A 61,940-nucleotide genomic window follows, 5' to 3' on the forward strand; every position below is an offset into this window, starting at 1 on the left:
AGGAGGAGGACGGGGGTGGCTCTGGGAGAGGCCGGGCTTCGAATCCGGGCTCCCGAAGTCACACTCTCTCAGCCTGGCTCTGGCTGGGGTCCAAAAGGAAGGCGGATGACGACGACGACGACGGGGAGGAAGCAGGGGTTAAGGCTGCCGAGGGAGGCGCCGTCGTCGTGGCCTCTCCTTGGCTGCCAGTCCCTTGTGGCCCTGAGGCGGCCAGGGCTGCTGCTGCTGCTGCTGCTGCTGCTGGGCTTTGCTTCCCCGGCCGACCGAGGCCCAGCGTCTGCTGCGGGCGGCGCATGCGCAGTGGAGGCCGCCCTCCCTCCCTCCCTCTCCCTCTCCCCCTCCGCCGCCGCCGCTGAGCAGCTATGCCAAGTATGCCTCCAGGAGGAGGAGGAGGAGGAGGAGGAGAGGGTCGGCGGGGGAGCCCTGGCTAGAGGCGGCGGAGGAGCCTCCTCCTGAAAGGAGCAGGATGCGGATGCGGACGGTGGGCCCTTCTTCCTCGGGAGGGAGGCCCTAGCCGCCCCATGGCCGACCCCCTGCGCAGGACCCTCTCCAGGCTGCGCGGGCGGCGAGGGGCGGAAGGGGACGGGCGCCTGCTCCGCCGGGGGAAGGCCCCAGGCAGCCACGGGGCCACGGCGGGCAAGAGCGGGCAAGAGGGGCCCCGCAAGCCTTCCTCCACGGAGAGGGCGCCCCCTTTCTCCCCGGGCAGACAGCAGCAGCAGGACGAGGAAGAGGAGGAGGACGGGGACTACTACGACAACCAGCGCCTGCTCCTCGGCGGAGGAGGATGGGGCTGCGGAGCCAGGCAGAGGGCCGCCGCCACCGCCGCCGTCGGAAGCAGCAGCAGCGGCGGCATCAGCTCCAGCAGCAGCAGCAGCAGCGCCGTCGACCAAGCGCGGCTCCGGAGCCAGCTGCAAGAGGCCTACTGGCTGCTGCTCCGCGCCATGCACGACCTGCCCCCCGCCAGCGCCCCGCCTGGGGAGAAGAGAGCCCCCCTCGGCATCGCCCCCGGGGACCCTCCCTCCCCTCGCCCCCGCAGGAAGGGCCTCAGCCGCAGCCTGGGAAGCCTCCCCGGGGCCTCCTCGCCAGCACCCCAGCCCCCGAGGGCCAGCAGGAGGCGCTGCGGGAGCCTCGGGGCCAGGCTGCCTCCCCCGACGGCGGCCAGGGAGCAGGCGAGTGTCGGGAGCAGGGAGGGCGCCCCTCTGCCCTCAGACCCTGCGCCATCGCCGCCGCCTCCGCCGCCCCCTCCGTCGCTGCTCCCCAAGGAGGCCCTCAAGCCCCCCGCCGCCCTGACGGTCAGGAAGCTGCAGAAGTGGATGTACAAAGGAGGGCTCCTCTCCCTGGCCCTCAAGGGACGCGCCCGGGCCCCCGCGCCCCCTCCGCCGCCCTCTCCGCCGCCCCCTCCTCCTCCTCCGAAGGGACCCCTCTGGAAGGGCCCTGGCACCCCTCTGGGCTCCCAAGAAGGGCCCCCTTCCCCTGCGGCCCCCTCCGCCACAGGACAGGGCCACAAGGCACACAAAGACCAAAGAATCTTGCTGACAGGTAAGGAGGGTTAATGATGATGATGATGATGATTAGCCTTTTTGCCCCACACAGTCCTTAACTTTCCATCCCTCTGCACCGTGGATGGACCCTTCAGTAAGACAACAACATCACATCCAGAGTCCCCATAACAACACTAGGATTGCTTATTGTTGTGTGCCTTCAAGTCAGCTCCCATCCAGAGCTACCTGAAGGCAAACCTTTCATGGTTGTTTTAGCAATCTGCTTCAGAGGGTTTATGCTTTCTCCGCCCTCTGAGGCTGAGAGTATGTGCTTTCTCCTAGGTCACCTACTGGGCCAGGATTCCAACCCTGGTCTGCCAGTGTCCCAGTCCAGCGCACAGACCACTGTGCCAGGCTGCCTCTCAACTTTCTTGCCCCTGGCTTTCCTCGATTGCTGTCTTTCCAGTTGCTGCTTACTCTCCTTTCATGGATGGACCCTTCTGTAGGACGCAATAACACCCAAAATCCACGCAACGGCGATAACTTTGTATACGTCACAAACTCTCCATAGTTGGAAAGCTCCTTGAAGTGGCTCCTTCTCCATCAGGCAAAGGTGCTACAAGTCAGACAGGAGAGAAAAGGCGTTAGTGATGTTAGTCCTAGGCCTGAACTTTGTGAAGATGCTGCTGGGGATGCTCTGACTATGGAGGGATACCTGTGCAGGCAGGCGGCTGCTCCTTCTTCTGGCCATGTTTACTAGGAAACTATTTTAAAGCCCATCAGATTTAAATTCCATTAGCAAAACAAAAAGGTCCTTCCTATGAGAGCCAGGATGTCTCAGTCCTTTCTGAGGCCACAAACTCCTGGGACAAACATCATCAGTTTGTTTTTAGCTTTAAAGGTTTTATGGTGACATATATTTTATGCGTTTTGTTTGGCCCAATGAAGGTATCACTGCAGACTTTGGCTGTTATTGTACTTTGCTATATGGTAAACACGGCTACCCTTGGATACGTTTCCTCTTCAGTAGGGGTGCATTTACACTGTAGAAATAATGCAATCTGACAAAGTGCTGTAGCTCCATCCCGGGATTTGCAGTTTCACAAGGTCTTTAGCCTTTTCTGCCAAAGAGTGCTGGTGCCGCTCAAAACTATAGATCCCAGGATTCTGTAAGATGGAGCCGTGGCAGTTAAAGCAGTGTCAAACTGCACCATTTCTACAGTGTCTGCCCACCCTTGGTGCGCAGGACAAGCCAACCTCACTTTCTAAGTTGGAGCAACATTATTTGTGACAGTGACACCTAAATCCAGTTGAATATTAGTGCTGTATAAAACCAGTAAGTTTAACATAAAAGGTATATGAAAGTGAGTGAGTAAGAGAACAGGGAGTTTGTAGTTTCCATGCCAAATCCTAACTTGCAAGTGCTGTGCCAGATTTTCAGGAGGGAAGAAAAACATGAATGATCCTCATGCTAGAATTAAGCAAGGCTGTATTGGGTTACCAAGAGTATCAGTCAAATTACTATTGGGATATCTCCCTCTCCATGGTACAAACTGGCCATATTTAAGTAATATGCCTCCCACAAATTTCTGTACTCCTCACCCTCTTCCAAATAATGAACACTGGTGTTCAGCAGCACTTTCTATGTTGCAAATATACAGTTTGATCCAGACTTTGTCATTCTTAGAGCATACCCATTGCAGTCAATGGGGCTTTATTGTTATGACAGGCTTCACTCACTGCAGTGGGTCTGCTTCAGATGAGTAGATCCATCCAGCCCTCACCTCATACCAGGAGTTGTCCTTAATTTTGAACCATTTCCTCCCCATTTGTCTCCATTTTGAAATACACTGATTGTTTGAATCATTTGTCCATTAGAATCTGTGTAGAATGATAATTGTAACTGAATGATAACAGCATGGGAATAAAAGGGTAGTTTGAAGACTGGAAGTGACCATGGAAACAGCCTCTCTCTGGTTTATGCAGAGTACAAATTCAGCGGGGCTCCTCAAAAAGAAAATATGTGTGGGCTGGGAGTATTCATGTACCTGGTCAAGCAATTCATGTACCTGGTTTCTGAGCCATAAAGCGTGAGCTATTCCAAGTAAGGTTGCCCAATCAACATAGTCACTTACTTCCAGAAAATACTTCCCTTTATATATTAATTTTCTGTGTGCTGCTAGATAGAGTTAATAACTCACTTATTCAAGAACCCACATGTGAAATCACCTTCCCAGTCCCACAGTCTCTGTATTTGTTTCTCTTTGCAGCCCAAAATTGCTGCAAAATGTCATGTGTTATGTGCAGAAAGATGTAGGTATAAACTGAACGTAAAAAAAAGCAAGCAGGATATGTGTACTTGTTTTCTGTCCAAATGGCTCTTTTACTGGAAAAGCCCACAGTATGTATCCAAAGGGTCTGACACAGAGCAGAATAAAATCTTACGTTATGTAGTCCCCCAGAAAAAATGGCGTGAAGAGGTAATAAAAGATGCTAGTACTGTAATTAAAAAGTTCAGACCTATCCATCAAAAATAAACAAGCCTGGATATAGTCACAGTTCCTGCTTGATATTCCAGTCACTGCCTTCTGCTTTGTAGAGATTAAGGGGCAAAAGGCAGCCTAAGGTAAACATTTTTATGGACATTTCAGCATGTATTTATCAATGCCCTGCAATCAGCAGGACTTAACTTTGGCTGGATTGTGAAGATAGGTTTACTCATTAGAGTAGAATTGGATGGAAGATCCTCTTGAAGGAGCAAAATGTGAAGTTTGAAGTTCTTTGTGGATCAATCTTGAGATGCCTTAGAGATCACTATCCTCATGTCTGGCTATTCAGAAAGGGAGAGTGAACCTAGAGCCATCCATATGTGAAATCCTATTCATGTTTGCCTTGTGGTATGTTCACTGGGGCTTCCAGTTAAGCATGCATATGATTATGCAATTAAAAAGATAATGGTGAACTTTGAGCGTGTTTATATCATGGCGTCTTAGGCTTTTTCATTTTCTCAAGCAGCTTTTGTCTGGAATAGTTCATATAAACCCACAGGATTGTGGTAGTGCTTTGGCTTCATCAAGTTGCTTTTGTGCTTTTGTGTTGTTGTTTTTTCAAAGAAGTAGACATAGCCGTGGGTCTGTTTTCTATATATGCAAGTAGTTTTGCAAATTAAATATGTGTTTGAAATCTGCTTTCCAAAGGACTGAAAGTTTTGCTAACTTCATCAGGGACAAGTTTCTAAAATGCAAGAAGAAACATTTTCTGTTTCCTGTAGGAAGATTTGTGAGTAGCTGCTGTTAGCTGTTATTCCTACTCTATCCTGTAAGCACAAATATGTTTCTCTTGGCACCATACCTTCTTAACTAAAGCAACAATCTGTACCTACCTAAATGGAAGTAAGTAGCATTGGGGTAGCAAGAATTTCTTCTGAAATAGGAAATATAAGATTGTACTGTAAACTAACTTGAAAATAATGTCCCACAAATGCATGTGTTTAGAGTTGTTTCCATTATGTTGTTCCACTGACAGCACTAGGTGAAGCTGTGAATGTTTTTGGATTTTTCTAACATGTCCAGATGTGAAAGAAGGCAACCATGTTTGCCTGTGCATGGGGCATTTCAACAGATGTACCTGTTAGAATTCCCCCTTTTTAGTGTATTGGACCATGACTCTGGAGACCAAGGTTTGAATCCCTGCTCAGCCATGAAAACCCACAGGGTGACCTTCGGCAAACCACATTCTCTCAGCCTCAGAGGAAGGCAAAGGCAAAGGCAAACTCAGTGACTTGAACATACACAACAACAATAGTTACAGCAATATCAATATCCCTCCTAGATTTTGCTTGAAAATCCAGTACTTAAACAAAGTTGCCGTGTGATTCTGCATTCTTCAAGTATTACACTGTTCATGCAAAAATCCAGCTTGCATAGCAGGTGTTTGTGCTTTTAATAATTTATGAACCACCTCAAAGTTAAGGAAATTCAAATACTCCTTTTCTTGTCCTCTTAACAGTGTGTGGTCTCCTATTAACCATAAGAAGCAGTTACTTTCTGCTAGTTTTTCTTTCATGTTTTAACTTTTCTGTCTAAATGCATGCTAAAATAGCTGCAGTGGATAATGCTCTTCAAGGGTGGCTTTCTCCTCCCCATTTTGTTTTAAGTCCTGTTTTAGGATTATGCCTGGTTTAAAGTTTCATTGCTCTAAATCTCCCCAGGTTTATTGCATAACACTCCTTCAGAAAAATATAATTAGCAAAAACATTCTAAGTATTGGTTTTGTGTATTGTTTTATACAGTCTGTGTATTGTTTTACAGGCATACGAAAGTTAAAATGCATATAATTATAAAGTATGTGTTAATTGTACAGGCTTGAGCAGTTACAGTAAAAGAAATAGACTGGTTTCCAAAGTGTGGTTTGATATACAGAGAGTATGTGAAATATAAAATACAATGAACAATTTTTTTATTTAAAACACTGAATATACATGCTTGCTTTAAAAATAATAATCGTAATCATATTCCATTGGGGAGCAAGGCCACTGACTTTATTAGTATGGTGTGGAGGCTTAAATAAGGTTAAACAGACTGGATGTAACTTCTGTTATCCCTATTAGGGATATATGTTTATTAAGCTAACCAAAAGGGAACACATACTCCATTACAAAAATTCCTGTCGATCCTGAACCTAAATTTGATTGGCTGGTCACAACTGTTCTGCTGATTTGTTCCTTAGAGAGACAATAGTATAATGACATTTTTCTCAAGTGCTCTTCATTCGTCAATTGAAATTAAAACAGCTAATTTCCCAATGAATATTTCTTTAGTGTACTGCAGATCCTTAGTTTTAGTAGCTTAAAACTGAAGCTTAGGTAATAAAGGGTGCTTGTGGAGGTTTTGGTTAAGGATGGTTTTTAACACTTGTTCTGAGCCTTGCATGTGTTCAAGAAGGTTTGGCAGAAGCAGAATCCTAAGATAAACAGGTAAAATCAGGAGCCATAACACTGTTTAACTTGTGTACTGAATATATCATACGTAAATCAGAATTGGACTCTAAAGAAGGAGGTGTGAAAGTTGGAGGAAGGAACATCAACTTAGATAAGCAGCCGACACCATACTGCTAGCAGAAAATAGCAAAGACTTGGAACGATTACTGAAGAAAGTCAAAGAAGAAAGTGCGAAAGTAGGTTTACAGTTGTACATTAAGAAAACAAAAATAATGACTACAGGTGATTTACCTAATTTTAAAGTAGATGATGAAGACATTGAAAAAGATTTTCCATACCTTGACTCAGTCTTTAATCAGAATGAGAAGACTAGGATTTGAAAGCGCAGCTAGGGAAGAACTAGAGTTCTGCTATTGGATATACTTTAAATTGCAAGACATGTATATTAGGCAAGGTTGCTCCTGTGCACCTCATAATAACTGCCGACAATTTACCACAAGAAAAATGAGACATATTCTTTGTTCTTTTTGAAGGAAAGAGATTTGTAGTTTTTTAAAATATATACTGTATAACTTGTGTATTGTCCGACCTGATACGTTTTTTACTTATTGAGAGACTACTGATATAATCACACCCAGAGATGTAGGTATACATGAGGAATAATTGCATATGGTTTAAAACAAGTTAAGTGGCAACCTTTCAGTCCACACTTACATATATATATATCTTGGCTTTCTTCCAATATAGAGACTTATGGCAGCAAAAAATAAAATAAAATAAAAATAAAAAATAAATGAAAGCAGTACAAATTAAAAACAAATCAAAAGCATAAGGATGGATTAAATCTAATGGGCTGGACAGGATTCACTGCTAGCTTTAGTCACTGTAAAATTTTAACAGCTTTGCCTAGAAGTTGTCAGCTTATTAGACTTGGCAGATTAGTAAATAAGAACAGAACTAGAAGGGGAGACATTTTTGGACTGCACCTCCCAGAATTCCCAGGTCAGCATGGGGCTGCTGGATGGGTAATTCTGGGTGTTATTGTCCAAAAATGTAAGTTCTTTGTCCTTAACAAGTTTTGCATAGAGAAGGATGAAAGCTATACCAGTCAAGAATCTTGTCTCTTGGTTGGTGATGATAACTACCACTGTATCATAAATGCACATTTATCAAGAAATGTCAGCAAAGTGTGGTTTCTTCGGGAGGGGACAGATTCCTTTTTTGCAGTGTCTGTGTACTTGGAATGTAGTACAAGTTCAAACGTATCGTTTGTAATTATGTCAAGATTTTGCTGCTGTCAGTGCATCAGGTCAGATTTGAGGATTTAGCTGTCAAAATATTCAGCCTTTTACCTTCACCCATTTCCCTGGGGTCTGTCCTGGTGAAACTGCATCCATGAAATGCCTGTATGCTGAACTAGATAACACACACACACACACACACACACACACAGGTTAATACGATCAAAAATAACATTTGCTCTTCTTACATTTTTCAGTTCTGTTAGTTATTTGTTTCAATAAAAACATATACATTTTTAGTGATCAGTTGCATCTGTCTGGGGTCCAGGACAAATTGGGAGAAGTGGTTTTGGTTTGCTTTTTAACAATCTGTCCACACACATACTGCTGCATAATACAGCCTCCACATATGTTGTATGTAGTCAAAATCATACAACTCTTGACTTTTGTCTTGAGTGCTGTTTTGATCAAGACTTTACCTTGTGTGTGTATGAAACAGTAGATCCTTTCAGTTCGTTCTCTCTCTCTCTCTCTCGCTCACACACACACACCTTTAAAAAAAACCTCCACTCTGCATGTTCAGTTGCAACAACTTGAAAGCTTGAAGTGGCACAAAAGCACACTTAAATACTCTGCTAAACTGTACTGTGTACACAGATACTTCAGTGGTAACTCAGTACATTCCATAAACGTGTTTGAAACACAGTGTGAAGTCATGAAGTGTTGGTTCAGGTCTTATGGGCTTCTGATGTGTCTTCTTCTTTGCTTTTCTTTAGTTAGGGGTCTTCAAATCTGATCTGAATTGGCCTTCTGTGAAACTCAGGCTGCAGCCTTATGGTAATACTCCTTGTAAGCTCTATTAGACTCAGTGAAACTTTCTTCTAAGTAAACAGCCTTGGTATTGGGCTATGCACACTTGGCATATGTTCCACTGCAGTCAGTTGGACCTCTGAGTAAACATGTGTAGTACAGTATTGGGAGGAGATATCTGCAGCTTGATCCTGTCACTGTTTACTTGGGAGTAAATTCCAGTGAGTTCCATTTGAAGGCCAGTTTGAACTCCCCTCCCTATTTCTAAATATGATTAGAATTGCAGCTTTAAAAACATTTCCATGGATATTGTGTTTAGGTATATTGGCTTAATAAAAGTACAGCCTTCATAAACACTTTCTACAATTCTTTAATTATTAACACAACTTATATACTGTCTTTAAAAAAACATGACTTGTGCTGTATTATCTGATTCTACAAGAGCCATGTGTCTGTCAAATAGCTTTACCAATCCTTACAATTATTGTCTGGAATACTATTGGTGATTTTTACTAGTGTAAATGCCATTATGCAAGCAATTGCATTTTCAAGGAAGTTGTTTAGCTCTGACTAACTGGTATCAGCATCACTGCACAGTGGGACAAAGTTAAGGCATTGCCATGTGTTGTATGATTGGGTTGTGTAACTGTATGATGCAGTATTATTATGGCATAGCTACACCTCTAAAATCTTATGCTACTCATCTGCTAGACCAGATCTCAGCTGTAGGGGTAGATTGGGAATAACCATACTAAATAGACTATTTGAAATCAATAGGACAGAAGTTAAATCATGACTGAGTCTGGATCCAACTTATTATGTTCAGTTCATCCTTTGGGAAATGAGAGGAAAAGGAGGAAAATATGAATCTGCAAATTGGCTAAAACTCATTTATCTTGTATACAGCATTTGTGAGCAAAGAAGCAGAATCCAACCCACTAGCCATGTGTGATGGCCTATCATGAGAGATGTAATACCAGACCTTTGTGGAACTGCAAGAAAGGAAATCTAAGTGGAATCTAACTGTGGGCTGTACCTTTGCAGGATGCCATTGTTTTGGTGGGCTGCAGGTGATGTCCCACAACCAAACCTTGGAAAAGATAGATGGATGGATATATAGATAGCTATGATATCAACTCTCAGAGTCCCATAGCCAGCATAAGCTACAAGCAGCTCTGGGATTTGGAGTCCCAAAGCGTAACTTTTCCAGGTTCTGACCACAGTAGTAGGGTTTGAGATGCAGACTGTGCACACACCTGCTTGGTATACCACACATTAAGGTTTCTTCAAATTAACTCTGATGTGTCACAAGAACTGAAAAATATCTGCTGCATACTTACCCAATTTTTTAAAAAAAGCATAAACCCAATGGTCCAAGCAAATGAGCCTAAGTTTGTCTGAATTTTTTTCAAAATTTATTTTCACTTGTCTGTTATGATTGCTCAGCAAATGTGTCACATTTAGTTTTTATTGTTGTTGTGTACCTCCAAGTCATTTTTAATTTATGACAACCCTATCACAGAATTTTCTTGGCAGGGGGTTATATATTATTATACTATATTTGCAGAGGAAGTTTTTCTCTCAGTTTCACATAGATCTTGAAAGTTAAAGTCTAACGGGTTTTGTAGGGAACTGTGTGTAAAGTAGATTGTGGTGATGGCATACTTGAAATCTGGAATAATACTCTAATGCTCTCAATCCCTTCTCCCTTAACAGATTTGATAGAAAATGTTTACATACCTTCTGTGAGCAGAAGAGAACTTAAGACCTTTAAAGCCACTGAAGGCACTGAATGCAGGCCCCGGTTTGCTAGCATCACTGTGTCCAAGAAGCGGAACTGGTTACGTCAAAGTTCTCCAAGGGTATCTAATTTGGAAAAAGGAAATGCTTATAAGAAAATGTCAGGAGAAAGTCCCCATGCATTGAAATTTCCAAGTCCTTTGCTTGAGCCGAAGATGTCTCAGACTTTTTCCAAGAAACTGCTAGGGCATGAAAGCCCTAAGAGAAGTGTCAGTTCTCTTTGTGCTGCTGAGAATGGGACGAGCCCTTTGACATTGCAAAACCCTGCTTTGGATTCCAGCGAAGATAATGATGCAGATGATGAAGGAGAAATATGGTACAACCCTATCCCTGAAGATGATGAGCCTGATTTTGCTTGTTTCCTAGGTGGAAATGTTGATCGTTCAGACTCTCAAGCAGTTCATTACAAGCTGTCCTCTGGGAACTGTCTGGTTAAAGTTGCAGGACATAATGAACACCTTCCACATTTCTCATCCTCTGCTGGGAGGGATGTTAGTCAAGTAGATTGTGTGCATTCCATGGAATATTTGCAAGTACACAAGCCAAAGCCCACATGCAGTATTCTGACTGGGTTTGTCACAGATGATTGCCCTACATTAAAAGTTACTTTGGGAGGTAAGAGGAGTTTAAATGTATGACTTACAGTAATATTTATATATGTTACATTGTTCCTTCCTGCCTGGGGGGGTACTAGCTTTGTTCTTAGTGTTCGTAGTTTTCCTACATGTTCAGGTTCCTCTTAAGGTCAGTTTCCATGCCATTACGTGTGATTGGTTATACGTGGCAGCAGCATATTCACATATGCAGTTATCTATAACATATGAATTGGCTCATGCTCTATAAGCAAAGGTGCTTACAGCCTGAAAATTGGAAATGATGTTATTGCATGAAGCTACAACGCTGTATCCACTTACTTAGGACTAAACCACATTAAGCTCAATAAAGCTTACTTCCAAGTTGACAGTTATATGATTGCATTGTAAGAGAACAATAATCAGAACTGGGGGAACAGAGGACTATGAGTTGAATGTTTAGCAAATGAGACATCATTCATCTGTGAATTGTAATCAGTTCCCTGCTTCAGGTTGGTTGCTTGTCTGATTTTTTGATGTGTGTATTGCATTGGGAAGTACAAATTTATCCATTCACCTACCGAGATAAGAAATTATTAAAACATAGTTTTTAAAGCCTGCTATGAATATAGAAAGGGAGTTTTCTTGGTGATATTACAGGAAACCAACCAGTTAGCAAGGTAAAGTCAGTTTCTAGAGAGCCAGTATGCTATAGTGGTTTGAATGGTCTGGTCCAGATGGGCGCGATAGGGCGCCCTTGTCATGTGCAAGGGGTGGCGCTTCTAGACGCCCTCACACGTGACGAGGGCATCAAAATGGCGGTGCCCTGTATAGATAGGCACCGCCATCATTACGTGACGGACGCCTAGCATCTGCACGTCGCGGCTCCATTGTGACGTCATGAGTGCGCCATTGGTACACTGTGGCGTCATAATGGCGCCACAAGAAGAACCCACTTTTTGCAGGTTCTTTTTGGTCCACGGGGAAGTCCCACAGTCTGGAGGCTGCGGCTTCCCCACGGACCAAAGCTGGGCTAAGACTTTGGAAGCCCAATGGTCAAATTTCTGCTCAGCCTTGGAACCCCACTGGGTGACCTTCAACAAGTCGCATTCCCTCAGTCTTACATTAAAGCAGTGGCAAACCTCCTTTGAACAAATCTTGACAAGAAGACCCCATGATAAGGTCCTCACTCATATTTACCTGGCAGGGGAGATATCATGATCATGATAAGGTCCTCATAGGTTGGACTCAACTTGAAAGCACATAAAACGACAACAAAGTCAGCTTCTCCTGCAAAGTTACATAATTTTTTTTTTTGTAGAGCATAATTTAGAGAGGAAAAGTTATGTTTAAATTTCACTCAATTAATGTGCTTCTAAATTGATAGCAGTATGCTAAAAACATTACGCTGCTCTTTATTGTCTAACTGCCTAAAACGATTCTGTTCCAGTCTTTGGGGAAAGTGGAATCAGGCGTGGGTTCAGATGCATTTCCTTTTTTTTCCTGGCATAGTCCAGAAACTGGAGAATTGGCAAATGTACACACGCTAAAATTACCCTACATAATGGCAAGCATAATGACCAAGGGGCTGGAGTTACTGCTTTGTGAGGAATAATTATATGTTTAGGGTAGTTTATTGTAGAAAAAATGTGGATAAGGGGACAGAGTTGTGATAATGTGATAGAGTTGTATAAAATTATGTATTGTGTACAGGAAACTGTGAAGTTTTTCTTCTTCTCCTATGATGGAGCCTGAGGTTGGCCTAGATAACAAAAAGGTGAGAGATTAGTGTCAAATAAAAGTATTTTGTTACACAGCACATAGCTAAACTGCAGAATTCACTGTCACAAGACATAAAGATGGTCAGTAATATGATCATTTTAAAAAAAAGATTATAGACAAAAATATGGAGAATAAAACTGCCTACTAATTACGATGACAACTTATTGCCTCCTGTTATCGGAGTGAGTGTGCCTCTCAATACTGGTTGCAAGACATGACCCAAAAGGTGCTATTATTCTAACATCACACTTTAGCCTTTTAGTATCTGGTTCCCATGTGTCAACAAAGGCTGGACTGGAAAGGCTTTGAGCCTCATGTAGTACTGCATTTTAAAATCTGTTTTTATTTCTGCTGTTATTTTCTAGTAGCTTCAGAGGGTTTCAGTTTTGTAACAGTGTAATCCTAAACCTAAGCAAAAAGAAGTCCCAGTGAGTTGAGTGGGGTTTGTTCTCATGTAAGTGGGGGCTTCCGGGCACAGTACAAGGTGTTAGTTATTACCTACATGGCTTGGGCCTGGGTTACTTACGAGAACGCATCTCCCTATACAATCCGCCCCACACTCTTAGAACAAGTGGGAAGAACTTGTTAGAGATACCAGCATCCAGACAAGTTTCAACTTCCCGAAAAGCATTCAGTATAGCTGCCCCTAGACTGTGGAACAGACTCCCAGAGGAGATTTGCCTTGTTACATCCTTGGAAATTTTCAAGAAGGCGGTAAAGACAGAGCTCTTTTGCCGCACATACCCTCCTGACCTCCTATGAAGACCATCGGAACGGAACGACCCTGTGGTTGATTGATAAGGCATGATGTTTCATATTTTTAGCGGTGGTTTTAATTGCGCGGTAACTAATGTTGGAATAGTGTAACTGTTTTAATTCTGTTGTGATCCCGCCTCGATCCATTGGGAGAGGCGGGAAGATATAAATAAAAACCATTATTATTATTATTATTATTATTATTAATTTGGTGTCCTTGAAATGGCTGTGGATAATGGGATTTGTATTCAAGCCATGAACAGGATCAAATTGGGCTATAATATTTAAACATTGGCTGTGGATTGTAAGCATACCGAATGATTATTATTATAATTGATATGAAGGGAACTACTAGCAAGATGAAAATTAAATCATAAATTTAGTTTTTTATTTCCACTTTAGCAATTAACTTTGCTAAAGATGCTTATTTTTTACTCATAATACAGATTTGACTATTATGGTTTTAGAGATAAACCACTTTCTATAGCCTTGAAATACTTCTTCAGCAGAAAAAGTGGATACAAGTTCCTAAAAAATTAAGAGGGAATATCATCTGGGAATGACAAATCTGTTGATTTTGTGTATGACCATAAGGCTTGAACTTTGGGTATTTTTAATCCTAATGTTATCCTAATATATTTGAGTAAAATACACACTTCCATTCCAGTTAAGGATTTCACAGCAACCTGTGTCACGTTTCTGCATGTTATCCCCACTGTCAGATGAGCTATGTTGAACAGTAGTGACTTGCTGAAGATCGAGTCCAAGAACAGTATACTAAATTACACTAGTTCTTCTAACTGGTTTTGTTGGAGCAACCTGCTTGGGACTTGCATATGGCTTGCAGTATGAGGTCCCCCGCTGTTATGTGTTTAGTTAACATAGCCAATATTTTATTTTCTTGTCAAGCTTTAAATTTACTTTACACAATATGTGAAACAAGATTGTGTTTGGGCATCCCTCTAGACATTCTTGTTCAGAGGAAAATCCCATTCATTTTAGTGGGGCTTCTTCCCTAGTATGTGCTTACACAGGATTGCAGTCCAAGGGATTTTAATATTTATTTATTTATGATGCAGGAAATAAACCCATTGTACATACAGGTCTTTTGTGCAGCAGTCTTGAGAAATTTTCTTTAACGGCATTGTCATGGTTTTCTTGCGGAATGCTAATCAATATTTTGGCTTCCACTGAGCTTCTAGTAATGGATTTTATTTCCAGCTGGGATGGTGTATAAGGTATGATCTCTGAAGGAATGTTGCATGCATTCTGTATCATGTTTCATAGAGCAATTATTAACAGAAATCTTAAGTTATGCTGAATTCCTTCTAATACCAAGGAAAATTCAGTTAGATGCTTTTATGTCACAGAAGAAAATGTGTTGCTTAACTAAACTGAAATTGCCCCTTGATTGTGCTTACACCCTGGTGAAATTAATTGTGAATTTATCCGATACTGTTTAAGTATTGAGTTAATGAAGCTGTTTTAAATACAGCTTTGCCTCTGAGTGCATGATACATGTTGAATAGCAATCACACTGAATGCTTTAATTGTTGAAGAGTTCCTGCTGCTAAGTAATTGGCTTTATTGCTAAAGAGTACTTAAGAGATTCTTTTAATCCTGTTAAGGTGTCTACAGTTAATTTTAGTCCAAGCTGAAATGATAGCTCATCCAGACAGAATTACCACATAAAGGGCATCAGGGCAAGTAAGTTCTGTTTGTATGATCATGTGGTACTGCATGGCGCATGGAACTATTATGAAGCAGAGTATAAATCTTTTCATAGATTGACATTGTACCTAATGTCCTCTGTCTAGTGATCTTCTGAACACTTACCAAAATGGAATATCATTCTGATCTGGGAGAAATGTAGATGCCTGTGTGTGTAAAAACTGTATGCTTGGTGACTTATGAATATGAAATGATTTTCTCCCCTGTATAGTTTCCTCATGGTGGCAGCAGGCACAGTTGTAATAGTGCCCTCTTTTGCAAATTTAGCTGAAGTCAAGCTTTGAACCATAGTTAAAATGAGCTAGGAGAAATATGCTTAGGATTTCATATTTTATCTCTTTTTTTGGTGCTGTTTCTGCACTGCAGAAGTAATGCAATTTGACATCACTTTAACTACCATGGTTGAATGCTATGGAATTCTGAGAATTGGAATTTTGTGGGGCATTTAGCCTTCTCTGTTAGAAAGCTCTGGTACCACAACAAACCACACTTCCCAGAATTCCATAGCATTGAGCCATGGCAGTTAAAGTGGTATCAAACTAGATTATTTCTGCAGTGCAGATGAATCTTTGGATACTGACTCACTCTATGCATGCTCTTTGCCACTGGTTTCCCTCAAATGAGATTCACAAGTGAGGGAGCCTTGTCAAGTTCTTCCCTGAACACCTTAGCAGCTGGTAGCTTCTAGGTGGTTGGGTCAGTGAATCCACTTTGGCACTATTCAAGGTGCTGAATTTGCTTTGGGACAGGCTTTAGCACCTTGGATAGCACCTTTAAATTTTAGAGTAAATTCCGGAGCAGATTGACTGTCCCACCGAAATGAAAGTCACTATGGCCTGTACAACATTGCTGGGGAAACCTCCTCATTTCCTAATTTTATCATGTCTGTTTTCTTGTGCCTGCTCCCCTTTGTTGACAGCTGCTGGTCAAATAGTGGGATGCTTAATATGATGATGTGTCCATCCGCTGGACACAGGGAAGCTGTATATTGTTCTTCACTTTAAAACATTATATCTGTCTGCTCGACTTCCTTTTTCCTGGTCTAATCTGTACTGCTTAAATAAATGCAATTTGATAACACTTTAACTGCTATGACTTAGTGCTATGGAATTCTGGGATTTGTAGTTTGTTGTAGTACCAGTGCTCTCTGACAGAGAAGGGCAAATATCTCACAAAACTACAAGGATTCATAGCATTGCATTTAAAGTAGTGTCAAATTGCATTATTTTTGCAGTGCAGATTAGACCCCTGACTCTTAAAAATCTATGGGAGGTAAATAACATACTGACTTATTTCTATATAGAAATCGATTTTCTCTTCCAACTCGGCATGTGTTTCCAAACTTGGCAGATGTAACCCTTACTCTCGTAAAGGGCTATTGAAAAGAGGGTCTTGAACTGTGTGACCACAGAGAGCATACATAAAGTTGCATTCTCAGTAGGTGTCAAGCTGTTTAATGGTCTTCTTGCTTCTAAGTCACTTAAATCTTACTGTTTTGTTTTCTTACTGCAGATCTCTGCTGTGTTGCCATGCTATTTTTTAAAAAGACATGCCAGAGTTAAGCATCTGGTTTTTCTTATGACAAGAAACATAACAGTCTCATCTGCAAGTAAAGCTTTTTTTTAGACAATTGCAAACCTCCTCAAAATAAAATAAGGCTGTTTCTTTATTGGTATTGCTATTTCAATCTTAACTATAGTGTTCACTTCTGAATGTTCACATTTTGAGATAATGTTTACAAAATTATACCTAGTCTCTTTAAGACTTCCTAAAAAAGAAGAAAGAAAGAAAGAAAGAAAGAAAGAAAGAAAGAAAGAAAGAAAGAAATCCAGGAAAGTAGTACTTCTAGCGTGGGAGGAACTGAAAAGAGCATTCTTATTTTTTTCTTTTTCTTTTTCTTTTTACCTTTTCCTGACATACATATTGGGATAAACTGCTTTCTTTCTTTTTAACCCTAACATATTCATCATTTAATTTAAGGATGAGTTTCTAAGGGAAACCTCTGAGTTTTGAAGGGAAAATTAAGCCTATAGAAAGAGTAGGAACCCTTGTTGGCTTGAGTGCCATATTGGAAACCTGTCAGGGGCTGTGTACTTCCTTCGGGCAGGTTCAGAACCCAAAGCAGGTAGGCAACTTCACTGTTTTTCAGACATGTGCTTTATTGTAGTCACATATACATACAACATTCATGTATACTTCAGGTGCCTTGAGTTGGTGGCCTCTAATGGAGTTGGTATAAATGAGGGGAACTTTCCAGAGCAATGACTCCATATGTGTTGACAGTGGTTCCTTGTGGCAAGGCCAAAGAATGGGAGTTCAGTGAGAAGAAGAGGCCTACACTGGCCAAATGGAGAGGCCGTAAAGCTTGGAAGTTAGTTCCCCACTGGTAACCTGACAGTATTCCTTAAAAATATAAAAACATGCTGAGCTTATTGACTGCAATCTTTCATATCCCATTTAACATTGGTCAAATTAAAGCACTCAGTATAAGTCAATAGATATATTGATCTAGTATCATGAGAAAAGGGTTGTTGAGGACTCTGAGTATTGACTTCTGTGGTTAATTTAAGTTGTTCTATTGATGTCTCCCTGCAGCATTGCATACATGCTAATTTAATTAGGGTTGGCTTTCAGAATTAAATGCACTTCAGTTCAGTAGATGAGGTTTGTTTGGAGGAAAGCCCATCTGAATTTATGATGTACAGTGATTCCCATATCTTTGAGTTACAAAGTGTGTGTGTGTGTGAGTGAAGTCAACATGACGTAATGGTTACAGTACTGGACCAGCGCTGGGGAGGCCTAGGTTCCAGTCTGCACTTAACATAGTCTTCCTTAAGGAGGATTTTTAAGATCGGCCAATATAAAAATAATTGCAGTACAAAGCATGTTTGGCTTTTAAAAAGAGTATAGGATGCATATACTCCTTTTGAAATGAATTCGTTTTCTATTCAATTAGTGTTATGGATGCCTATATCAAAATTGTAGTTTGTGCATTTGTTATGTGTTCAATATATTATATTATTGTGTTTGCACTGCAATAAGATTTTGCAGTTTGACTCAGAAGAACCATATAGCTAAAGTATCATAGAGGAAAATACCTTCCTGTGTTTATCCTGAGACTGTGCTTTAAAACATACTACTATTCACATAGCATTTATCATTATTCTGCCTCCGGGCCATGCACACATTCTGTCAAACAAAATTTTGCACAACAAAGCACAATGATGGAAGAAAGACAAATGAGAAAAATATAGTTCAGAGAGTCGAAGGCTTTCATGATGGAAAGGCAGGAGGTCCTGAGGCCTGCTGTTAGCAACAAAACAATATACATGCAAATCACTCCTGCCTTTCCAGGTCACACAATATATATACCCAAGTCCTTTCCAGGCAAACATTCTCTGAAGATGCCAGCCACAGATGCTGGCGAAACATCAGGAAGAAACTCTGCTAGAACATAGCCACATAGCCCGAAAACCCCACAAAAACTATAGTTCAGGGAGACAAAACATCACATACAAACAGCAAATAAAATTGAAAGTAAACATTAATAGAAGAAAAAAAATACCAAGCATGTATGACTCTGAGTGGGTTGTAAAATAGCAATAATCTTCCATTCTTGAAACAGAAAACGTTAAAAAAGATGACACTGTACCAGCATCCAAGTCTGAGACATGAGCCTCCACGCAAGAGCATATGGAAAAATGATCATTGACTTCAGTGGTTTAGCAACAGGAATGACTCTCCCATCCACACATATTTAATAAATGGGTGCCACATTGCCATGAAGGATTCCAGTATGCCCCCCCCCCCCCGCCAGCATAATTTGCCATTCTAGCACTCAAGTTAAAAAGAAGTGCTGAAACCACCGGATGTTAGATGCAAAATGTCAAGAATGCTAGATTGACTCCTCCATAGCTAATGAAGACTAGAGAAAGTTTTTTAATATCTTGGCTCACTTTTCTAAGTCTTTGCCAGAGTCTTCTGACAGAAAAAGAAGATTAATGTTAGCAGGCTAAAACATGGCACTCGTTACTATAGAATGATTCAGAGCAGCCCACCAATGGAACTGTGCTGTGATTTGCAGTACAAGGGGAGCCTTTGTCCAGTTTTATCAAATACCACATTTCTTATGAGCTGCTTGCCAGAAAAGCACAGCAGGCGTGCTAGAAATAGTCTATTCCATGTAAGGAAACAACTTCAATAGAAACACAGCAACTGGGAGAAACAAGAAAATTCATTGACACTTCTGGAAAACAGACTTTGGGCAGTATTGTTTTCTCAAACGGGCCGGGGGCAGGGAACAAAGCCTCCTGGTGAATTTGTATCTGGAAGGAAAGTTACTCAGCTACTGCAGTTAATGAAAGGACCAATAACTGGGTCCTACAGAATGCTGAGGATTCTTTGAGCTTTAAGTTTTGATTTTAAAAGTAGCAAGAATATTGAACTAACTGGAGGATGTTGTAGAATCATGTTTCTTTGGTCCTGTGAGTAGGCAAGTGGATTGAGATTCCCAACCAGAGTAACCTAAAAATGTGCATCATTACCAGGAGAGTATTTGGGTTGTTGTTTTTTAATGATGCTTAAACATTCCACTTTTTTCTTTGTTTCATTTCTGTTATCTGAGGAAACAAAATTTGTGGGGAGGAAGAGATTTGACTTGACGTTTTATTACCGATACTAGACAGGAATATTGTGTATGTGCATGTGTGTGTGTCTGTGCTTAGAAAAGAACTGGGCAAGTGATGGTGTTGACATTCAGTCTGGCCTCTGAAGGCTTTCCATCTGTCCCATGCACTGTTCCCTTTCTGTATTTTCTAGGTGCTCTTATCCCTTGTTATGTGATTTGGACTGAGCAGTATATTTCTTAGGAGGAGGAAAGATAATAAAAAAAAAAATTATGTGCCTGTTTTCTGTTACAGGGCAATGTTGTATAGTGGTTAGAGTGTTGGATTGGTACTTGGGAGATCCAACTTCTGTAGTCCCCACAGAGGTGTGAAATGCACTGAGGCACCTTTGGCTAGTAATTTTTTTACCAGGGTTGTTTTGAGAATAAAAAAGGAGAGGAGAATTGTGCACACTGTCTTTAGCTCATTGGAAGAATGACAGGATGTTATACTACTATAGAAGTAATAAAATAAAAATATTTACACGAGAGTGGGTTGTTGGGTGGTGCTAATGTTTCCGTATCTTTTATGTCTGTTGTGTTCAGAATATGGTGTGTTGTTCTGTGAAAAGAAGAAATATAAGTTGGTAAAGTGATTTTCTTGGTTTGAGAGTGCATATGTTTGAGTGGTGTGGAACTGTTGGATGGAAACACTGCGGTAGGACAGAAACATCTTTGTTTAATACCATCTACACTCTCACTTCTTGTTTCCATGAGCTGCTAAGAAATTTTCTAAGAAGATGATTGGTATGAAAAAGTAGAAAGCAGATGATGGCATCTGCTCCTAAAGAGAAATTGTCAAAAATTATTGGTAATGATACCTAGAGTATCTCTTGACCAGTTGCTGTGGAATTATGGAACTTATTTTTGGTATTTCCATCTCTCTGGTATACCTATGCCAAACTCAGAAGTAGCATTTCTGTCCCACCTGCAAGGTTATGGTTTTACTAACCACAATCTATAACCCAAATCTTGGTTTAGTTTCTCAGTGAACAGACTAATCGTGGTATGGGGATTGTTGTAACTGGTTTTAACTGGCCTGTTTTTAAATAGTTAACCTATTTAATATATTTTTAATCTTAAAAAAATAGTTATCTGTTGTTTTAAGTTGATTTTATTGGAAGCCACCTTGATATCTTTGGATATACGACAGGATATACATATTTTTAATAAATAAAATAAATGGAGATGGGTATTTGCTTTAATTTTCCATCTTGTCAGCACTGTGATTTCTGTGGTACATTTGACACTTGAGACTGAATAACAGCTGTAGTTATGGTTGTTTAGTTCAGATGTTGTCTTAAGCCTGTTCCATGGTTTCTGGTTCTAGTTTGCTAGCTAAACTCAGCTCATGTTTTGTCAACTCATATGTCACACTAAATGCTAGTTTAAAGTGCTGCCTTGATTGAGCTTCTGAGATATATATTATTTGTTTTGGCATACAGAAGTGAATTTTGATTTGATTGAATCTTTCAGTGTATTCAGGAATCATGATGAACCATGATGATGGGAATAAACATAGACAAGTCTCAGGCCTGTGCATTTACATCTCATTTCTACTTTCTTGATGTTAGGAGGAGATCAGAGGCTGCCACCTATATTTCTGTTTAAGTTTATTGTAGTGTCCAGATGTGAAACACTGTAGGAAGCACCTGTGATTTGTTTGAAACAAGCCAGATTCATACCATGGGGTATGGAACTGGCTTGTTTGAACAAATGGTTGTTAAGATGGAATACAAATTTCAGGGTTCAGATGTAATACTGAACTACAGTTAATGAAAAAGTGAAGTGAAAGCATCTGATCTAATGGGCAAATCAGAAAAAGAGAGACAGGTGGAAGTCTAGGCATAAGTCATTCTTCCAAGGATAAAGCAAAGTGCATTGTGAAGTGTGAACACAACCTGAGTATGCAGATGTTTTAATTTATATCTTTGAATTTTGTTTCCACTCCTGTTATTGAGGCTTTTGGGTTTTTTTAATTATCCTGGATAAGTAAACAAGTTGGTTATACTTCATTGGTTCCAGTGGACACTTTGTTAGTTCCCAAGTGGCTGTCACCTGGGAGCAGGCAAGCTTCCATGGAAAACACAAAGGGGTATTGTGGAAGGCAGGAAGGAAGCACTTGGGGGCTTGAAAAGACAAGGCATGTCAGAACTCTTGGGAGGAATTAATTCCAAATGCCTTTCACCCCTACCCTGCTATAAATAAAGGTAAGGGTACATAGTTATCTGCCAAGAAGCAATGGAAGGGAGCAAATTACTGTGAAATAACATTCTGGGCCTTTTTGAGAGGATGGTGAATGGCACAACTATTGAAAGATACAGGTGCTAGCAAAACTGGTCTTGTACATTTTTCTGTTATTTTTCAGAGTTCTGCAGACAACGCATATAATTCTGTGTTCAAAAGACTTTCTCAGACAAAGCAGTTGCATTCAATTGTATGTGTGAGAAGACAAAATAAAGTAGTACATGAGTGTCAGGGATGGGTTAATTGTCCTGGATTTTATCTGGGTTTTTGTTTTGTTTTGTTTCTTGCACAGTTTCTTAAGGAAATGGAAAGTGGTGTTTTTCTCTTTGCCTGCTTTTTCTGCTAGTTAGGGTTTGCAGGCAAAGAGCTGGGTGAATGAAGTTGGATGCTTAGCATCTTACTGAATGGTACATATATTTTTCCAGTAATGCAATTTTCAATGTGATATTCTTAAAATATGTTCATTTCTTATTTTCTTCAAAGGACCCGGAGGTATGTCTTCAAGCAAGCCTGACACAGGAACAGTTGAATGTTCACCTCCAAGTCCTAACCCTTTGAAAAAAGGTGGTTCAATAAACTGGTCTTTCCCTGATAAAATAAAATCCCCAAGAACGGTGAGGAAACTTTCTATGAAAATGAAAAAGTTGCCTGAGCTCAGCAGGAAGCTGAGTGTCAAAGGAAATTCAAGCCATAATAGCTCAGACAGTTCTTCGTTGCTTAAACATAATTGCCAGGACATGGGCCATGCAGCGTTATCCTCTTCTGGGAACATGGTGGCTGCTGCTGCTAGCAGGAATGTTATAAGCCGCTATCATCTTGATAGCAGTGTATCCTCACAACACAGCTACAAAAAGAAAAGCAACAGGAGTTCCAAATCCTCCAGCAAAGGGGGCTACCTCAGCGATGGAGACTCTCCTGAGCTTATAGCTAAATCAGGGAAACACACTGCTGAAGGCAGAGCTGGGAAAGGAAAGGAAGGATTCCCAAGCAACAATGGTACTAAGACAGAAATAGACATTGATGCTTTTAGGCACTACAGTTTTTCTGACCAGCCCAAATGTTCCCAGTATATATCTGGTCTCATGAGCATTCATTTCTACGGTGCGGAGGATTTGAAACCGCCTCGGATGGACTCCAAAGATGTCTTCTGTGCAATCCAAGTAGATTCAGTTAATAAAGCGCGGACTGCCTTACTGACATGCAGGACAACCTTTTTGGACATGGATCACACTTTCAACATAGAAATAGAAAATGCCCAGCATTTGAAATTAGTGGTCTTCAGTTGGGAGCCCATGCCAAGGAAAAACCGGGTTTGTTGTCATGGTACGGTGGTTCTTCCTGCTCTTTTTCGAGTGACAAAGAATCATCAGTTGGCAGTCAAGTTGGAACCTAGGGGGCTTATTTATGTCAAGCTGACCCTTCTGGAACAGTGGGAGAACTCTCTCAATGGACTAGATGGAGAGCGAGAACCGGTAATGTTTGGGATAGAAGCTCGGAAAGTGGTTGAGAAGGAAAACTTAGGCTTGATGGTGCCCCTTCTGATGAAGAAATGCATTATGGAGATTGAAAAAAGAGGCTGCCAGGTAGAGAGGGCTTTTAAAATAATGCCTATATTATTATCTCTGTGTTTCATGTATGGCAATTAGAAAAGTATCATATATATGCTACAAATAATGTGATATCTTTGCTGAGTATATATATATATATATACATAGACATCCACCATTCTGGCATTATCCTGTTTGGATGACACAGATCCCAAACCCCCGTTCTGGTGCAAGCAGTCCAGACAACGGTCAGCACCAGGACCTTAACATGCATTTTAAAAATGTACCTGTTGCTTCAGATTTTCCTGGAAGATGCAGAGCTCTTTGTTACCATACTGGAGCTGCATGGGCATCTTGCTAAATCACATAGTACACCCACTGCTGCTGCAGGTCGCTCTTTCTGAAGTCAGAACAAGGCACCCTGCATATGATCATTGCTGGGCACCTTGTTCTGACCTCAGAAAAGACCCAGGATGGCGGTGGATGTGCCAGGTGGCTCGGTGGCACCCTTGTGCAGACAATCATGGTGACATGAGAATGGAGGGCCAGCTAACAGGAGCAGCTGTGGGGCCAGGATATTCTGGACCTCCCCCAGAGTATCCAGGCCTATATAGACAGGGCCTAAGCTATTCCGCTTTTCTCTCTCAGAGCATGATGTGTCCTTATGGTATAAAATGGAGGAGGGATGAAAGGAATTGGCGCTTTATAGGAGGACAAAAATTATTTTGGCTTCTGAGACTTTGAAAGCTAGCATAAGACAATGATGTTTGAAAAATACTGGGCTTTTGCTCATCTAGACGCAGGAACAGGTAGATAGTAGGATTGGTAATTTGGAGTAGATTTCTATGGTTACTCCCACCCCAATTCCCAGTATGAAGGCCAGAGAAGAAAATCTCTCCAATAACTGGCTTGTGCTAACTGCTGTTTTTTCAGTCTCCATGTTTTTCCTATGTAAAATAGACATACTAGTTGGCTGCTTTGACTAGGATTTCCTTCAGTATTAAAATTGTATTACAATCCTTGCTCTTTGCTATGTATCCCAGTGTATGGCTCATGCAGTACAGAGTATGGTAGATTCTGCCCCCTAAGCCACCATATTGTGTCTGAGTCTGGCTGTTAAGGCATTCTCTTAAAATCAAAAATAGATCCATAAACCTGAACCAAATTTTCTGTTAATGAAGTGCTGTATATGCTCATGTATAAGTCTAGAAATTTTAATCAAAAATTGACCCAAAAAACCTGGGTTGACTTATCTACAGGTCAATGGAAGTACTGTACTTTAATTCTATATAAATATAAAAAGAGCCATCCCTATCCCCTTTCTCTGAATAAAAGTTAAGAGCATAGTCCATCCTGGGAACACCAGAAAAGAAGCATGGATCCCCTCTACTCTCTCATCCATCCAGCCTTTAGGATGAGCACAAACAGTTATGCCTGCCAGAATTTTCTACTTTCTTTGGCATCATTTTCCTTGCATCATCCTTTACATCCTTGGTTACATGCCCCTAAATTTTACCCTCGACTTATCCAGGAGTCATAGCAAAATCCATAATTTTGGCCCCAAAATCTGCCCTCGACTTATACATGAGGTTGACTTATAGTCGAGTATATACGGTAATGCCCAGGAACGAATCCACTTCATTAATGGAGGTCAACTTGTACAAATAGCAAACAATGTGGGGAGAGGAAATGCTGTTTAGAAACCCCACACAAGATCTTGTTATTTATTTTATATAGTTGCCCACAGCAAATACATCTCCTTTGCTGTATCTCTTCTTCAGTTCCCCATTGGCACAAGAGCATGTACTTTTAGAACAAATCGTTGTCTGAAAAGGCCTTGGAAATCAAATGATACTGTAGCTATAAAACTAAAAACATTATACTCTGGCATTATGTGATCTAGAAATTTATTAATTTTAAAAATAGGTCTTGACCTGGAATGAACTGTAAACACCTGTTCTCTATATATTATGTGTTAAATTGTGTGGTTTTCCTTTTCAGCCTTTTTGAAGCAGTTTGGTTGTAAATAGTCTCAATCTGATATCCCTGTGTTATCATGTGGGCTGGTGAGGTCTATATGTACCGTATATACTCATGTATAAGTTGACATGTATGTATAAGTCAAGGGCAGTTTTTGGATCCAAAATCATGGATTTTGATATGACCCATGGATAAGTCGAGGGTCAAACACTGGAGGGTATTACAAAAGATCTAAAGGGGGGGAACAAAGCACCACTTTCCTCCCTATATCTCCCTCTCTGGACATCTCCCAAGCATCAGTCTTGGCATAGAAAAGGGGGAACAAACCTCGGCACGCACACACACTCTTCCCCTTACAAAAAAGGAGGACAGAGCCCACTCTTTCTCTGCCTTTCATCCCAGGACTCCCAAGGCTCATAGCTTGCAAAAAAGGAGGACAGAGCCCACTCTTTCTCTGCTTTCCATCCCAAGGACTCCCAAGGATCAGGGCTTGCAAAAAAGGAGGACAGACCCCATTGCTCTCCATCCCAAGGACCCCCAAGGATCAGGGCTTGCAAAAAAAAGGATAGACCCCACTCTTTCTCTGCTCTCCACCCCAAGGACTCCCAAGGATCGGGGCTTGCGAAAAAGGAGGACAGACCCCGCTCTTTCTCTGCTCTCCACCCCAAGGATTCCCAAGGATCGGGGCTTGCAAAAAAGGAGGACAGACCCCACTCTTTCTCTACTCTCTACCCCAAGGACCTCCAAGGATCAGGGCTTGCAAAAAAGGAGGACAGACCTTTCTCTCTCTTTGCTTTTCAACCCCAGGATTTCCAGGCAAAACGGGGGACAAGCCAGAGCATACAGTGTGTTTGTGTGTCCTTTGGCTCAGCAGCAGCTTGTTAGCTCTGGCTGCACAGGAAGGCTGAGAGGGAAAACAAAGACATACACACACACGCACAGAGGGAGAGAAGAGGAGAGCACACGCCGGGGCTTCAAACAGGGAGCCGTTAACAAGGCTACAGAGGAAGGTGGGCACTTATTATTTCAAGAAATTTATAAGCATAAACTCATTGCCTCATCTATAAGTCTACCCATGATTCTGGATTCCATTTTGGGGCATAAATATTTTGACTTATAGTCGAGTATATACGGTATATGCAAATAATTATGACCACAGAAACAAACTGACATTTTTTATAATACTGAATGTCAACAACCTTCATCATCTTCTTTTAGTTTACCTTGTTTTACTTCATGCAGACATTATCACTACACTTTCTTTTTCTGTTGAAAGTTGCTAATGATGTGGTTTGTTTGTTTTCTAGCTTTTTATGTGCACATCTTGGTGCTTCTGCTAGCTATGTTTTAAACAGTATTTTTGCTTGATATTTGATGTACATTTCTTAGCATTCCCTAGGCAGCAAACTGGGGCCATTGATAAAGTTATGATTTTGTTTTTAGGTTGTAGGCCTGTACCGTTTGTGTGGCTCAGCAGCAGTCAAGAAAGAGCTCCGAGAAGCATTTGAAAAGGACAGCAAAGCGGTGACTCTCTGTGAAAACCAGTACCCAGATATAAATGTGATAACAGGTAAATGGGCTTGCATTTTAAGAGTGAAGTGAATATATGTTTAAAGTGTCCAAAACATCCCTTTAAAAATACTTTTAATTTTTTTTTTTTTTTTTTTTTTGATGGTACAAAGTGGAGCCGTAAGTACAATACTGTATAAGCAAATCCTGAAAGCAGTGACCTAATGCTGGTTTGGTAACTGTGGGTGTATCCACACTGAAGAAATATAGCAGTTTGACACCACTGGGATTTGTAGTTTTGTGAGATATTGACCCTTCCCTGTCAGAGCGCTCTAGGCCCCTACCAAACTACAAATCCCCAAATTCCATAGCACTGACTCATGATGTTAAAGTGGTGTCAAACTGCTTTATTTGAGCAGTATGGCCCCAGCCTCTGTTATCATTGGAATTAGTAGCCTTGTTTCTACTGTAGACTGTGCATTATTATTATTATTATTGATGTTCTTGTTTGTTTACTACTACTTGACTTTGTAAAGACATATTCATAACTTCCAGTGGCATCTGTGGTTGAAGGTAAAAATAGGGTGCATACTACAGTGGAATTCTTGTTCGAGTATCACATTATAACCATGTCTTTTCTAGTCTCCCAAACTGCCATAGATATTCCATGTGCATGAGAGCTGCCATTTTGTTTCATATCTTGGTCCATGGGAAGGGTTAGGGAGAGAGATCCTATGCAAGAAAATAATAGATAGCAAAGATGGACATGGAAATTTTGTATGTTGGATTATTTTTGTGTTTTCCAGCTGAGGTTCAACCCAAGAGATTTTGCCAAAGAACAAGATGGCCTCTTCCCTGCTTATTCCATGTACCAAATTCAAATGAAATGCCATTACATTCTCATTTCAACACTGGCAATGAGGAAGTGTCCTCTAATACACACAAAAGCTCAAATGGTTTAAGGAGGCCAGGAGAAGTTGTTTGGCAGATATGAACAACAGGAGTTATGTCTTATGTGTCAAAACTACTGTCTCCCCCCCACCCCCCACCCCAGTATCTTCTGCCTGAGGGAATGGCCTCCCACAGCCTCATGGAATTTGGGGTGTTATGCTTCAACAGTTACTCCATGCTTAAACGGTGCCATTTTTAAAAGGGAAAAAGCAAAACTCTGATAGGGTAAAGGACTGAGCATATCACTAAGTATATGGTCATAGACTGGAATTGTTGCAGAATCCTGTGTGGAGCATTCTATATTTTATCTGGTATAGTGGAATTAGAAAACCTTCTTTGGAATCTTTTGTCTTGTCCAATATCATTTTATTTTGATTCAAGTTTTCATACCATTGGATAAAAGTGATCCTAGTTTCCTTTTTTTTTAAAATGGAAAATGTCTGTTTGCTCTGCTTGTTCGTTTTGGATGACAGCAAATCTCAAGAGTGGAATTTCCTGTGGGATGAACTCTTTCAAGCAACACCATTTGAGTTACAGCTGTTTTGAAAGGAGAATGTGTCCTGTAATCTTGCCTCTTTTAATTTGAGCCAGGGCAGCTATTTTTATTTATGTGTGCAGACGTTCCCTCTGTTTATAGTGTCTGCAGTAGTGATAGCATAAGAAGAACCTTGCTGGATAAAAAACCAAGGGTCCACTATGTCCTATGCCTTGTTTCAGCCAGGGCCAGCCAGGGGCAGTTTGTAGGGAACCTAAGCTTATACGTTGGGCAGGGGTTGTGAATCATGTCGGACTTGCATGCCTCAGCAGCCCTAGCCAGCATAGTCAACAGTAAAGAATGCTGGGAGTTGCAACCCAGTAACACTTGAGGGAGGCACACAATTCCCATGCCTGAGGTAGAGCATGAAAGGAACAGGCCTTCCTCAATTGTGTGTCCCCCAGATTTGGTATTCAGAAATCCCTCGTGGATGTGTCTAATTCTAATTAGCTGTCTAGCCTAATGTCCATAAATTAATCTATATACTGCATGAAACTATGGCCTGTTACAGACAGCCAAAATAAAGCTGCTTCGAGTCACAGTGGAGGTATGGTGTTTCAATGATGCATGCGTCCTAAGAGTCCAGAAGTTGCACCAAAGCCATGCTCCAGCCCTAAGGACTGGAGCGTGGCTTTGGTGTGGCTTCTAGACTCTTAGGACGCATGCATCATTGAAACACTATACCTCCACTGTGACTCGAAGCAGCTTTATTTTGGCTGTCTGTAACAGGCCTATGTTTTTGTAGTGGGTGAAAATAGTGGAGAGGTCATTTCAACAGCATGCACCTATGTTTGGAAAAATTACTTTTTGGAAGACAATTCCCAGAATCCCCCAGCCAGCATGGCAATGAGGTGCCTGTTTCTTGTGATTTATTCTGGAGACATAAACAGGATTTTGAGTTTTTATTTATTTATATATTCAGTTTATACCTTCCCTTTCTCTAATCATAGGACCCAAAGCAGCTTACAATATTTTAAAAGTTTAGCTAAAATTTTATTCTATGAAAGTTTTTTAAAAACCCAGTTAAATAACAATGGCTAAATACATGGCTAAATATAGTTTAAAATACATATAAAACAAAATTGAAAAGATACAAAATAAAACAGGCAACCATTTTCCTACTGCCATATGATTAAAAATCAAATTTCTGCCTAACTAGAAAGGTCTCAGCTGCCAGTGGAAAAAAAGCAGAGAGGGGCAAACTAGTCTGTCATGTGGGAATAGAAACTGGTTTTGAGTTCACACTTTGTCATCCTTAGAATCTCAGCTTTGTATTTTAAATGAACACATCTGTAGTCATCATTGCTGCTGAATTGCTTGACATGCTTTTACTCTGTTAAAACTATGTTTATTTTAAATCCTATAATATTTTAAACTGTTTATATTTATTTTATTGGTATGCTGCCCTGATATCTCATGGGATATAAATATTTTAATTAATAAATACTATTAGTTCCTAAACAGTCTCCGTTGAAGGCTCAGAAATGGGAAGGGAGTTGTTTAGGCAGTAAAGGATGCTGGAACTCACTACCAGAGTACATGCTAAACATGCTTAAGGTCACAGGTTCATTTCCTGGCATCTCCAGTTAAAAGGATTCCAGATATTAGGACTGGAGAAAGTGGTTCCTGGAAATTAGAGCAGCTGGGAGAGACAGCTGTGACCCTGCAAGTATTTTTGACCTACAGAAACCATAATTTTTCAACTGTGCCAGTGAGGTCTGCATGTTGTAGGATAAACATCTGGAGGGCCACATTGGCTCACTCCTGCAGCACTGGATTAGGCAGCCTTGGTGGAATTATATAATTTTAGAATTAGCGTATAATAATCATGCCAGATTCATTCATTCATCCTGCCTGCCTTTTTATATAAATTTATATATTTTATATACAAATATACAATTTATATGCAAGTATAATTTATATACAAATGCCCTCAGGGTTGTTTAGAAATGTGTGTGTGTAGGGAGGGAGGGAAAGAGAAGGAGAAGGAGGAATAAATAAAACCAATGGAAGTTACAGTCAAAACAAACAAATCAAACAAAATGGGGGCAGGGGGAGTTTGTACTGGAGACATGCCAGGATTATATCTCCCACCCGCTCACATTTAACATTTTTATTCCTCCCTTCTGCATTCTATGATTTACAATTACTTCTGCATTCCTTATGTGTTAGAGCAAAATAGCAACAAAGCATATTTTGCCAACCCCTGATTTAAAAAAAAAAAAGACCTAAAGAAATAAAGACTTTGGGCATGTGCATTTCAAGCTCATTTCTATGATGGCATGATCATGACTACAGATGTAAGATGGAGTTTACATAACTGTACCAATTGTGGTGTAGAAACACCAGAATCGTCTTGGGTCCTTACATCTTCATAAGTGGACTTACTGTTCATGGGAATTAGAATTCTGCAGTTGTGTAACATCTGTATACAGTAGAGGGCTACTTTTGTGGGTACTATGTAGCAGAGCTAGTAAAGTACTTGATGTGCATTGCAAAAAGATGGACATTGAGCACCAATATGCATTTGGTGCTCTTTCCAATGTCCCATTACACACCTTTGCAATTTAGTAAATTCTGCTATATAGGTAGGTATACATAAAGTTACACAATGTAATAGTTCATATAGGATTCTGACGAGGGATAATAGGTTTTGTGGTTGTTGCTTTTTAAATCTGCAGTCATTTACATTACTTGTTGGCTTGTCCCTTATACCATTTGAGACTGAATTCATCTTTGGCCTTCAAAAAGACTAGTGCATTTCTAGAAACTGGAGGTCTCCCCACAGGACTTTGGTTCTTTTTATTGTATACTTTATGAATTGTTCTGTTTATTTGACTATAATATTTGATTTATTTGAGGTTTTTTAAAACAACATATAGACATATATAAATATTTTATATTAATTTTACAAATTTTATACATTTTATAACCAATTAACTTCAGCTCTTTCCCCATTTGCCCCTAATTATAACATATTTGTAAAAATAAAAAGAGGAGGATGATGCTCCAGTGAGCAGTGTCAGTGTCAGCCCTTGTTGGCTTAGGTGCTGGTATTGATTTGTTTCTGTCTCCCCATCTTCTCTGGGTAACCGTTTGAGGAGTCCCTGATTCAGAGGATCTTGGACATTGGCTCACTAGTTGCATAGCTGCTAGACAGATCACTGGTTTCACGGGATGCACAACCCTCCATGTTGGCCTGTATTTAACTTCAGGACTTCAGATAATGTCTGTGCTGTTGCAATAAATGAGCAGTAATAACAGTTTATACTCTGCAACAGAAATCCAGTCTGGAAGCCTGTAGAGAAAATAAAAATGTATATTTTCAGAGTATTTTTTGGAATAAATGATGCTGAGGGTTGTGCTTCCAGCAATGAGGTTTTTAGGAATACAGGTTGAATCTCCCATATCTGGAATCCTGAAATCCGAAATATTCCAAAAACTGAAACTTTTTTCATACGTGGCTGAAAACTTCTGCTTTCTGATGGTTCATTGTACACAAACTTTGTTTCATGCACAAAATTATTATGATGTTGAAATTATCTTCAGGCTATGTGTATAAGACATATATGAGACACAAATTAATTTTCTGCTTTGATTTGGGTCCTATCTCCAAGATAACTCATTAGGTATGTACAGTTGTCCCTCCATATCCCTGGATCATTTATCCTTGGATTCAACCATCCACAGCTTGAAAATATTTTAAAATATATAAATTCCAAAAAACAAAGCTTGATTTTTCATTTTATATAAGGGACACGTAGTTTTACTACTCCACTGTATAAAATTGAGCATCTAAACATTTTGGTATCCACATCGAGTCCTGGAACCAAACTCCAGCAGATACCAAGGGCTTATTGTTTATGCAAATACAGGAGTTCAAAAATAAATAATTAAATCTGAAAACCAAAACATCTCTGATCCCAAAGTGTTCTGGATAAGAGTGACTTGGCCTGTGTGTATTAATGTGTACATGTATTTTACAAGGGCCAAGTTGATAAAGCAGATTTCAAAGAATTTGCTCATCCCAGTGAGTATGGCACTGCCTTCCAGGGAAGATGATGAGTAATCAAATTTCCTCCCTGCACTGAGATGGACTGGGACCATCTTGGCCGTTCCCACAAACTCCCCAGCTCCAAACTTGGGGGGAAAGCTGAGAATTGTTTGGCAGGGGAAGGGCTGCCCCCAATTCTTCAAGGAGAATAGGTATGAGAGGACATGGAAAATTAGAAACATATTAACTGTGCTGTGAGGGTAGTAGGGGTTGAAGCCAAGGTAAGGTCTAGGTAGCCATCAAAATGGAACAAGGATTCCTGTGTTTTATTAAAACACATCCTAAAGACCCTTTAGAACTGTGAACACTATTCCTAGACATTTATATGTTGACTCCAGAGACTGGAGTTTGATTCCCCACTTGGTCATGAAACCCACTGGGATAACTTGGGCAGGTCACATACTCTCAGCCTCAGGGAAAGGCAGTGGCAAACCTCCTTGGAACAAACACTGCCGAGAAAACCCCAGGATAGGTTCACCTTTGGGTCACCATAAGTCGGAAATGACTTGAAAACACAGAACAACAAGAGCAACTACTATGAAGACAAGGATATTGTCAAAATAAATGGCTCTTTGGGTGCCTCCTTTAACACCAAATATTACATTCTTTTAGAAGATGCTGATTTGTGGAAGCAAAGAGTGGGGGAAAGAAACTGTTCTTTGTGAACACAATGAATGGAATTGCACTCTGTGGATAGGCACAGGCTTAGCTCTTAATATTTATAGTGCTGAAGCTGAACATATATGAATATGTGAACACACACGTTTCTTGTTAAATGGATTTAACAGTATAACCTTGCTTCTTGTTTAGTAGTGTTTTCTTTTTAAATTTTTAGTTTTTACGTGGCATCTCTCTGCCCCCAGCCAGACTCTACAGGCATTCTTTGTTTCAAAAACTCCCCAGTTGGTCAAGGAATGCACATTTAATTATTAAACCTTGACTGAGAAATGCTCTTTTGGCTGGCACTGGCTTACACGCAATTAACTGCACATGTGATTCAGAATAATGCGCTCTGCCAGATTTGGAGGTTAACGGGTTTCTGATATTGCTGCATCGTGTCTGTTTCCAGCCATGTGAACTCTCTTCTTGGAGAAGAGCATGTCATACAGTTAACAGTTCAACGGGTCAGAAAAATGAGAAATTAATGAGATGGATTGGGGGAGGTATGTGTTTTCAGCTTGCTGCCTAAATTAGTTCTGTGCAGACAATGGTTGTACCAAGAAAAACTCAGCTGTCAGGAGAAGTAAGTCCATAAAAATATACAGGGCTCAGTTAGTAAAAGGATTTGGGGGTGAGGGATAGGTCAGAGGACTCACAAATTATTTTCTTCAGGAATTAAGCAAGAGAAAGTGTTTTGAGAAGGAAATACCAGGTGACTCTGTTGCATAGCTCCATGTTGATGCTATTAATAAACGTCTCAAATGGTGCCTCAGTACTGAATGCTTCAAAAATATAGGACAGATTATTTTCCTTCCTATAATTATTGCCAACATTGTTTGCAGAACAAGTTTTTATTTTCATCAGAAAGATAGCAGGACTTTTCTTGAGGTACCTTAATCACCTTTGTCACATGCCCAAAATCCACAGTTTACCAGATAGTTTTTGTTGGTTTAAGGCACTTCACAACTGAATTTTAAAAGTGTGTGTTTTTACAGTATAGCCCCTTAAATTTTGCTAGTTGTTGCTACCTCTACATCCACTCATTCCATTCTTAGTCACACACTTCCAGACTCCCAGCACCCAGGTTGTTTTGCTTCTGTGTCAGAGGAAATGCCACCACCTCCAGGGTGGGATTGGTATTGTGAGGGGCAGGAGAGAAGGAGGAGGAAGGAAGATGAGAAGGTAGGAGGAGGAAGAAGGAAGAGGTGGCAGCCACAGGGTGGTGGTGGCAGCGGGGGGAGAGGAGGAGTCAGCCATGAGGCAGACTTTAAGGGGCAGAACAACAAAATCTCATTGTCCCAATGGTGATGAGACCCTGTGGCTGTGCCACCATTAAGGACAATGAGACTTGAGCATCTGCAGATTTTGGTATAATAATAATAATAATAATAATAATAATAATAAGAAGAAGAAGAAGAAGAAGAAGATTTATTTGTATACCGCTTTTCTAAAATGAATCCAGAACGGATTCCCCACAGATACCAAGGGCTGACTGTACCACCCTCAAGTGAATTTCTTTTTAATTATGACATATATAAGAACCAAAAAGTGTCACCTTGTCCTTGTTTGTCTCCTTAGAATTTTTTTTAAAGAGTTACAGTACGTCAGAGTGTTAACTATCAAATTATAATACTATGAAAAATGGGGGGGGGGGGGGAATCAGAGACGACCAAATTTGCCCTAAGACCACATGATCACCTAAGCAAACCATGTTCTGATTAAAAAAAGTTTTTTTTAAAGCTCTTTGGAATAGCCCTAGTGTAGATTCAAGAAATTACTATAAGCAGCCCTCCAAAAGAATGGAAGAAGTGGATGAAGGAAACGACAACTGGCAAAATCCAGTAAAACAAGGTGCTATACTGTGAGCCGTCTTGGGTCCCTATGGGCATACAAATGAACTAAATTATATATATATATATATATATATATATATATATATATATATATACATACACACACACACTGCAATGCTTGAGAATAAAATGTGGCAGCTCGTGCTGGAAATTGCCTGAAAATAGTTGAAGACATCAGAAATGACATTTGGATATTTTTTTAGGGAAACAAATTCAACAAACTGCAGCAGCAAATATTGCAACATGTTTGTCCTACCTAGACAATTTAATTGTTAATTTGTGGACTACCTTGACTTGAAATAGGTAGGTAAAACGTAGCCCTTCGGCCTGCAAATAACTGCTGAACTCACACATCACTTACCAGTTGTATTACCAGACTGAAGTGTCAGATCTAAGTGTCCTTTGCTTCTTATTAGTTTTGGAATTCATGCAGAGCTGCTTACTGTCATGTTACGATTATACAATTAGCCTCTACATTCTGACTGGTACCAATATCCATTGACATTGAAATTGCACAATCTAGGGTATTTTGAACCGCCACCACCTCCTTAAGTAAAGAATGAAGGTGGAATCCCTTGCTTTACTGTTAAGGATTTTGCTCTTAACAAACGTCTTCAATTAACACAGTTCACATTACAGTTGGGTCATAGGGCAGGATTTGTGGTAGGCGCATTGAGGCTCACAACAAGTCTTGCTTTGTTAAAGAACACTCAGCAGTGGTATTTCTGTCATGGTTTGGGGATTAACAGGTCCTTTATTTGGCAGATACTTAAAATTGGTATCTTGACTCCCTACTTTCAGCTCTCTTTGCTTTCATTCTGCATTAAATGATGCTATTTACTAAAGTGCAGGTTGCGCTTGCCTAGTTGTATGGAGTATAGCAAAGTTGGATATTTTTTAAAATTAAAAATGAGCCAAGATTTTAATAATAGGTTTTAAAAAAATATTTGGTAGTACAAAATCTACCTTGGCTAGAAAAGCAATGTATTTTTAATGTTAAAAAAAAAAAAAGATGGAGTGGCTCAAAGTTCTTGGGATGTAGAGTTTGTCTCAATTTGTCTTCATCTTAGCTAAACACACATTTCTTAAAGTAAGAGTGTATATGCACTGCACCAGTACAGTAGTTTAATGCCCCTTTAATTGCTATGCTTCCATCTCACAAAATCTTGTGATTTGTAGTTTCGTACCAGGGCTCAATTCCCAGCTCGGCCATGAAACCCACTGGGTGGTCTTGAGCAAGTTACATGCTCTCAGCCTCAGGGGAAGGCAGTGGCAAACCTCCTCTGAACAAATCTTGTTCTATCATGGGGTTTTCGTGGTAAGATTTTGTTCAGAGGAGGTTTGCCATTGCCTTCCCCTTAGGGTTGCTGTAAGTTGGGAATGACTTGAAGGCACAGAACAAACAACAACAAAGTTATTTAGAATTCTTTAGTCTACTCCCATGAACTACAGCACTAGAGTTCACTGGCAGAGAATTTCTGTTTGAATTAAATGGGATTCTGTATTCAGCGATGCAGTATATGCAAAGTGTATGAGGTATAAAATGTTCTTACTATAGGTACATGAATACTTTATCATCCATCCATCCTATGAAACTTGCTTTTGTGTGAGTCCTTGTCTTAAAATAAGCATTTGCACAAAAACAGTATACTGCTCAAGTCTGAGGCCAATGTTAAGTTGCAGCTTCTTCAGCTGTTCTTAAACAAACAAACAAAACGTTTATATCTGGAAAAGGTCGGGAAGCTTTCAGGAGCCAGTACTACCAGAGCTGTTAAAATGGCAAATGGCATTCTTGGCACAAGGGCATAGTCTGTTTGTACTATCAAAAACATGTATCAGCATTTGGTCCGTTAGATAATCCCCATCTAACATAGGCCTGTTACAGACTGCCAAAATAAAGCTGCTTCGGGTCTCTTTGGAGGTATGCTGTTTAAATGATGCATGCATCCGAAGAATCCGGAAGCTGCACCAAAGCTGCACTCCAGTGCTTAGGAATGGAGTGTGGCTTTGGCGCGACCACCGGACTCTTAGGACCCATGCATCATTTAAATAGCATACCTCCAAAGAGACCCGAAGCAGCTTTATTTTGGCAGTCTGTAACAGGCCATAGTAAGAGAGAAGATGTGTGCTGTAGTCTAGAAAGGTCTCTCAGGATCCAAAGTTGCAGAAGGCTGGCATAGGCAAAGAAAACTGAAGCAGAAGAAAAGGATGCACAAAAAGGAAGGGGACATTATGCTTCTGCCCTGAATGTTGGAGTTTGTGTTTATTAGAGTTCTGTTGCAATATTATATAGTATAATGTAGTGGTCAGATTCGGTAGAATAGCTGTGGCAGAGAGGTCTGATATGAGAATTTTTAATAAAAAGTTATATTTGTCAATAGTGATAACTAATTCAGTGAGCTGTTAAGGCCAGAATCCTAATAGTGACACATGCTGGCGTAACCTCCCATTATACCACCATTTCATACCTTTTCACTTGTAGAAGGAGGTGTTCAGTACTTTCTTTCTCAACCACCCCCTATGCTACAAACTCAGCTTGATGATTGGACACACACACTCCCATGGCCAGGAGGTCCAAGATGGTGATGACCACTCTTTCCCCCCAGTTGTGCAAATGCAGCTGGATGGTACCTGGGAGTCCCTACCCCTTGGCCATTGACTAGCTGATAGAGATTTACCCTCCACCACCACGTTGGCTGTCACATTCCAACTTATAAAACATAGCTCTTAAAACTTAAAGTGCCTTTGTGTTATGAAACCTATTTGTCTTAACTGATAACAGATATTATATCGATGGTGTTCCATCAGTGAACACACAGTGAACACAGAATTTCAAGGAAAGAGAGGCAAAATTGGAGTTAAAAAGTGTTCTCAGATTTGGGAATTTGTTTTTTTATTTGTTTTTGTAGGATCTGATATTAAGCAAAAAATAAATCTGGTCATGTCCTTGGTTTAAGATCTTGTGGTGCTTCTGGGTGCACATAAAGTACTACCCTCATGCCAGAGCCTGAAAAAGTTACTTTTTTGGACTATATGCTGGCTGGGAAGGTGGAATCGTCATACCATCCTGAATATCTTTTCTGAGCTTGGCCTTATGCTTTCTACCTATGGTGGTGCTTGACTATGAAATATATTCATTGTACCTTGTTTTCATTTCTTGTAAAGGTGTCCTCAAGGATTATTTAAGAGAGTTGCCTTCTCCCTTGATAACCAAACAACTCTATGAAGCAGTTTTGGAGGCTATGGTGAAAAAGCCCTTGAAAATGACAACTAATGGGTGTGAGAATGACCCTAGCGATTCTGAGCACACAGTGGCTCTCTTGGATTGCCTGCCAGATGTTGAGAAGGTAAGTATTATTGGTGTATTGTTGATGGTGGGTTACAAACCGCCGCTTTGCGGCGGTCTTCCAGCGCTGCTGTTTGCTCCGCGAGGGAGTCGCAGCAGCCAAACTGCGCGACTCCCTCGCGGAGCAAAAAAGGAGCTCCAAAATGGAGCTCCTTCTCGTGGCGCGGCTATGACGCCGCGAAGTGCCACTGGCGCACTCGCGGCGTCATAGCCGCCGCGACACGTGTGGAAGCACAGTGTCCACTACGTAAAAATGGCGGCGGCCGTCTGGAACGGCTGCCGTCATTTTTTTACGCGCAGAGCGCGTATTAGGGTTAGGGAGGTGCGGAAGCACCGCACCTCCCTAACCCTAGTACGCGCTCTGCGCTTACTTTAATGGTGGTGTGTAACCCGCCACAGTCTTACAAAATTCCAGATCTTCCTCTTGCATTTATGTAATTGAGTCATGTGAACTCATTGATTGAGCTATGTGAATCTTACAGTAGGATGATTGCAAACATTGCTGCAGGACATACGGTAGGTAAATCAGTCTGGTTACTCCATCTTTACTCATTAAGGTAGGCTGTTTTTTTCTCTTTATAGGTGAGTTTCTCTTAATACTAAATAGTGTTAGTGAATAGAGTCAACCACATTTCTTTTCTGCTCTTCTCCCAAAAGTGCAATTATAAGAATTTGCTTTGAATTATACTCTGCCTCCAGAAGCAGCCAGTCATGTGTATGTCATCTGTTGATTTACGATGACCTCATTAATTTTATGGGATTTTTCTTAGGCAAGAAATACTCAGGGGTAGTTTGCATTGCCTTCTTCTGAAATATAGCCTACAGCAGCTGGGATACTCTGGAAGTCTCCCATCCCAGTACTAACCAGACTGAACCCATTCATATATCTTGCATATTAAGTCACAATAAGTGGCAGGTAGCTAAATGTTTTGGGGAACTGTTCAGGCTAGCCATCCTCTCATTCAGCCAGTCTGTTAAGGAGTTCTGTGTATATGTGTTGTAAACACGAAAACAAAAATCATCACACAGCTGGAGTTTTGCTTTAAAACGTTTCTTGTTTTGCTGTACAGTCCCCTCTGTTAAAGAGTAGAGCTCTTAGTAGAACAGTGACTTTAGTTCTTCAGTGGGTTAAAAACATACCACAAGCAAAGCAGCACCAATTTTCCCTTAGATATGCATGCTCCTTTTTAGATCCCTGTCAAGCAGCAAAACTTTGGTTAGTAGTGTGTAATCACTTTCATACAGCAAGCAATAAATGCTCACATTTTCTTGAAATCGAATGAGATGTGCAGTGTCTATAAAATGTGAATGTCTAAAAATAAAAGGATTTAATTCAGCTTTGCTAGTGGAAACACAAATTGATTTTGAGCAAAATAGAACACACTGATTATTTAACCATCAGTCAACAGTCATGTGCTTGTCCTGAATATCTCAGGGAAAAATAATTTTATTGACTTGATAAGCTGCCATATGGTGACTTTTTTCCTGAGCCCAACTATAATTTTCAAGCACCTCTAACTGCAAGCTGTTGCTTAATTAATTTTACATACAGTCAGCACGTGCTTTATTGCAATGTGAAATTCTAACCTCCTGTCAGGAAGGGCTCCAGTAAAATGAACTAGCTGTCCCACTTTATAGACAGACAGCTAGACAGAGGCGACTTTTTTCTCAGTGAAGTTATTTGACTCCAGAGACTTATGAGCCCCTCAGCATCCCACGCTCCCCTCATCCCTCTGCTTTGGCGTTAGTCCTGAATATACTTCTTTGACAGCAAATTCCACTGAAATAGATGGAAGTTGTTCTGAGTAAACATGGTTACGATTGGATTGTTAATAAATCATTACTACTTGACACTAGCAAGTATTAGATTCAAAACAGATTGGGTTTAACCAACACCACATTGTTTTCCTTGTTGCCTTTGGGATGGGGTTGAACTGTAGATTTTAAGTCTAGGATGGCATCTTAAAGAGAAGGTGTTATATTTTATTTATTTGGAGATCTTGCAGGTCTGCCATACCTTAGTTAGTACAGACTATGCTTTGCATGCAAGAAGTCACAGGTTCAGTCTCTGTGTCAAGCCCTGGTAGGATTGGGGAAAACTCCTGCTTGGAAACACTGGAGAGCCATTGCTAGTCATTGTAGATTCAATACTGGTCTTACATTGGTACAAGGAAGTTTTCTATGCCCCTAAAGTTCCTATACATTGCTATCAGAGCCTCTCCTGCTAAGGAATGGATTATTAAGGTTAAATATTATAATATACGTGTTGAGTCTCCCTTAGCAAGAGTTCCAAAATATAAAATATACCAAAAACCAAAACATTTTTCATGGGTGGCTGAGATAGTGACACCTTTGCTTTCTGATGGCTCAGTGTATACAAACCTTCTTTCATACACAAAATTATTTTAAAATATTGTATAAAATTAGCTTCAGCCTATCTGTATAAGCTGTATATGTAACATAAATTAATTCTGTGTCTTCACGTGCATCCCATCTCCAAAATATTTCATTATGTATGTAAATACAAATACAGGTATTCCAAAATCCAAAAAAAAAAAAGGGGGGGGAATGAAATGCAGGATACTTCTGGTCCCAAGCATTTTGGTAAAAGAAACACAGTCTGTACATAAACTGTAACATAGTGGCTTCTGGTTATTTTTTTTTTTTTTTTTTGCTGCAGTTGCTGATCAAATTAAAGTGGCCAAGGTGACTGGGGGAATCCTGGGAGCTGTAATCCAAAAAGCAACTTTAATATTCCCCGGTATAATATGAAATGGGTGTGCATGGATGAGTTGTATATGTGTGTGTATATACAGATTAATAAAGTATTTTAAAAGCCACTATGGACTTGTGTTAATAGATAGAGGCTTGTGTATTTTATAATGATCATGCTGGCCATAGAAATTGACATAGGTCTAATGTGCAATGCAGAAATAATGCAGTTTGACACCACTGAAACTGCCATAGCTCTGTGCTATGGAATTCTGGGATTTGTAGATTTGTGAGATATTTAACCTTCTCTGTCTGAGAGCTCTTGTGCCACAACAAACTACAAATACCAGGATTTCATTGAAGCCGTGACAATAAAAGTTGTGTCAGAATTCATGATTACTGCATTGCAGATTAGACCATAGATGTTATTTCAACTTTCTTTTAGTGACTGGAATAGTAGCATTTATTTGGTGCATACTGTACCTAATATGGCCCCATGGCTGTCTGCCACATACCCAATATGTCCACCAGCTGTGCCTATCTACTTTCCAGTAAACTTCTCTCTGTTTGGGGAGGGGGCCTTAATTCCAGGTAAGTGTGCATAGCATTGCAGTTTAGTGCTTCTGGAACAGGGATTACAAAGCTGAAAGGAAGTGCCAAAACATCACACCATTATATCCTTTTGCTTAATACTCAGAAATGGGTAATATCAGAATGCATCAGTGGCAATATTGTGGCTATTGTGGCTATGTGGAAAGGACAAGTCCTTTATGAACATAAAACCTTCTTCTCTCTTTCGGTAGGTAACGTTTGTTTGTTTGTTTATTCAAGGCCACTCTAAAAATGCTGTTGGACCATTTGAAACTCGTGGCTTCATACCATGAAGTGAACAGAATGACATGCCAGAACTTAGCAGTTTGTTTTGGGCCTGTGTTACTGAGCCAGCGGCAGGAAACAACTAATCATAACAACAGAGTTTTCACGGATTCAGAAGAACTCGCCAGTGCCTTGGATTTCAAAAAACACATAGAAGTTCTACATTACCTTCTCCAGTTGTGGCCAGGTAAAAGAGCAGTATACAAAGAAAATAGACAATTTCCCACTTGATCTTGACAGACAGGTAGTACTTACGGACCTAATCACATCATGCCAGAAGTGGGTAATTTTGGAACAGTGTGGCCACATATGAATATAAGTCCCTAAGACTGGACAACCTCTCCAACACAGAGGTGATATAGATTTTATCATCTGTGATTTCCTCACAGGGGTCAGATACCAAAAATTCTCTCCGGTTAAAGCTGATCTTGACTTCAAACAGAAGATGACCAAATAGCACACCAGTCTGATTCTGGAATATATTTATTATATGATTTATGTATCTGTAAATTAAAAATGCTTCAATCCCAAATGGAAATATAAATAAATAATCAAATATTCCAGAAAATGGTTTTCTCTAGAAAGGAATCTTCTATTTAACTGTAAGCACAAATAAAAACATACACACCGTCTAGAAAACCCACAAAATCTTATAAAGAAGAGATTGTCAAACTCTCCTGTGGACACACGGTACCATGCAGTCTGCTTTAATTAAAGATTCAACATTTTAATTAAATTGAAGTTAATTAAATTTAATTGAACATTGTGGAGAGATCTCTGTTCTTCTGAAGGAGTCAGAGCCTGGGCTTTCAAACATTAATCCTCCTATGGATTTGGAAAACTTGATAACCATACTTGTGCTCTAGTTCAGCTCCCTTGGTTTTTATTTATTTTGTAAATGGAAAACACATGGCCCTTGTTCAGTCAAAAAGCATAACAAAGCTGGCACTTAAGGTTTAACACATGACCCGTTTGCCTTAAGAGAGCAAAGCCTAAACAGAAGAACTTTTGTTGATATGCAGGTTCCCTCCCACCTCATTAAAAAAAAGCAGAATTGCTCAGGACTAATAAGAAACTTTCTCTCCCACTCCAGTAAGCCTTGCTTTTGCAGGAAGACCTTTCAGCTCAAAGGAGAGCTTATTCACATGATCATATCAGAAAGTGGTAGCCAAAGTAAACGCTTGCATATGTTTGGTCCCAGCTTGTGGCATCTTAGTTATGTGTAGGATTCGATTTCTTGGCAAACTACTACGAATGTTGGTGGGGTTTTTTCAAGACTTTTCTATAACATTTTGCTCACTTTATTTAAAATGTGAAATCATACCATGCAGTTCATAATGGTTAGAATTCTCACATTGGTTTAGAGAGGTGTGTAGCTGTGGGGAAGGGAGGATGGGCACATTGCCCATCCAGTAGGACTTCTGCCCTACAAATGAATTTTTTTTCAGTCCCCAGATTTCTAGTATTTCAGAGAGCAAGACATTAAAAATAATTCCTACCTAGAAGTCTCATCTTTGCTGTGTTCCTGCCTAAACTGTATTTCTAAATGTTCAACTGAAGTTTTAAGGTACTGTTATGCTAGAAACTTGGAGACTGAAGGAAGATTTCATTTAGGTGGCTAAAGTTCTTATAAGAAAGTGTTGATTTTGCAGACTAACACAACTGTGTCTTTAAAAGAAATGTGTGCTCAGATATGTGTACTGAAGGCTTATGGTTAACCATGTTGGCTTATTAATTGTTTTACATGTTAACAACTTTGAAATGTCACAAGCTAACGACGTATGAGGCTCAAAAAGCATAAAATACCAGGCCCGTCCTTCTCTGCCCGTAACTGGTACCTGACTTTGTTTCCCTCTTCTTAGGGACTCCATTGTCATACAAGATCCTTTCCTTCTTCTTCGTGGTCTCTGCGAATCACACAAATGGGTTTATTCTGCGCCTGCGCAGCAATCCTCGGAAGCCTCTAGAATCTCCAGGCAGAAAGCGATGTATCTTTCTGCAACTTTTTGGCGGTAGCCCCGCCCACCCATATATAAGGCACCTGGTGGCCCGCTCCTCTTCAGTTCCTTCATTCTGCCGCGCTAAGCAGCTCGAGGAACTTTGCTAGCATTTCGCTTGCTCTTGTGTATTGGAATCTCTGCTTTGACCTTCGGACTTTCACTTGAGCCATTCTTTCGGACTTTCCCTAATCGGCTTGACCATTCTGCTGACCTTTGGCTTGACGTACGGACTGGTAACAGATCTCTCTTACCATGGCCTCCTTCAAGCAGTGCACTAAGTGCGGGGTGAAAATCCCCAAGGCCGACGGCCACGACAGATGTGTCCTTTGCCTGGGGGAGTCCCACGTTCCGGGCAACTGCCCCCACTGCAAGGCGATGTCTGCCCAGGCCCTCAAGAATAGGGACCAGACACTTAAGGCTACACTCTATGAAAAGGTCTTGAGCCAGTCTGGCGGTTCGGGAGCCTCTGGGGATGCGGATGCTCCCAAAGCCCCCAAGAGGAAAGGGGACAAGCGCCCCGACCGCGATAAGCGGGCTCGCTCGTCATTGCCACCCGCCAAGAGCTGTCGGAAGGGCCCTCTAAGTACGGTCTCAGTGCCTCCGCCTGAGTCGAGGTGAGTACCATCTACATCCCCGGTCACCGAGCCAGTGAAGACCCCGACTCCTGTACCGGCTGCCTCCCGGATGGTGCCTCTCGAGCCCAGAGTCCTTCTCACCACCCATCTGTCTGCACCGGCGGACGCCTTGCAGATTGTGGACATAGACTCTGAGTCTGAAGGGGAACTCCACGACTCTCATGTCCCCTTGTCTCTGCAGAGACGCAGATCCAGGTCCCGTTCTCCTTCTCCAGAGAGAGGGCCACGACCGACGGCACGGGACAGAGAGCGCCCCCACTCCCCCCCAAGGAAGGATCGGTCCGCACTGGGGGCTGAAGCGGATGGAGCCCTGGAAACAGAGCGTCCAGACTCCGCGGAGCGCGACCAAGACCTATTTGAGGCCTTCCCGGACCTGGTATACGACCACCGCACGGGACAGTACCTTATCCCTGTGGACCCGTCCCGTCTACGGTGTAACATCCGAGCCTACTCACGGGACCGTCACCAGGTTGGCACCTCCTACGGGCTGGATGATTTGGGCACGACTGACCTTTCGCCCAGAAGGCGCAGTAGATCTCCTTCGAGGTCCAGATCGAGGTCCCCTCGTACTGCATCGCCCCTCTCCGACGACGACGAGGCTCCGTTCGTCCCAGAGGGCCCAGCAGTCCCGTCGCCCACGGACGATGTCAGGTCCTTCGCCGACAGGGTTATCCGGATGGCTGATGCCCTGAAATTGGAAGTGGCCCATCCAGAGGACGATGCCCTTGACCCGGTGGAGAGGAGGATCCACAGCTCTGCCCCAGCTCCACCAGCCTTAGCGTATCTACCATCTCTAGAGAAGATCGCTAAGCGCTCATGGGACGCACCGGCCACCATCCCGTCGACGTCCCGTAGGATCGAGAACCTCTATCGGGTCACTCCATCCGCTCCATCTTGGCTCTCCAACCACCCAAAGCCAGACTCGGCCATCGTGGAAGGAGCCCAGTCCACCTTCGCTCCAAAGTCCTTGTCTTCCCCGGTCGACAAGGACAGCAAAAAGCTGGACGGATTGGCCAAGAAGTTCTACGCTTCAGCGGCCCTGGACTTGAAGGTGGCCAACTACGCGGCCTGCATGGGAGCCTACGTGCAGTATCTCGTAGAAAAGATGGACCCCACCATTGCGGACCTGCCAGACGACAGGAGACGCATGATGTCCGCGCTCAGGAACGAAATTCACCTGATAGGCGGACAGCAGATCATCTCCGCCAGGCATTCGACAGACTGTGCATCGAAGGTCCTCTGCGGATCCATAGCTCTCCGCCGCTACGCGTGGCTTCGGTCCTCGGATCTCACCCCGCAAGCGAAGGCAGCTATAGAGGACATGCCCTTTGACAACTCGGGCTTGTTCCACCGGGACACGGACGAGAAGCTCAGCTTCCGCTACAGGATGAAGACCGCAGCCAGAAAGCACGGAAGGCTCCTGGTTCGTGACACTGGACTTAAAGGATGCCTATTTTCACATTGCGATCCTGGAGGACCACCGGAAGTTCCTCGCTTTCGCTGTCGGCCACCAGGCCTACCAGTACAAGGTCCGGCCTTTCCACAACTCCAAAGGTCTTCACCAAGTGCATGGCTCCCGTGGTGGCATACCTGCGTCAAAGAGGAATCACAGTCTTCCCATACCTAGACGACTGGCTCCTCGCAGCGTCCTCCAAAGACATTTTGCTAAAGCAACTCGAATTTGCCCTGTCTCTGCTTCAAGTATTGGGTCTGCTGGTCAACTTTGACAAGTCCAACCTGACTCCTACCAAGCGAATCGACTTCATAGGAACCACGCTGGACTCTGTAACGATGAGGGCATACCTTCCAGAGACAGGGTTTCAAACCCTCTGCACATCCCTACAGCCCTGCCTTCGCCAAAGGCGTCTTCAGGCCCGTGTGGTGCAAGTCGCCATGGGTCACCTGGCCTCCACCACCTTCGTTATACCGTGGGCCAGATTGCGCCTCAGGCCCCTTCAATCTTGGTTCCTCTCCGTGTTCGACCCCGTCCGAGACATGCCTACCAAGCTGCTCACCATCCCGAGGACCGTGCAGAAGTCCCTACGATGGTGGCTCCAGCCAGACAATGTCTGCGTGGGGATGCCATTCCTGCCCCCGCAGCCAGACCTCTCTCTGACCACGGATGCCTCCCTGCAAGGATGGGGCGCCCACACTCTGGACCTTACAATAAAGGACAAGTGGTCACCGGCAGAAGCTACTCTCCACGTCAACGTCTTGGAGATGCTAGCCGTGGAAAAGGCACTCAGAGCCTTTCAGTCAGTCCTCACGGACAAGGTGGTGCTTCTTCTCACCGACAACACCACCGTCATGTACTACCTGAACAAGCAGGGAGGTACAAAGTCGAGGACTCTGTTGGCAGTCACCATCCGCATCTGGGAATGGTGTATACAGCACAAGATCTTACTGCAGTGCATCCATCTGCCTGGCGATCAGAACGACCTTGCAGACCAGCTCAGCAGGTCATCCTCCACTTGCCACGAGTGGAGGCTGCATCCAGACGTGGTGACCCAACTTTTCAATCGATGGGGGACCCCTCTACTGGACTTATTCGCCTCTCGACTGAACGCTCACACCCCAGGATTCTGCTTCCGGTACAGAGAACCAGGATTGGAAGGGGACGCATTCCAACTCAAATGGACTCAAGGTCTCCTGTATGACTTTCCCCCATTTCCTCTGATCACACGGGTGTTCTCAAAGATGTTGGCCGACCACACGGACGCAATCCTGATAACTCCGTGGTGGCCCAGGCAGCCTTGGTTCGCCCCGCTCCTACAACGAGCACAGGAGCATCTCCGCTTAGAACACCGGCCCGACCTGCTGTCACTTCACGGAGGTCGAGTCCACCATCCCGAGATGCAGTCTTTCCCATTGGTGGCATGGAGGATTCGATCCTGAGCACGCTTCCATCTGGTGTACAGGATATCATCAAGGCAGCACAGAGACCATCTACACAGAGGTCCTATGCCTACAAGTGGGACAGGTTCCTTGCCTTTCTGCAGACAAAGGACATTCCACCATCCCGTGTTTCCATCCCTGTGGTCCTGGACTTCCTTATGACGTTGACAGAAGCAGGTCTCTCCTTGAGTTCTATCAAGTGCTACCTGTCTGCCATTTCGTCGCACTACTTGTTTCAAAACAAACTTTCTCTGTTTGGGGATCCTCTCATAAAGAGGTTCCTTAAGGGATTTAACAACCTGCATCCACCTGTCGCAGACACTTCACCGCAGTGGAGTCTAGACACCGTCCTCGCACAGCTGGTGTCTAAGCCATTTGAGCCCTTAGCTACCACGGACCTGAGACTCCTGACCTGGAAAACGGCTTTCCTGGTAGCTATCACGTCAGCCCTCTGGGCTGGTGAACTGTTTGCCCTGAGGGTGGACCAACCCTTCCTTCGTTTTCACAAGGACAAGGTGGTGCTCCGTACAGACATTACTTTTTTGCCCAAGGTGGTGTCTGCTTTCCACATCAACCAGGACATTGTTTTGCTGACTTTGGCTCCTAATACGACCACGGACTCTGAGTGCCAGATCCATCCATCCCCTCAGTGTCTGCTCATTTGACAACGCTTGTTGCCGCGCTGTTCGCGGCTCATTTGGAACTGAAGAGGAGCGGGCCACCAGGGGCCTTATATATGGGTGGGCGGGGCTACCGCCAAAAAGTTGCAGAAAGATACATCGCTTTCTGCCTGGAGATTCTGGAGGTTTCCGAGGATTGCTGCGCATGCGCAGAATAAACCCATTTGTGTGAATTTGCAGATGACCACTCGAAGAAACACAGTTACAGGTGAGCAACCTGTTCTTCTCTGCTTCTTAACCCCGTTATCTTAAAACTTTGTGACTTGTAAGATACTGTTTCCCATGCTTGGACCAACCCACCTTACCCAGTTCTAAAATTATAGGGATAGTTGTGGACAGGAGCCTTAATGAAATACACAGTGTCTACCCTGAATTTTAATTATTTGTAGCCAGACTGTAGCACACCCACTCATAGCCATCTAAAAACAGTCACCGCAGATGCTGTCACAAAATTTAGGAAGATCCCATGCCTTCACTGTGATCTGAGGACTGAGATCAGGTTCTCCAGCTTCTCATGGACTATGATTGCCTTCTGTGTGGCCATCTTGTAGAAGACCCTTCCTTTTGGCCCTGAACAAAATCTGTAAATAGATTAAGCCTTCTGGGTAGCAATGGTAATTCTTTCATATTGTATAAAACAGCTGGCATGTTGCTGAAATTAAACAAAAATGGCATGGTTGTACAAATAGTTGTAATAATAGTTATCAACAGGACAAAGACATTTTACTGTTGAACTATGCAGCACTCTTTGGTCAATAAATATTTGTACTGTTTACTGTAGGAAGCCGGTAACAAGAAGAGACTCTTAGTTTCATGTGCTGTAAAACCATGCATTCAGGTAATAAAAATACCAAATGTGTGTTGAAGTGTATTTTTCCTCTCTCCGACCTGGAGTTAATGGCTGCTTAGAAAGAAACATTGAAAAGTTTCAGCTGGCTTTGCACACATTTGGATCCCCAAAAGGCAGCTTTCTAGAATAGTAACTACATTTACAAACAGTTTAACATGCCTGCTTTCTGTTTAAGCTCTTCAGCTCTTTTCTTGTATTGTTGTTAGGGATTGTGATTAACTTGCAGAGTTAATCAAGGCACTTTGGCATTTAATGGACTGTTGCAACTGCAGATAGTTTAAGGCATGGTAGTTTCAAAATAGAACTTTTTTCTATAAGGCTTTTTTCCTCTCCTAATATTTAAGACTATTGACTAGCAGTGAAACCAAAATAGTGGATTGTATTGGCTGTCAGGTATGCACGTACAAAATGCATGTTCCAAACGGTGTAGTGGAGAGAATAGTGGAGAGAAATCATGGCAAATGTTGTACTGCTGATTTCTTTACAGTTCAGCTCTAATGTATTACAATTGTTCTTTGTCTTAGTGCAATACTCAGCTGCCAAAGAATCTGCACTGACTGAGCAGCAGTCCTCGGTGAACTACTTGAGACCTAAGAAACAACGGCCTCAAATGTTGAATTTAAGCAGTACTGAGATGTCAGGGATCCTGAGGTCCAGGCCAGCCAGGCTAGATAGCCCTTCAAGTAACCGCTATGCTGGAGACTGGAGTGGTTGTGGAGAGACCTATTTCATAAACCCCAAGGAAGCTCCGAGCGAAGCAGATTATGATGATGTCCCTTCAGAGGATGCAGAAAGTGGGGATGATGGCAACAAAGTGGATGGTTCAGAGAAGTTGATCGAACGACCCAATTGCACGCCCAAAGAACAGACATTTCAGGCTTATTTGACAATGCAGACAATGGACTCGGCTGTGAACCACCGAGTAAACCTCAAAGACTTGCAAGAAAGCATTGATACCCTGATAGGAAACCTGGAACGGGAACTCAATAAAAACAAGTTCAACATCCGTTATTAATAGCCTCCTTCTACACCACCTCCTTCTTGGTACGTTCTTTCCCTGTTTCTTTCTCCTCAAAAGGGGGTGGAATCATGCAACCATGAGTTGAGTGCTGGTATAATAATTGCATTGTGCAGTGGCTTTGATCTGCTGTAGGGTTAATGCATTCACTTACACATCCGTTGCTATGTCTTTCTCTCTTCCCTCCTTCTGTTTTGAAGAAGGTATCAGCTTGACCCTCTGGGTTTAAAACAGTATGTTATTACTTGCCAAACAATTCTAGAATTTCTTCTTCCCCTTCACAGTACTATGCACTTAAGAAATTTGGACAGTTTATTCAAGATATGCAAGGCATCATCTCTGTCTACATTACATAGGAACAGCGCTCCTTGTTCCTGAAACTTTAGCCCTGGTACGGATATTCTCCCGGAAGGGAGGATTAATGTTGCTGCTTACGTGATAACATGCAGCACAAACTGTAGGTAGATCATATTCTACCATATTTTGACACCTTTTTTCACTTGGAATGCGAACGCTGCTATGAAAAGAAAATGCTCTCTCTCTCTCTCTCTCTCTCTCTCTCTATATATATATATATATATATATATATGAAAAAGTTTAATTGTACAAATATTAATGTATTCCTGTATTAACACTTTCCAGCAATTATTTAAAACTGCAAAAATTAAATATTTTTCTAACTTTTGTTGTGTACATATTTATATATTAAAAAATTGAGATTTGTCTGGGCTGCTTCTGATATGGCAGTACATGGAGGAGTAACCATAGGGCATAACAGGGTATAGGGGATAACGGTCCAAAATACACTGCAGAAATAATCCAGTTTGAGACTGCTTTAAGTGCCCTGGCTGAATGCGAAGGAATTCTGGGAACTGTAGCTTTGTGAGATATTTAGGCTTCTCTGTCAGAGAGCTCTGGTGCCACAATAAACCACAGTTCTCAGGATTTCCTAGCCAGGGCAGTTAAAGCTGTCTCAAACTGGATTATTTCTGCAGTGTGTTTTGGACTAACATCTCCTGCCACAGAGCACATGCATGGGTGCAAGCCATTAGAGATAATAGGTGGTCTGAGGACCATTCCCGTAACCCGTCCACTTAGTCCCATCTCAGTCAAGAGACTGAAGAATCTTTATAAGGATGGGCAAAGGCTTCTGTTATGCCCTAATGAGGAGCTCTCAGTACAAGGATACTGTGCCTGCATCCCTGGATGGGTCATGTCCTTTGTACATAGATATTTGGGGAAAGAACATATTAGATTTGAATAAGAACACAACTTCTAAAAGAGGTGTGTTCATTGGATTGCCACAGTAAGCACCCAGTAATTAATCGTGGGATATGTTGCACCAGATGGAAGCTGATGGATACCTTTTAGGAGTGAACTTTAAGGAGTGATTTCTTTAAGGCAGGGATGGGAATCAAGATACCCCTCCAGATGTTGCTGTATTGCAAGTCCCCATCTGCCATAATCAGCATTGCAAGAATACTGGGAATTGCTATCCTGCAACATCTGAAAACCTCAGGATGCCTATCCCTGTTTAAGGTGTCCAAAACTCCAAATCCAGCTATTACAGAATATTTTTCCAAATCATTTTGCCATTGGTACATTTCCCTGTCATAGGAGTTCCTAAAGATGCTTTGGAGAAAACGAGATTGGCTGTTTCCAGAAGTCCATAGTTTTATACTAAAGTGGTATATATGACACAAAGGTACACATCATGTAAAAATGCATGTTACTTAAAAGCAAGTATATTTGCAATGTGTTCAGAGATCTGATGCATTCTGACAGTGGACTAAACAATAATACATGCAGTTATAAGCAACTATCAGTGGCTTTATTACTGCACAAATATCCAAAAACATTAGATGTACATTTTTTAAAAGTGGAATTTAAGACCAGGTGGGTTTGAAATCACAACTTGTTTTCTGTTTGAACTTCAAGCAGTGAACAGAATTCAGGAATATGGATATATGTGCCCCAGCACCAAATTGTTGTTTTGCCTCATCTTGTGCTAACCAATCTGACTGGTACAGTTCAGCATTTCCCTCTCAGTGGGAACATGCCCTTGTGGACTGAGCTGCACACGAGCTTGAGGGAGGCTATGGCTTTGTCATTGAGCAGTTAACCCAAATCTCCGTTGTCTTAGAAAAGAAAAATAAAGTAGATTATTACACAACTCTAGAGAGGATTCCAATTTATTTGCAGCTGTATGCCTTCGCTTATTTGCAACCATGTTCCCAAGCATAGTTAATCAGAATCACATTTTACTCAGTTCAATGCTGCCTACGTCTTGATAGAAAAGTAGCTCTAGGCTGGTACTCTTTAGTGTTATGACTAATTTAGGGTGACCTTCATATATGTTCAGACTTGCTGCTGATTTTCCACAGTTGGAAAAGTTACTTTTTTGGACTATAGTTTACAGAAATCCCTCAGCCACTATAGTGAGTGGCCATATTGACTGTGGGATTCTGGGAACTGTTAGCCCTTCCAAGTAACTTGTCCATTCTCTGGCTAAACACAAATAAAATATGTGTGTGTGTATATGTGTGTGTATAGTAGTCATAGGGCTGATTCAGAGAGTAGCGTGGTACACAGAAGGCACAGAATGTGAGAGCAAGTATTCAGATGGTCATGTGCCTCTACCTTCATAAGCCCATGGCATGGGTTTTAGGAATGATCTCTTGCTTGTTCAGTGCCTAACCACACATTCTATACCCCTCAGAAAGAAATGTAATGATTTTATGGGTTAGATGGATATGTGCAGCTGTATGTCCAATTAAAATGCACTTTGTGTACGTAAGTGTGACTATATCCATATATATCCATATATACAAATGCCATATTCCCATGATGTGTTGTGTGTAAATTCTAGGTGCCAATTTGGCAATGATTTGGAAAGAGGCCATGCAGTATCCATCAGCAACATTGTCTCTGTTTCTTGCCTATACTACATAGCATAGTTCTTTTCATATCAGAGCTATATGAGCCTTGAGGGTTTGTAGGGGAAATGTACTGGTCTGTGGGATTTTTCATTGTTTCAAAAGCTGAGTAGATAATCATGCCATCGTAGTGGGATGGAAGAGGAGGCAAAACTTTATCCACCTTTTAAAGGTTGACAAATAGAAAGAGTGCCTTTTAATTTCAGAAATATTAAAAGTATTAGATATAAAAATTACCCATCTACTATTTATCTTGCCAGATGTCAAAAGTAAGTATTGGCACCTTCTTAGCCTTGCCCTTGGAAGGGTCAGTGTGATAAACCTTTATTAAATTTGTTTGCAAATGTTTGATATCTTAGTCGTTAACCAAAGCAAACTCAAATCTTATGCAAGTCTAAATGAAAACTAAACCTTTGTTCAGCAATAAGACTCAAGCAATAAAAATTATACAACTAGTTGCCTCATAAAAGATAAAGATGGATTTGGTAATGTAGGTGGGTGTTTTAAATAGCAGTCTTTTAAAAATATCAGTTAGCCATGGACCTAGTCATCTTTTAAAGAACATTTTGAAATCTAACCTACTCAACACTGTAGGATTTAATTTTGTTTTTTGTTATGACATTATCAGCCCCTTTGATTTCCTATGGCCCTTGTTAAAGTGCTACATAACTTGTTCCTGTGTATTGTCTGATAATTGTTATTTTTAGTTATTTATTTACCATAGGATGACTGAATTTGGTGCACAGTTTTTTTTCTCATGTATGCCCTAAAGAAATATTTCATGATATTGTCCAATCTCCTTTTATTAATTTATTATTATTAGTGTGGCAATACACAAATACATGCATTGCAATACAATAACGATGGTACTGTTTTAAAACATAAAATTTAACCTGAAGCAATTATTGATAAGCTGATGTATTTTTTTTAAGTATGTGTACAGGAAGTGGATTATTTTTTGAAATATAAATGTTAATTCTGAATAAAACGTGAAATAAGAATAAAAATGGATTGTATTTTGCAAAATGTTGTCATTATTTGAAGGTATACATGTTGCTGCTTCAAAGGAGATATTTAAAAAACACAAAACGTTCATATTTTCATGACTACTAATGCAGTAATATGCCATAAACCTGGGAGAAGAACAGAGGACCTTTCTTATGCACACATTTATGTGGTGACTTCATTCCCTGTTAATCAGAGCTTAGTGAGGTTGGTGATGAGTGGCAAAAGCAGCAATTACAATTTAAAGGAAAGGACCACATGTGTCTAGCAATATTAGAAGACCCTTTCTGGGTAAGACCAAAGGCCTATCTGTTCAGTCTAGCATTCTCTTTCCACAGTGAACAACCCAATGATTATGGAAACAATCTAGATCATGAGTACATCAGGACCCTTCTGCTCATGTTCTCCAGGAAGTGGTATTCAGATGTGTATTACTTTCAGTAGCAGAGGTAATAAATAGCCATCACGATTAGTAACAATGGCTTGTCTTATCTGCCATTCCAGTTGCTATGTGTTGTAAGTACTGAGAGACACACAGCCAGGTTAGTCTGGAATATCAATATTCAAAGGGATCTTGTAGCACCTTTGAGACTAACCGTACGAAAGAAGCCTTGGTCTGCTTCCTCAGATGCATGAATTGAAGTGATGTCAAGGAAAGATATAATAAGACTGTATGAATAGCCATAGAAATCCAAAACTTGTGGGTATGGTGATATGGTGACAGGTTCAGCTTTATTGATGGTTGAGGGGCAGAGGCAGTCCGGAAGAAGTTGCCCAAGACCAAAGTGGGTGGAGGGAGTTTGGAAATGTTGTGTGGGCAGGCAGGTTGTAAGTGTTGTTGTTGTGATTATTTTAATTAAAATAATATTCTTGTTACACATACTTTGCACCCAATTCGTAAGCTCCAAGTCCAGTCCTTGTACAGGTGCTCCTTCAATCTTGGGGAGCCACTATCAAGGCAGAAAAAGCAGGGCATCTGGCTTCAGGTTTTCTCTGAGCATGAAGAGCTGATGGCATCATGCACAGCATCAGTAAGAGGGTCTTACGTGTATAGGACTCTTTGTCATAATTGATTTGAGCCAATCAAGATATCTTATTGCAAGGAAGATCCCTACTTCTATCCAGCCCTTTGTTATTAGGCCCCAATGTGTGGCTGATGGGATGCATGGCACTGTCCCAGTTCTGTCCCCAAGTTGGTACATTGCAAGTGTAAAGCAGCTCATGTTCAGCAGTGATGAGGCATGAGACACAAAATCCTTTGCCTTTTGCAAATCTAAATGAAAAAGTGTGTATGTGACAGTTCTGCAGATACTACACTTGCTATACTTGATGGGAGGCTGAAAATGTGATTTCAGTAGTTTTATGAAGACCAACCAAAAGTAAAAGAGCTTCTTTATAGAGGTTTTTGGCAGCAAGAGGATATTATTCAACTTCAAGCATAGACCATGTACAGGTATAACCTCAGTTAACAAAGTAGGTGTATTCCTAAGCATTGCACAGATACTTTGGCATCAGAGGCATAAATAGCATGGAAAGAATAACAATAGGTTTCTACACCAACAAAAAAAGAACAGCAGTTTGAACATTTTCCACAGACATTTTTATTCAAAACTAATGATGCCAAACGAAAACAACCAGGTCAGGTAAGCACTCTATGGGTAAGGAAAAACATTTTAGAATTTTGTAGAGACCACTTCTCCCAAAATACATCAAGAAATTATTTTTTCCCCTTTTACTAGCCTCCACTTTTCTAATAATTTCCATTTTGTTGGAAATGCATTATTTTTAGCCTTACTGTTTTAATGTTTTTTGTTTCTTTTATGTTGGTCTTCAACCGTAATAAAGTATATTCTATTCTATTCTTGGCTAAACCATGGCTGCATCTGCACAGCAGAAATACTCCAGTTTGACACTACTTCAACTGCTATGGCTCAATGCTATGGAATTCTGGGAAGTGTAATTTGTTGCTGCACCAGAGGTCCCTCGTTCAGAAGTAAGGATGTGTGTGTAACTCATCACTTGATTATTTAGCAACTGGTAAAGCAGAAGATGTGACTGGAGAATGTGATAAAAATAGCTGAATCGTGTCCACTATCTCTGTCTCTGTACCCACCTTTCCTATACGCATGCTGACGTGCAGCACTGTGAAGTACTGACTTATTGCTATAACCTACCTCAAATCCACAGGAATCTCCATATATTTATTAATCTGGGTTGAACATTTTGATTAATTCTTTGGATGCTTTGGTAGTCCATTGTTGCAAAGGTTGCAAGGGGAACGTTTATGCTCTAGCTTGCTTTAAAAAGAAGAAAAATTGAGCTGCATGGGTATTCTAAAAATAGCGTGAAACTTCCAATGCCAGAGTAGATTCTCAGGATTTTTATAGCATAAATCTCTAAATCTGATAAGCTTGAGACACATCTGGTAGCTCAATTGCCAGGCCACAAACCTTCAGAGTTAAGGGGCCCGCCTGAGGCACAAGGACAAATGGACACACACAGTTCTTAGCAATAGTGAGGATGGAAATTATTGTTTTCTTAATGGGAAGCGTGGCTGTTAAACTAAAACTTCAGCCATTGGGGTGAATTAAAAATGTGGAGTGGAGAACAGGGTCAGGAAAATCCAATTTTTGTTGCTTTTTAATCTTCCTCACTATTTATACAGGAAGACAGTAAACACGGTCTTAAGTTGATATCATTCTGTACACTTTACATGGCTATGTACTATGGAATCTTGGGATTTGTAGTTTCATGAAGTATGACAAGTCTAGTGGCTTGCTGAATTAGACATTATTTCCTTCAAATGGAAATATGATTTTAAGCAACTGTTCTTGCAAACTAAGTTATGACCCACCCTATGTTTTCATGCTCAGTGTTGAAAGTATAACAAAAATAGTTGACCCTTCTTATCCACTGATGCTTTATCCACGGATTTAATCATCCACAGCTTGAAATATATTTTTTAAAATATAAATTCCAAAATGCAAACCTTGAATTAGCCATTTTTATAAGGGACACCACTTTACTATGCCATTGTATTTAATGAGATTTGACCATCCATGGTTTTTGGTATCCACAGAGGATCCAGGGCTCACTGTAGAGCTAGAATAGGCAAGCAAGACTGTTCATAGGTATTGACAGAAGGGAATGAAATGAGCAATGAAAAACACTCAGACTAAAGACTCAAACTTTTCACCAAACTACAAACTCCATGATTCCACAGAACGAAGCCATGGCAGTTAAAGGTGAAATCTACACAAGCCAGAATACCCCGGGAGCAGCCCAGAGTGTCCTGGCCCCAAGACTGCTCTGACATCCTTGTTACTCAGGGCCCTCCATTGCAACCTCAGATGGCTATTCGCACACAGCTGCCACTGTGGTGAGTAGCCTGCTCCAAAGTGTGAATGAGGTGCCCAGGGTCAATCACAAGGCTGGGTGCCTTGTTCTGACCTCTGAGTGAGTGACCCCTTGCTGCAGCAGCTGTACCAGGGAACACAGTGGGATGCGCATATGAACAGCCATCCAGAATCACAAAGAAGGGCTGTGGAGCTTCTAGGGACTAGACCCTGCATAGTCCTATCTTCCTGCCGAGAGGATGGGAATAATATTTTATTTGACCCATGCAGACAGGGCCAAAGTGGTGCCAAAGTGCTACGACTGTGATAAGTGAAAAGTGAATTTAGAGGGTTGCTTGTCTGTCTTTTCCAAATGGCTGTGTATGTCCTAAGATCCCAGTGCCTCTTCTTGAATCATCTGTGACATCCCAGGCAATCAATCTCACCATTCTCTGTTATGCCCTCCATTCTTGATCAGGTGTGCGCAGATATTTGTGGGACTATACTTACATCAAAGAGTTGACTACCAAGAGAAGATCCTCATTTACATGAGGTAGGGGAGTAAAAAGGTAAATTAAAATAGTTTTGGTCAGTCTGTGTTGTTTTTAGTACTTGCATTCATTTCTTCTCCCCTCCTTAATTTCCTTTCGTCAAGGACATCTTTGAACCACTGGATTTCCACAAGTGTTGGCTTTCATCAGAGCAAGGCAGAAGTGTAGTACTGTACATAGCACAGACTTTGCAACATCCTAGGGCTGGGTTTAGGAAAAGAAGAAACCTTCTTGCCCTTTAAGGTTACAGCTTCATTGTATAATTTATAGTATTCACAATATGCTTGGCAATATTGCCTGAAAGGAAAGTCTATTCTGCTGATTTTTATCTAGAGCCAATAGCATGTTACTGGAAACTGGAAGTGGAACGGAACTTCAGAGTTCAATGCTGGAAGTTCATTTTTATTGTTAGTGACTGAGGGTAGGAGGTATGTTAACGACAATAGATTTTTTTGGTCCTAACTCACTGCCAAAAACATTTGCCCATTTCCAAGACACTAGGACCAGTCCATTGCCTTCCTTTGGCTTGGGCTATCTTGCACACGCCTAAGGCCAGCCCCGAGTGTCCTCATGTGTAGGTTTGCGTGTGCTTTTTTAAAATATTTGTTTTGTTATCTGCTCTCAGTCCTCATCACCATATGGACATATCTGACAGAAGCCCAGTGCCATTGAATCATGGAAATTGGGGATTCAGCATGAAGCTTAACCTGCCCTCCTTCTCTGCTAACTTTTAATTTCCACTTGATGGGCTCTGCTTGACTGTACTGGATCTGACCTACCTCTAGAAACATAGCAACAAGCAAAACACTGCATTACGAGAGGCACCTCCCCCAACTGATAAGAGACCAGCATTAATATTGATGAGCTGCTGTTCATTTACACAGCTAAATATTAAATCTGTGTGAGAACTGGCCTCTAGGATAATTGCTCTCCTGCTGCAATGCAAACAGCTAGCATCCACTTTTATGTTCCAAGGGAATGAGAACTCCCCGCTTCCAGTACATGCTGCTTGCCTGGCTGGAATATATATCCTAGTGTTTATATATTTAGAATGTATTTGGCTGCTGAAATATTTTATAGTTCGGCCTTTTTAAAAAAATGATGGTGCTGACCCTAGATAAACCAGAGGACAAAAGTCTGAAATTTTCCACACTTGGCTGTAGGTTGGTGGCTTGCAAGGCAAAGGAAGAGAAAAAGCTAAAAGTACAGTGATTTATATATGGAGGAGGAGGAGGAGGAGGAGAAGTTGTTTATGCTGTGCTTCAGGCCATTTTGCATACAGAAATGCAGCAGCATAGCTGGTCCAGGAATTTTGGCAGCTGGAGTCCAAAAAAGTAACTTCATCAAGCTCTGCAAAAATTAATAAGCTACATTTGCAATGCAATTTTGGAAAGATCTATTCATTTGCAGTTTCTTTCCCCTCCTACAGGCTAGGTTATACTTTTTTGATTAAATGAAGATGACATTTTAAAAATAAAGATATGTTTAAGTACATTGTGTGCAGAGTGTCATGAATTTAAAAGGTTAAAACAATCCAGTTGTCAAATCTGCTCAATATTCCCAATTTTGCTGGGAATTGAGTTAAACTATTTTCAGATGTAAGAGACAATTCAACAAAAATCTTGAAATGGCTCTGTAACAACCCAGTTTGTCAAAGTTTCATCTCCAATTAATGAGGAGAGTATTTCTTTGATTATTCCCAGGACCTTACTTCACAGAGAAAACCCTGTGCATTATATTTAAAGGTTAAGCTCCCCAAAGCCTAGAGCTACAGAAAGGGCAGTCAGGATTTTTCAAAGGTCACAATTTCTCTCTCCAGGACTCTCTCAAAATGGGGCTATAGCCAGTACCTAAGTAAAAGAGCCATTACTCAGCACCTGGGCATGCACTGTGCATTTGAAACAGTCTCAGGTTCAATATCTGGCTGAAATCCTGGAGAGCATTGACAGTACTGAGCAAGATGGAATGAAAATCTAATCAGAATAGAGCTTGAGATGTATCAAATGTCTGTTTAGCAGTTTCCCATCATCCATCTACAACAGTCCTGCAGTCTTTTGCTTCTATATCTGCCTTTATATAGTTCATCTTGAGTCTAGCATGTGTAGCTTAGCAGGTTTTTCATTCGTTCCCTGAGTCAACCTGAATGTATGTCTTGGCTGGACCATGAAGGGCCTCCTAGAAGACAATTCCTGGTAAAAGCTACAAGCAAAGTACACCTTTCTTTCATCTCCAGATGCATCTGTACTTTGGAAGTTTCCCTGAATAACCCTTTCAGGTTCAGTATATTTTAACTTTTTAATGTAGTTCCAGAGCTCTGCTGCTGCAATTTAAGTTTTTCAAACTAGAGAAAATAAATAGAAAAACAAAAAAATGCAGTCAGGCTGCTTGAGAATAGTGAGAGGAAGAGACTGTGACACCACAAGACCGCCAATATTGCAAATGCCTCAGCAGTGACATTTTGCACCTGAGGACTAACATGACTGGAAGGTCATTGATGAGTTTCCTCCACCAGTGAAAAGTGATGCCCCAACCACACTTGCGACATAGCAGCGATGGGTCAGAACCACTGTGTGATAAATACTGTCAGGGATTTGAAGGGTTAAAACACAGCACACAGGGAAATGCTTGATGTGTGTCTGTTTGGCCATGAGCATTCAGCAGAGTGGTAAGGTTGATCAGCACAGCTGAAGCTCATTGGCTCAAGGACACTCCAGTGTCCAAGTGCACGTAGCCATGGATGATGAAACCATGTGTCTGGATTGCACAGGAGACACATGACATGGTTACACACCTGAACTCACTGGGTTTGGGAGACCACATGGTCTGGAGACTATATAAACCCAGGGGTTGAAAGGGATAGCTTGTGGGTTTGAAGTAGGAGTTGGATTGGTATGTTTTGGAGTTTTAGAGATCTGGTTTTGTATTATAGCACTGTGAATAAAGAGCACTTTGGGAGGCTTTGTTTCTCTGGTGGTTTATCAGAAGAAGCTATAGCATCGGTTTGCTGTGTGTCCCCAGAGGTTCCTGCATTGCTGCAGTTCTTGGAAGACATCCAGTTGCTGTCATCCCAATTGGACTTTGGAGCCACGCTTCGGCTTCTGGAAATTGCCAGCTCTGCTACAAGTAGGGTTGCCATTAGTCCGGACCTCCAAACCGGGACAAATGTAGGACAAAATTTTCAAATGTAGGACCTTTTTTTTTTTTGGTCCTACATTTGAAAAAGAATCCTTGCTGAGGGGAGGATTCCTTCTCTGTTTGGGCTCCGTTCTCAGCAAGGACGGAGCCCAAGCGGAGAAGGAATCCGCCCCCAGGGAGGCTTTCTTTTCCTCTTGGGCTCTGTTTTTGCCAACGGAGCCCAGGGGGAAAAGAATCCTCGCTGAGGGGAGGATTCCTTCTCCGCTTGGGCTCCATTCTCACCAAAGATGGAGCCCAGGCGGAGAAGGAATCCTCCCCTCAGGGAGGCTTCCCCCCCCCCCCCCGCCTGGGCTCCATTTTTGCCGGCAGAGCAAAGGCGGGGAAAGAAGTCTGGCCTCGGCAGGCGAGGCTTCTTTCCCTCCCTCGGCTCCAGCGGAGCCAAAGAGGGGAGGGAAGCCCCCCGCCAAAGGTTTCCCCCGCCACCACTGTTGCACACTTTGCAACAAAGCCCGGGGGTGGGGGAAATCCTGGGGCGGGGCCAACACGGGGCGGGACCGTGCGGACCCGCCCAAAACCGGGAAAGTCCCGCCCACAGGCAGGATATGGCAAGCCTAGCTACAAGGGTCTGATTTAACCCCAGGATTCATTTGAGTTGCTGACAGTGGTTGTTGGACCCCAGCAGTTGCGCTGACAAATACAGTGGACCCTTGTTATATGCTGGGGTTTGGTTCTAAGACCCCCCCCCATGGATAACAAAATCCCTGGATGCTCAAGTCCCATTAAATATGACATAGCAAAATGGTGTCCCTTATAAAAAATGGGAAATCAAGGTTTGATATTTGAAATTTATACATT

The 61,940-nt window shown here is 41.6% G+C and overlaps 1 protein-coding gene across 1 annotated transcript; it reads left to right on the forward strand.

Moving 5' to 3' along the window:
- The first annotated feature begins 402 nt into the window (after window positions 1–402).
- Window positions 403–54,052, forward strand: SYDE2 (synapse defective Rho GTPase homolog 2). Its single transcript, XM_089497583.1, has 7 exons — window positions 403–1,539; window positions 10,188–10,886; window positions 22,506–23,605; window positions 26,993–27,119; window positions 38,277–38,458; window positions 42,001–42,232; window positions 49,630–54,052. The coding sequence occupies exons 1-7, from the start codon at window positions 522–524 to the stop codon at window positions 50,118–50,120; spliced, it is 3,849 nt and encodes a 1,282-aa protein (XP_089353709.1). The 5' UTR covers window positions 403–521; the 3' UTR covers window positions 50,121–54,052.
- Window positions 54,053–61,940: the final 7,888 nt, after the last annotated feature.

This window comes from Sceloporus occidentalis, unplaced genomic scaffold (genome assembly GCF_023333645.1).
Source record: "Sceloporus occidentalis isolate IW3139 unplaced genomic scaffold, rSceOcc1.0.p SCAF_104, whole genome shotgun sequence".
Taxonomy (NCBI): Eukaryota; Metazoa; Chordata; class Lepidosauria; order Squamata; family Phrynosomatidae; genus Sceloporus; species Sceloporus occidentalis.

Excerpts from the sequence above, each read along its gene's own strand:
- SYDE2 (XM_089497583.1), top strand. The coding sequence starts at position 522 with ATGGCCGACCCCCTGCGCAGGACCCTCTCCAGGCTGCGCGGGCGGCGA. Across the intron at positions 1,540-10,187 it reads CCAAAGAATCTTGCTGACAG|ATTTGATAGAAAATGTTTAC; the intron begins GTAAGGAGGGTT and ends CTCCCTTAACAG. Across the intron at positions 27,120-38,276 it reads AGATATAAATGTGATAACAG|GTGTCCTCAAGGATTATTTA; the intron begins GTAAATGGGCTT and ends TTTCTTGTAAAG.